General features: G+C 47.9%; 1 protein-coding gene across 2 annotated transcripts; it reads right to left on the bottom strand.

Annotated features, from left to right (window-relative positions):
* Positions 1–25,396: 25,396 nt before the first annotated feature.
* ARL14EP (ADP ribosylation factor like GTPase 14 effector protein) lies at positions 25,397–54,939 on the bottom strand. 2 transcript variants are annotated; one of them, XM_063944425.1, is made up of 3 exons: positions 54,832–54,939; positions 51,790–51,911; positions 25,397–28,047 (listed from the first exon to the last, which is right to left on the bottom strand). In XM_063944425.1, exons 1-3 carry the CDS (start codon positions 54,895–54,897, stop codon positions 27,822–27,824), a joined length of 414 nt encoding a protein of 137 aa, XP_063800495.1. In that variant the 5' UTR covers positions 54,898–54,939; the 3' UTR covers positions 25,397–27,821. The 2 variants fall into 2 exon arrangements, with proteins under 2 accessions (XP_063800495.1, XP_063800496.1); XM_063944426.1 differs by lacking the exon at positions 54,832–54,939 and adding an exon at positions 54,744–54,767.
* Positions 54,940–72,089: the final 17,150 nt, after the last annotated feature.

Below are 72,089 nucleotides of genomic sequence, written 5' to 3'. Positions count from 1 at the left end.
TGGGACATGAAGGTAAGCATCCTTGATGTCCAAGGACACCATAAAATCCCCTTCTTCCAGATTCGCTATCACTGCTCTGAGTGACTCCATCTTGAACTTGAATTTTTGTATGTACAGGTTCAGAGATTTCAGATTTAGAATAGGTCTTACCGAGCCGTCCGGCTTCGGTACCACAAATAGCGTGGAGTAATACCCCTTTCCCTGTTGTAGAAGGGGTACCTTGATTATCACCTGCTGAGAATACAGCTTGTGAATGGCTTCCAATACCGTCGCCCTGTCTGAGGGAGACGTTGGCAAAGCAGATTTTAGGAACCGGCGAGGGGGAGACTTCTCGAAATCCAACCTGTAACCCTGAGATACTACCTGCAGGATCCAGGGGTCCACCTGCGAGTGAGCCCACTGTGCGCTGAAATTCTTGAGGCGACCCCCCACCGCCCCTGAGTCCGCTTGTAAGGTCCCAGCGTCATGCTGAGGCCTTTGCAGAAGCCGGGGAGGACTTCTGCTCCTGGGAAGGGGCTGCTTGCTGCAGTCTCTTACCCTTTCCTTTGCCTCGGGGCAAATATGAATGTCCTTTTGCTCGCTTGTTCTTATAGGAACGAAAGGACTGCGGCTGAAAAGACTGCGTCTTTTTCTGCTGGGAGGGGACTTGAGGTAAAAAGGTGGACTTCCCGGCTGTTGCCGTGGCTACCAAATCCGATAGACCGACCCCAAATAATTCCTCCCCTTTATACGGCAATACTTCCATATGCCGTTTGGAATCCGCATCGCCTGACCACTGTCGTGTCCATAGACTTCTTCTGGCAGATATGGACATCGCACTTACTCTTGATGCCAGAGTGCAGATATCCCTCTGTGCATCTCGCATATAAAGGAATGCATCCTTTAATTGCTCTATAGTCAATAAAATACTGTCCCTATCCAGGGTATCAATATTTTCAGTCAGGGAATCCGACCAAGCCACCCCAGCACTGCACATCCAGGCTGAGGCGATTGCTGGTCGCAGTATAACACCAGTATGTGTGTATATACTTTTTAGAGTATTTTCCAGCCTCCTATCAGCTGGATCCTTGAGGGCGGCCGTATCAGGAGACGGTAACGCCACTTGTTTGGATAAACGTGTGAGCGCCTTGTCCACCCTAGGGGGTGTTTCCCAGCGCGCCCTAACCTCTGGCGGGAAAGGGTATAACGCCAATAACTTCTTTGAAATTAGCAGTTTTTATCAGGGGTAACCCACGCTTCATCACACACGTCATTCAATTCCTCTGATTCAGGAAAAACTACAGGTAGTTTTTTCAGACCCCACATAATACCCCTTTTTGTGGTACTTGCAGTATCAGAGATATGCAAAGCCTCCTTCATTGCCGTGATCATATAACGTGTGGCCCTACTGGAAAATACGTTCGTTTCTTCACCGTCGACACTAGATTCGGTGTCCGTGTCTGGGTCTGTGTCGACCGACTGAGGCAAAGGGCGTTTTACAGCCCCTGACGGTGTTTGAGACGCCTGTACAGGTACTAACTGGTTTGCCGGTCGTCTCATGTCGTCAACCGACTTTTGCAGCGTGCTGACATTATCACGTAATTTCATAAACAAAGCCATCCATTCCGGTGTCGACTCCCTAGGGGGTGACATCACCATTACCGGCAATTGCTCCGCCTCCACACCAACATCGTCCTCATACATGTCGACACACACGTACCGACACACAGCAGACACACAGGGAATGCTCTGATAGAAGACAGGACCCCACTAGCCCTTTGGGGAGACAGAGGGAGAGTTTGCCAGCACACACCAAAGCGCTATAATTATATAGGAACAACCTTATATAAGTGTTGTTTCCTTATAGCTGCTTAAATATATATAATATCGCCAAAAAATGCCCCCCCTCTCTGTTTTTTACCCTGTTTCTGTAGTGCAGTGCAGGGGAGAGCCTGGGAGCCTTCCTAGCAGCGGAGCTGTGTAGGAAAATGGCGCTGTGTGCTGAGGAGATAGGCCCCGCCCCCTATTCCGGCGGGCTCTTCTCCCGGTTTTTCTGAGACCTGGCAGGGGTGAAATACATCCATATAGCCTCATGGACTATATGTGATGTATTCTTTTTAGCCAGAAAGGTATTAACATTGCTGCCCAGGGCGCCCCCCCCCAGCGCCCTGCACCCTCAGTGACCGCCGGTGTGAAGTGTGCCTGAGCGCAATGGCGCACAGCTGCAGTGCTGTGCGCTACCTCATGAAGACTGAAAAGCCTTCAGCCGCCGGTTTCTGGACCTCTTCTTACTTCGGCATCTGCAAGGGGGTCGGCGGCGCGGCTCCGGTGACCCATCCAGGCTGTACCTGTGATCGTCCCTCTGGAGCTAGTGTCCAGTAGCCTAAGAAGCAAATCCATCCTGCACGCAGGTGAGTTCACTTCTTCTCCCCTAGGTCCCTCGTTGCAGTGAGCCTGTTGCCAGCAGGACTCACTGAAAATAATAAAACTATCAAAACTTTTACTCTAAGCAGCTCTTTATGAGAGCCACCTAGATTGCACCCTGCTCGGACGGGCACAAAAACCTAACTGAGGCTTGGAGGAGGGTCATAGGGGGAGGAGCCAGTACACACCACCTAGTGGTCAAACTTTTAAATTTTGTGCCCTGTCTCCTGCGGAGCCGCTATTCCCCATGGTCCTGACGGAGTCCCCAGCATCCACTAGGACGTCAGAGAAAGGTTAAAAGCACAATTAACCCACAAAGAGGGGTGTAGTATGGTATGCTGGCGGTCGGGCTCCCGGCGGCCAGCATACTGACAGCTGGGCGAGCGCAAATGAGCCCCTTGCTGGCTCACTACGCTCGCCATGCTGCGGGCACGATGGTGTGCTATGCGTGCCACGCTATCTATTCTCCCTCCAGGGGGGGCATGGCCCCCAAGAGGAGGAAAAACTGTCGGTATGCCGGCGCCGGTATGCTGGTCGTCGGGAGCCCGGCCGCCGGCAACCTGAAGACCACCCCTGTAGATCTGCTCAGCTGCAATGCTGATCATTTTTTTTCACAAAGTACAAGGTAAGCTTCAAATCGAATTCTCTTGCTTTCTATGCAAGGGCAGCTAGCTCAATGAATAGAGTGTCTGACTGCAATGCCACGGGCAACAGGTTTGAATCCTGAGTATGTTAGCATTGTGAAATGTAAAAAAAAACAAAAACAGTTTGACTCAATAACAAAGAGCTCTCAAGTTAAGTTCATGAATGTTGTGCAGTATTAGGAAGGGGTGAGGGAAGGAGACAGGGGCGGTCAGGAGATGCTGAACTTCAAAAAGGGAGGAAGTTACATATTTTAGTAATTAAAATAGATAATTGACAAGTGCTGCCAACAGCACCCCTACCCTTCAGGGCTGTGTGCAAGGCACACTCTGTTCGCACCTAGTTGCAGTTACCGTTCCCAATCGTTGTCCACGTGGATCGTAATGTATGAAAAAGTTCCAAAAAAGAATAAATAAAAAAAACCTCATGTCAACCTTTTCATGTTTCGACCATTTGTCAATGTCGACCAGCAGTGGTCGACCTAATGAGTGTCGGCCTTAACATTGTCGACCATCTGACCGGATACCGCTAGAAATGCGTTCCCTGCTTAAAGTGCAACTGGAAGGAATCAAATGCATCACTGTTAGGGGTATATTTACTAAGGTGTGAGTTTTTTTTAGAAGTAGAGATGTTGCCCATAGTATCGATGCTTCTAGAAGATAATAGCTAGAATCTGGTTGGTTGCTATGGGCAACATTTAGTATAGGACAAATAGTATAGGAGAAAGCCCAGTCTCCCCTCTAGCTGAGATCTGGTGCAGCATTAGCAGCAGGCACACTGGGGTCTACTACGATATCCCGGCTGTCTGGATCCCAGCGCCCAGCATACTGGCACTGGGATCCCGACCGCCGGAATGCTGGTAGTGGGGCGAGTTCAAAAGAGCCCCTTGCAGACACAGTGGCGAGCTGCACGCGCCACGCTATTTATTCTCCCTCCAGGGGTGTCATGGACACCCCAGAAGGGAGAATAGTTGACGGTATCCCGACGGTTGGGATCCCGACGCCGGTATGCTGAGCGCCGGGATATCGAATGCTTCCCGGCAGACTGAGCAGTCCTCAGGGGGTGGTCTTTAGTATGCCGAATGTCGGGATCCCGGCGCACAGTATACCGGCGCCGGAATCCCGACAGATATTCTCCCTTGTGGGGTTCCACGACCCTGCTGGAGGGAGAATAAATAGCGCCACCGTGCCCGCAGCATGGTGAGCGCAGCGAGCCCACAAGGGGCTCATTTGCGCTCGCCACGCTGTTGGTATGCCGCGGTCAGGCTCCCGGCGCTGGTATGCTGGTCGCCGGGAGCTCGGTCGCCGTCATACCATACTACACCCGTCCCCAGGTCCCTTTACTAGTTAGTAAATAACTAACTCACTGTGGGGGAGATGTACTAAGCCTGAAAAGTGATACATTTCACAGTGATAAACTGCCAGCCAATCAGCTCCTAACTACCATGTCACTGGCTGTGTTTGAAAAATGACAGTTAGGAGCCGATTGGCTGGTACTTTATCACCGTGATATTTATCACTTTTCAAGGCTTAGTACATCTGGCCCTATGAGCTCTACCAAGCAGGAGTCTTCGGGTCTCCAGTACATGATAACATTACCTAATCATCTTTGTCTAGCCATTGTACCTCACTGCAGGATACACCTTGAGGTGCAATTTTTTGGACTCCACACTGTTGCTTTGTATGACCACAGTGTAGGAATAAGTCAGGGACAGAGCTACAGGGCAGTGTGTGGGCCACTTCCCACACATTAGTACTGTATGTAACATATCATCACTCAGTTTAACTTATGTCATTCATTGCTGGCTTTTAGCTGTTTCTTGTTTCAATTGGAATTATCAGTATATTAATCTATACTGAAATTGGAATATTTTTGCATGTCTCAGATTTTTACCCCCACATCGTTCACACAGATCATATAGAAAAATAGCTCACACGGTTTTAAAATGCAGTTTTCAAGGCCCGTCTTTACATAGTAACGTGGATATATGAACAATAACTATACGTGAATGTATTCTGTTCCAGTACAGCTTCACTCTGGCTCGCTGAAGCACATGGCGTTCATAACGGGAAATTACGAACAACCTCAAGCTTTTCTTTGTATGCACAAACACACACTATATTTACCTTTGCCATACACAATATTGTATTACCACAGCCGGGACTAGAGCAGAGACCTTGTCTTGTAACCTTGACTCCCCATCTCTTGTGATTATCTTCTAATTGCATTACCCTACATGAAATACAGTAGTAATTGAAAAAGGCTATTTAGCAGAACACGCTCCTTTGCTGCTATGGGCTGTTTGCTTCTTTTATTCCGATGTAAATTTCCCTCTATATTGTTATTGAAGAATGAAAAAGTAACTGTCCAAATTGAGATGTCAGGAGCAATTTCTGACATCCGTGGGGAGCCGCAGTGCTGACTGCAAGGCCCTGGCTTGTTAACTGGCTGGAAAACGTGTAGAATTAGCAGACTGAGAAGAAGGGGAGAGATCTGATGTGAACAGGGGGTACTTAGGCGGATCCTCGGGGTGCAGGCCAGAGCAGGGAAATATCAGGCAGCTGGAATTGTGTGATGGATGACTCCATCACTTTAAGTTTGGAGAAGTCAGAATGACTGATGTTATGCAAATGTGGAGGATGGCATTTCATGTGAGATGTGAATTTAATTCATTGCCTCTCTCCCCTTGCTGCATTTCAGTTTTGTAGAGGACTCTGGGTTCACATAAGCAACACGGAAAATAGTTTCCGTTACCCTTGTATCTTGTGTACCCCTCCCCCCTCAAAATTCAGCACATTAAGGGAGTTCATAAATGTTTTATTCATTTTTAAGGTAAATTTAAAGCAACATCTACTCATGTGCTGCTGATGAAGGCGTGTGCCGCTTCATCTGAGAGGCATGTCATCAAATGGAATTATGTGCACCTGGTAATGACTCCCGACACAGTTACATAGTTCAGCATATACTGTGTAAACCATATACACAGTTTATTACTACAGGTATATACAAAATTTATTGGAGGGTGTGATTTGAGCCATGTAGCTTTTTTACAATTGTACAAACCATTCACAGTTGCCAGTTAAAGGAAATAAATCTGCATAGATGGCCAATAAGTCACACAATGTTTTACCATACAGTAGGAGTGCCATTAAAATATGCTGCATACCTCCCAACATGACCCTCTCCAGGAGGGACAGAAGCTGATAAATACAGGTGGGTACTTATGCATCATGCAAAACAACCAGGGAGGTATCTGATTGGCTCCAAATGTATTCTGCAGCAGGACAACAACCCCAAACATACAGCCAATGTAATTAAGAACTATCTTCAGCTTAAAGAAGAACAAGGAGTCCTAGAAGTTATGATATGGCCCCCCACAGAGCCCTGCTCTCAACATCATAGTCTGTCTAGGATTACATGAAGAGACCAAATGATTTGAGTAAACCTAATCCACAGAAGATCTGTTGTTACTTCTCCAAGATGTTTGGAACAACCTCCCTGCTGAGTTACTTAAAAAACTGTGCAAGTGTACCTAGAAGAATTGACGCTGTTTTGAAGACAAAAGGCGGACACAACAAATATTGATTTGATTTTTTTTTCTGTTCATTCACTTAGTTTATTTTTTATTAATTAACAAAATGCTATTAGCACTTTTATTTTTGAAAGCATTCGTACTGTGCTGCATTTTTTCCACACACACCTAAAATGTTTACATAGGAGGGAGGGTGAGGGTGTGTGTGTGTGTGTGTGTATTTTTTAGGGTTAGTAATTTTTAAAAATAGGATTTTAATACCTACCGATAAATCCTTTTCTCTTAGTCCGTAGAGTATGCTGGGGTAACCATAAGAACCATGGGGTATAGACGGGATCTGCAGGAGACATGGGCACTTTAAGACTTTGAATGGGTGTGAACTGGCTCCTCCCTCTATGCCCCTCCTCCAGACTCCAGTTATAGGAACTGTGCCCAGGGAGACGGACATTTTGAGGAAAAGAATTATTGTTAAACTAAGGTGAGATACATACCAGCTCACACCGCAAACACGCCACGCAACATGGCATTCAACAGAACTCAAGCCAACGGCATGAACAATGGCAGCAACAGGCTGACTATAACTATAACACAACCTTTGTGTAACCATAACTAATAACTGCAGATACAGTACGCACTGGGACGGGCGCCCAGCATCCTCTACCGACAAATAGAAAAGGATTTACCGGTAGGTATTAAAATCCTATTTTCTCATACATCCTAGAGGATACTGGGGTAACCATAAGAACCATGGGGTTATACCAAAGCTCTAGAACGGGCGGGAGAGTGCGGATGACTCTGCAGCACCGATTGACCAAACATGAGGTTCTCCTCGGCCAAGGTATCAAACTTGTAAAACTTAGCAAAAGTGTTTGAACCCGACCAAGTAGCTGCTCAGCAAAGTTGTAACGCTGAGACCCCCAGGGCAGCCGCCCAGGACGCGCCCACCTTCCTGGTAGAATGGGCCTACACCGATTTCGGTAACGGCAATCCAGCCGTAGAATGAGCATGCTGAATCATAAGACAGATCCAGCGCGCAATAGTCTGCGTGGAAGCAGGAGCCCCAACTTTGTTGTGAGCACACAGGACAAACAGAGCCTCCGTTTTCCTAAACTGAGCCGTTCTGGCTACATAAATTTTCAGAGCTCTGACTACATCGAGAAACTTAGATTCCAGCAGGGCGTCAGTAGCCACTGGCACCACAATAGGTTGGTTCAAGTGGAACGACAAAATCACTTTCGGCAGAAACTGCTGACGAGTCCTCAACTCTGCTCTATCTTCATGGAAGATCAAATAAGGGTTCTTGTGAGACAAGGCCGCTAATTCAGACACCCGCCTTGCGGATGCCAAGGCCAACAGCATGACCACTTTCCAAGTGAGGAATTTCAACTCTACCTTCTGTAAAAGGTTCAAACCAATGAGATTGAAGGAATTGCAACACCACGTTAAGATCCCACGGTGCCACAGGGGGCACAAAGGGAGGTTGGATGTGCAACACGCCTTTCACGAAAGTCTGAACTTCTGGAAGGGAGGCCAATTGTTTTTTGAAGAAAACAGATAAGGCTGAAATTTGTACTTTAATTGAGCCCAACTTTAGGCCCGCATCCATACCGCCTTGTAGAAAATGGAGAAAACGTCCTAACTGAAATTCTTCCGTAGGAGCCTTCTTGGATTCACACCAAGACACGTATTTTCTCCAAATACGGTGGTAATGTTTAGACGTTACTCCTTTCCTGGCCTGAATAAGAGTGGGGATGACTTCCTTGGGAATACCCTTTCGGGCTAGGATCCGGCGATCAACCTCCAAGCCGTCAAACGAAGTCGCGGTAAGTCTTGGAACACGCACGGCCCCTGCTGTAACAGATCCTCCCTCAGAGGAAGAGGCCAGAGATCTCCTATGAGTAATTCCTGAAGATCTGGATACCAAACCCTCCTTGGCCAGTCTGGAACAATGAGGATCGCTTGAACCTTTGTTCTTTTTATGATCTTTATTACTTTTGGAACGAGTGGAAGCGGAGGAAACACGTACACCAACTGAAACACCCACGGTGTCACTAGGGCGTCCACTGCTATTGCTTGAGGGTCTCTCGACCTGGAACAATAGCTCTGAAGTTTCTTGTTGAGGTGAGACGCCATCATGTCTACTTGATGAATTCCCCAAAGACTTGTCACTTCTGCAAAGACCTCTTGATGAAAACCCCACTCTCCTGGATGGAGATCGTGTCTGCTGAGGAAGTCTGCTTCCCAGTTGTCCTCTCCTGGAATGAAGATCGCTGACAGAGCGCTTGTATGCCTTTCCGCCCAACGGAGAACCTTTGTGGCCTCTGCCATTGCCGCTCTGCTCTTTGTTCCGCCCAGGCGGTTTATGTACGCTACTGCTGTTATGTTGTCCGACTGAATCAAGACGGGCCGATTGCGCAGAAGATGTTCCGCTTGCAGAAGGCCGATGTGAATGGCCCTTAACTCCAGAACGTTTGTGTAGATAAATTTCCTGGCTTGACCATCTTCCCTGGAAGCTTTCCCCCTGTGTGACTGCTCCCCAGCCTCGAAGACTCGCATCTGTGGTCATGAAGATCCAGTCCTAGATCCCGAACCTGCGTCCCTCTAGGAGGTGAGAGCTGTGCAGCCACCACAGGAGTGAGATTCTAGTCAAAGAAGACAGGGTTATCCTTCGGTGCATGTGCAGATGGGACCCGGACCACTTGTCCAACAGGTTCCACTGAAACACTCTGGCATGGAATCTGCCAAACTGAATGGCCTCGTAGGCCGCCACCATCTTCCCCAGCAACCGAGTGCATTGATTGATCGATACACTTGCTGGTTTCAGCAGTTGTATGACCAGGTTCTGAATTTACGGAGCCTTTTCCACTGGAAGAAAAACTCTCTGTAATTCTGTGTTCAGAATCATTCCCAAAAACGACAGCCGTCTCGTCGGAACCAACTGTGATTTTGGCAAGTTTAGGAGCCAACCATGTTGCTGCAGAGTTGTCAGGGAGAGCGTAATGTTCTGCAGTAATTGGTCCCTGGATCTCGCCTTTATCAGGAGATCGTCCAAGTACGGGATAATTGTGACTCCTTTGCTTGCACAGGAGAACCATCATTTTGGCCATTGCTTTGGTGAAAACCCTCGGAGCCGTGGACAGACCAATCGGCAACGTCTGAAATTGGTAATGACAATCCTGAACTGCAAACCTCAGGTAAGCCTGATGTGCAGGATAAATGGGAACATGTAAGTAGGCATCTTTTATGTCTACTGACACCATAAAATCCCCCTCCTCCAGACTGGAGATCACTGCCATCTTGAATTTGAATTTTTTTTAGGTATAAATTGAGGGATTTGAGGTTCAGGATTGGTCTGACTGAGCAATCTGGCTTCGGGACCACGAACAGGCTCGAATAAAAGCCTTCTCCCTGTTGCAACGGGGGAACCCTGACAATTACTTGATTGTGACACAATTTTTGTATTGCGGCGCATACCACCTCCCTGTCCGGAAGAGAAGCTGGTAAGGCCGATTTGAAAAATCGGTGAGGGGGAACGTCTTGAAACTCCAGTTTGTACCCCCTGGGACACTATTTCTAAAACCCATGGGTCCAGGGCCGAACGAGCCCAGAACTGACTGAAGAGCTTGAGACGTGCCCCCACCGGTGCTTACTCCCGCAGAGGAGCCCCAGCGTCATGCGGTGGATTTGGCAGAAGCCGGGGAGGACTTCTGCTCCTGGGAACCTGCCACGGCCGGTGATCGTTTACCTTTTCCCTTTCCTCTAGTAGCAAGGAAGGAAGACCCTCGTCCCTTTCTGTATTTATTGGGCCGAAAGGACTGCATCTGATAGTGGTGTGCTTTCTTTTGTGGTGCAGGCACATAAGGTAAAAATGATGACTTACCCGCAGTAGCCGTAGATACCAAATCAGCAAGGCCGTCACCAAACAATACACCACCTTTATACGGTAGAGACTCCATAGCTTTCTTAGAGTCAGCATCAGCATTCCATTGATGAATACACAATGCTCTCCTAGCTGAGACTGCCATGGCATTGGCCCGTGATCCCAAGAGGCCAATATCCCTTGCAGCTTCCTTTAGGTAGACTGCAGCGTCCCGGATATAACACAGTGTCAAAAGAATGCTATCCCTATCCAGGGTATCTATTTCAGACGACAAGTTATCTGCCCATTTTTCGATAGCACTACGCAGATGCAGTGACTGGTCTGAGTAGCGTACTCGTGGTGACATAAATGGATTTCAATGTATTTTCCTGCCTACAATCCGCAGGATCCTTTAGGGCTGCCGTGTCAGGGGACGGAAGTGCCACCTTTTTGGACAGCCGTGATATAGCTTTGTCCACAATGGGGGGTGACTCCCATTTTTCCCTATCCCTAGAGGGAAACGGATACGCCACAGCAATCCTTTTGGGAATCAAACTTTTTGTCAGGATTTTCCCAAACCTTTTCACAAAGCGTGTTCAGTTCATGAGAGGGAGGAAATGTTACCTCAGGTTTCTTCCCTTTATACATACAGACCCTAGTATCAGGAACAGTAGGGTCCTCACTGATATGTAATACGTCTTTTATTGCCACAATTATGTACTGAAGGCTCTTTGCCAGTTTTGGGTCTAATCTGGCATCACTATAGTCGACACTTGAGTCAGTGTCCGTGTCCGCCAGCTGGGTAAATGAACGTTTTTGTGACCCCGAGGGGGTCTGGACTTGAAACAACACATCCTCTACGGATTTCTTCCATGCCTGGTTCTGAGACTCAGATTTATCCAATCTCTTATTATCAGAGCCACATTAGCATTCAAAGCACTCAAAACATTCACCCAATCAGGTGTCGGCGGTGCCAACAGGGTCACTCCCACAGCATTTGTGTCCCTAACATAGTCTCCTCCTGGGAAGAGCACTCCGCCTCAGACATGCCAACACACGTGCACCCAACGCACACAGACACACTGGTCCGATAGGGAACAGCCCCACAGTAACGCCTGTCAGAGAGACACAGAGGGAGTTATTGCCAGCTCACAGCCCCGCGCCCAATCCCGGTCTGAAACACCACAGAAAATGCCCAGACCTGCAGCGCTTTTAAAATTTACATATAATGCACCTAAATAACTGGAGTCTGGAGGAGGGGCATAGAGGGAGGAGCCAGTTCACACCCCTTTGAAAGTCTTAAAGTGCCCATGTCTCCTGCGGATCCAGTCTATACTCCATGGCCCTTTGAAAGTCTTAAAGTGCCCATGTCATCTGTGGATTCTGTCTATACCCCATGGTTCTTGATGTGACCCCAGCATACTCTAGGATGTATGAGAAAACATGAACTGTTGGGGGTACTTGAGGACAGAGGTTGAGAACCACTGGTTTAGATCCTTATAGTGAACTCTGGTCAATGGTGGTTCACTAGATGCATTCCTAAACTAATAGTTATTCCTGTTCTGGAGAAAATCCTCTAAACAGTAAAGCCTATAAAGTTCTCTCAACCACTAGTGCTTAATAACTTCAACTCTTCAGTTGTTTCATGTTATCCTATAGATGGCATATAGTGGGGACTTGCAGGTGGTCACTGCTGGACATCTTTACCCATCCTTCCCCCACCCTGTTCAGACTCCAGTACCTGTATTTCACACACACTTTTAGCTATTACAGTTTTGAAAAACAGCTAAACCCGGTAATCTCCATCTTTGTCTGTGGCTACTGCTGCTGACTGGTCCCTCTATGTTACAGACCTTTAAAAGATACACCTATTTAGAGATATATTTAAATTAGTCCCAAATTTTCCAAAAATTGGCACTAAGTCAACCTCAGTGTATTCAATAGCGGGCATTTTCATCCCATACTTTTTTTTTTGTCAAATCAGCATGGACGAAAATGGACCCAAACACTGTCGAAAATGTCCACAAATTCGGTAAATCACATGGCTCGGCAGCAAATTTGTCGATCCACGTGGTTTTCAGCCATGCCAGTTTTTTTTTTGACCAGTCGAAAAACCATCACGGGCTTTGAATAAGTCGAATGTAAATTTCACCTATAAACGGGAAAAAAGTGCATTTTTTTTTTCAACTGGTCACTAATTGAATACCCCCACCCCTAAAGGTCCTTTATTTGGTTTCACAGACCAGACATGGAACATGCGTAGGGGAAAACATGTTCCCACATTGTTACAGCAGTCATCTGGTTCTGAAATATTTAAATAGAAGCAGCACTGTTCTGTGACTAAATGTGTATTATGTACTCTGTTTTCATTATAGACTTCGGAAGGGAAAAACAGTACATTTTATTTCAGTCATTTGCACCAAATATAGACTATATTGAATACAGATTATATTGTGTGGGTATTTCCAGTTCCACTGCATTTCCAGTATATTATTACTTCAAATTACTACCGACCTACATATTTATCTATTCCTGTCTTTGGGCATCACAGTAACCAGTTTGTCGTCTGTGTTATATTGCTGGGCCAGAAAAAGGAAGCAAAAGGCCTCCTAAGCTTGCTGTGACAATAAATTGTTATTACAAATGTAAAGCGTCAGGAGCTACTGATATCCTCATTTGTGCACAATGTACACATTCATATTTCATTGGCTTTCTTTGTAAGCAAATACTGCCCCCTGGTGGTGGACTAATGATGAACACAAGCATAACCAAATACTGCAGGTGTGCATGAATAATTATACACAATGTTGTCCCAGGAATTCAGGGCTGTATTTACAATGACATTTTGATTCTTTTGCATGAATACCCATTTGTGCATTTATTAATAGTTCATTCTTTTTGCTACTAATTTATGCTGAAATGCCACAGAAGAAAAATAAAAAGGGAATTTTGTTGACACTTATCAAAAGATCCTAATGAAACAGCAAAAATTTAGAGCAAGATGTGAAGCATAGCCTTGTGAAGCACACAGCCTGTTAGGGAATTGGCTGATAATCACTCATGCCCCTTTCACATCGCACAAATAATAAGAATTTACTCACCGGTAATTCTATTTCTCGTAGTCCGTAGTGGATGCTGGGGACTCCATCAGGACCATGGGGAATAGCGGCTCCGCAGGAGACAGGGCACAAAATTTAAAAGTTTGACCACTAGGTGGTGTGTACTGGCTCCTCCCCCTATGACCCTCCTCCAAGCCTCAGTTAGGATACTGTGCCCGGACGAGCGTACACAATAAGGAAGGATTTTGAATCCCGGGTAAGACTCATACCAGCCACACCAATCACACCGTACAACTTGTGATCTGAACCCAGTTAACAGTATGATAACGTAGGAGCCTCTGAAAAGATGTCTCACAACAATAAAAAACCCGATTTTTTTTTTTGTAACAATAACTATGTACAAGTATTGCAGACAATCCACACTTGGGATGGGCGCCCAGCATCCACTACGGACTACGAGAAATAGAATTACCGGTGAGTAAATTCTTATTTTCTCTGACGTCCTAGTGGATGCTGGGGACTCCGTCAGGACCATGGGGATTATACCAAAGCTCCCAAACGGGCAGGAGAGTGCGGATGACTCTGCAGCACTGAATGAGAGAACTCCAGGTCCTCCTTAGCCAGGGTATCAAATTTGTAGAATTTTACAAACGTGTTCTCCCCTGACCACGTAGCTGCTCGGCAGAGTTGTAATGCCGAGACCCCTCGGGCAGCCGCCCAAGATGAGCCCACCTTCCTTGTGGAGTGGGCATTGATTGAAATATATGTTTTCAATGCTCTGACAACGTCCAGCAACTTGGAATCCTCCAAATCGCTAGTAGCCGCAGGCACCACAATAGGCTGGTTCAGGTGAAACGCTGATACCACCTTAGGCAGAAAATGAGGACGCGTCCTCAATTCTGCCCTGTCCGAATGGAAAATCAGATATGGGCTTTTATACGATAAAGCCGCCAATTCCGACACTCTCCTGGCTGAAGCCAGGGCCAGTAGCATGGTTACTTTCCATGTAAGATATTTCAAATCTACCGATTTGAGTGGCTCAAACCAATGGGATTTGAGAAAATCCAAAACTACATTGAGATCCCACGGTGCCACTGGGGGCACAACCGGGGGCTGTATATGTAGTACTCCTTTTACAAAAGTCTGGACTTCAGGAACTGAAGCCAATTCTTTCTGGAAGAAAATCGACAGGGCCGAAATTTGAACCTTAATGGACCCTAATTTGAGGCCCATAGATAATCCTGTTTGCAGGAAATGTAGGAATCGACCCAGTTGAAATTCCTCTGTCGGGGCCCTCCTGGCCTCACACCACGCAACATATTTTCTCCAAATGCGGTGATAATGTTGTGCAGTCACCTCCTTCCTGGCTTTGACCAGGGTAGGGATGACCTCTTCCGGAATGCCTTTTTCCCTTAGGATCCGGCGTTCAACCGCCATGCCGTCAAACGCAGCCGCAGTAAGTCTTGGAATAGACACGGTCCCTGCTGAAGCAGATCCCTTCTTAGAGGTAGAGGCCACGGATCTTCCGTGAGCATCTCCTGAAGTTCCGGGTACCAAGTCCTTCTTGGCCAGTCCGGAGCCACTAGTATCGTTCTTACTCCCCTTTGCCGTATAATTCTCAGTACCTTGGGTATGAGAGGCAGAGGAGGGAACACATACACTGACTGGTACACCCATGGTGTTACCAGAGCGTCCACAGCTATTGCCTGAGGGTCTCTTGACCTGGCGCAATACCTGTCCAGTTTTTTGTTGAGGCGGGACGCCATCATGTCCACCATTGGTCTTTCCCAATGGACTACAATCATGTGGAAGACTTCTGGATGAAGTCCCCACTCTCCCGGGTGAAGATCGTGTCTGCTTCCCAGTTGTCCACTCCCGGGATGAACACTGCTGACAGTGCTATCACATGATTTTCCGCCCAGCGAAGAATCCTTGCAGCTTCTGCCATTGCCCTCCTGCTTCTTGTGCCGCCCTGTCTGTTTACGTGGGCGACTGCCGTGATGTTGTCCGACTGGATCAACACCGGCTGACCCTAAAGCAGAGGTTTTGCCAGGCTTAGAGCATTGTAGATTGCTCTTAGTTCCAGTATATTTATGTGAAGAGACGTTTCCAGGCTTGACCACACGCCCTGGAAGTTTCTTCCTTGTGTGACCGCTCCCCAGCCTCTCAGGCTGGCATCCGTGGTCACTAGGACCCAGTTCTGTATGCCGAATCTGCGGCCCTCTAACAGATGAACACTCTGCAACCACCATAGCAGAGAGACCCTTGTCCTTGTCGACAATTTTATCCGCTGATGCATCTGCAGATGCGATCCGGACCATTTGTCTAGCAGATCCCACTGAAAAATTTGTGCATGGAATCTGCCAAATGGAATCGCTTCGTAAGAAGCCACCATTTTTCCCAGGACTCTTGTGCATTGATGCACACAGACACTGTCCCTGGTTTTAGGAGGTTCCTGACTAGTTCGGATAACTCCCTGGCTTTCTCCTCCAGAAGAAATACCTTTTTCTGAACAGTGTCCAGAATCATCCCTAGGACCAGCAGACGTGTCATCGGGATCGGTTGGGATTTTGGAAAATTCAGAATCCACCCGTGCTGTTGGAGCACTACTTGAGTTAGTGCTACTCCGACCTCCAGCTGTTCTCTGGATCTTGCCCTCATCAGGAGATCGTCCAAGTAAGGGATAATTAATACGCCTTCTCTTCGAAGAAGGATCATCATTTCGGCCATTACCTTGGTAAAGACCCTGGGTGCCGTGGACAATCCAAACGGCAGCGTCTGAAACTGATAATGACAGTTTTGTACCACGAACCTGAGGTACCCTTGGTGTGAAGGGCAAATTGGGACATGAAGGTAAGCATCCTTGATGTCCAAGGACACCATAAAATCCCCTTCTTCCAGATTCGCTATCACTGCTCTGAGTGACTCCATCTTGAACTTGAATTTTTGTATGTACAGGTTCAGAGATTTCAGATTTAGAATAGGTCTTACCGAGCCGTCCGGCTTCGGTACCACAAATAGCGTGGAGTAATACCCCTTTCCCTGTTGTAGAAGGGGTACCTTGATTATCACCTGCTGAGAATACAGCTTGTGAATGGCTTCCAATACCGTCGCCCTGTCTGAGGGAGACGTTGGCAAAGCAGATTTTAGGAACCGGCGAGGGGGAGACTTCTCGAATTCCAACCTGTAACCCTGAGATACTACCTGCAGGATCCAGGGGTCCACCTGCGAGTGAGCCCACTGTGCGCTGAAATTCTTGAGGCGACCCCCCAACGCCCCTGAGTCCGCTTGTAAGGTCCCAGCGTCATGCTGAGGCCTTTGCAGAAGCCGGGGAGGACTTCTGCTCCTGGGAAGGGGCTGCTTGCTGCAGTCTCTTACCCTTTCCTTTGCCTCGGGGCAAATATGAATGTCCTTTTGCTCGCTTGTTCTTATAGGAACGAAAGGACTGCGGCTGAAAAGACTGCGTCTTTTTCTGCTGGGAGGGGACTTGAGGTAAAAAGGTGGACTTCCCGGCTGTTGCCGTGGCTACCAAATCCGATAGACCGACCCCAAATAATTCCTCCCCTTTATACGGCAATACTTCCATATGCCGTTTGGAATCCGCATCGCCTGACCACTGTCGTGTCCATAGACTTCTTCTGGCAGATATGGACATCGCACTTACTCTTGATGCCAGAGTGCAGATATCCCTCTGTGCATCTCGCATATAAAGGAATGCATCCTTTAATTGCTCTATAGTCAATAAAATACTGTCCCTATCCAGGGTATCAATATTTTCAGTCAGGGAATCCGACCAAGCCACCCCAGCACTGCACATCCAGGCTGAGGCGATTGCTGGTCGCAGTATAACACCAGTATGTGTGTATATACTTTTTAGAGTATTTTCCAGCCTCCTATCAGCTGGATCCTTGAGGGCGGCCGTATCAGGAGACGGTAACGCCACTTGTTTGGATAAACGTGTGAGCGCCTTGTCCACCCTAGGGGGTGTTTCCCAGCGCGCCCTAACCTCTGGCGGGAAAGGGTATAACGCCAATAACTTCTTTGAAATTAGCAGTTTTTATCAGGGGTAACCCACGCTTCATCACACACACGTCATTCAATTCCTCTGATTCAGGAAAAACTACAGGTAGTTTTTTCAGACCCCACATAATACCCCTTTTTGTGGTACTTGCAGTATCAGAGATATGCAAAGCCTCCTTCATTGCCGTGATCATATAACGTGTGGCCCTACTGGAAAATACGTTCGTTTCTTCACCGTCGACACTAGATTCGGTGTCCGTGTCTGTGTCGACCGACTGAGGCAAAGGGCGTTTTACAGCCCCTGACGGTGTTTGAGACGCCTGTACAGGTACTAACTGGTTTGCCGGTCGTCTCATGTCGTCAACCGACTTTTGCAGCGTGCTGACATTATCACGTAATTTCATAAACAAAGCCATCCATTCCGGTGTCGACTCCCTAGGGGGTGACATCACCATTACCGGCAATTGCTCCGCCTCCACACCAACATCGTCCTCATACATGTCGACACACGTACCGACACACAGGGAATGCTCTAATAGAAGACAGGACCCCACTAGCCCTTTGGGGAGGGAGAGTTTGCCAGCACACACCAAAGCGCTATAATTATATAGGAACAACCTTATATAAGTGTTGTTTCCTTATAGCTGCTTAAAATAAGATTTTACTTACCGATAAATCTATTTCTCGTAGTCCGTAGTGGATGCTGGGACTCCGTCAGGACCATGGGGATTAGCGGCTCCGCAGGAGACAGGGCACAAAAATAAAAGCTTTAGGACTAGGTGGTGTGCACTGGCTCCTCCCCCTATGACCCTCCTCCAAGCCTCAGTTAGGATACTGTGCCCGGACGAGCGTACACAATAAGGAAGGATTTTGAATCCCGGGTAAGACTCATACCAGCCACACCAATCACACCGTATAACCTGTGATCTGAACCCAGTTAACAGTATGACAAACGTAGGAGCCTCTGAACAGACGGCTCACAACAATAACAACCCGATTTTTTTGTAACAATAACTATGTACAAGTATTGCAGACAATCCGCACTTGGGATGGGCGCCCAGCATCCACTACGGACTACGAGAAATAGATTTATCGGTAAGTAAAATCTTATTTTCTCTGACGTCCTAGTGGATGCTGGGACTCAGTCAGGACCATGGGGATTATACCAAAGCTCCCAAACGGGCGGGAGAGTGCGGATGACTCTGCAGCACCGAATGAGAGAACTCCAGGTCCTCTTTAACCAGGGTATCAAATTTGTAGAATTTTACAAACGTGTTCTCCCCCGACCACGTAGCTGCTCGGCAGAGTTGTAATGCCGAGACCCCTCGGGCAGCCGCCCAAGATGAGCCCACCTTCCTTGTGGAATGGGCCTTGATAGATTTAGGCTGTGGCAGGCCTGCCACAGAATGTGCAAGTTGAATTGTGCTACAAATCCAACGAGCAATCGTCTGCTTAGAAGCAGGAGCACCCAGCTTGTTGGGTGCATACAGTATAAACAGCGAGTCAGATTTTCTGACTCCAGCCGTCCTTGAAATATATATTTTCAATGCCCTGACAACGTCCAGCAACTTGGAATCCTCCAAATCGCTAGTAGCCGCAGGCACCACAATAGGCTGGTTCAGGTGAAACGCTGAAACCACCTTAGGCAGAAACTGAGGACGCGTCCGCAGTTCTGCCCTGTCCGAATGGAAAATCAGATATGGGCTTTTATACGATAAAGCCGCCAATTCTGACACTCTCCTGGCTGAAGCCAGGGCCAGTAGCATGGTTACTTTCCATGTAAGATATTTCAAATCCACCGATTTGAGTGGCTCAAACCAATGGGATTTGAGAAAATCCAAAACTACATTGAGATCCCACGGTGCCACTGGGGGCACAACCGGGGGCTGTATATGTAGTACTCCTTTTACAAAAGTCTGGACTTCAGGAACTGAAGCCAATTCTTTCTGGAAGAAAATCGACAGGGCCGAAATTTGAACCTTAATGGACCCTAATTTGAGGCCCATAGACAATCCTGTTTGCAGGAAATGTAGGAATCGACCCAGTTGAAATTCCTCCGTCGGGGCCTTCCTGGCCTCACACCACGCAACATATTTTCTCCAAATGCGGTGATAATGTTGTGCAGTCACCTCCTTCCTGGCTTTTACCAGGGTAGGGATGACCTCTTCCAGAATGCCTTTTTCCCTTAGAATTCGGCGTTCAACCGCCATGCCGTCAAACGCAGCCGCGGTAAGTCTTGGAATAGACACGGTCCCTGCTGAAGCAGGTCCCGTCTTAGAGGTAGAGGACACGGATCTTCCGTGAGCATCTCCTGAAGTTCCGGGTACCAAGTTCTTCTTGGCCAATCCGGAGCCACGAGTATCGTTCTTACTCCCCTTTGCCGTATAATTCTCAGTACTTTTGGTATGAGAGGCAGAGGAGGAAACACATACACTGACTGGAACACCCACGGTGTTACCAGAGCGTCCACAGCTATTGCCTGAGGGTCTCTTGACCTGGCGCAATACCTGTCCAGTTTTTTGTTGAGGCGGGACGCCATCATATCCACCTTTGGTTTTTCCCAACGGTTCACAATCATGTGGAAGACTTCTGGATGAAGTCCCCACTCTCCCGGGTGTAGATCGTGTCTGCTGAGGAAGTCCGCTTCCCAGATGTCCACTCCCGGAATGAACACTGCTGACAGTGCTATCACATGATCTTCCGCCCAGCGAAGAATCCTTGCAGCTTCTGCCATTGCCCTCCTGCTTCTTGTGCCGCCCTGTCTGTTTACGTGGGCGACTGCCGTGATGTTGTCCGACTGGATCAACACCGGCTGACCCTGAAGCCGGGGTTTTGCCAGGCTTAGAGCATTGTAAATCACTCTTAGCTCCAGTATATTTATGTGAAGAGACATCTCCAGGCTTGACCACACTCCCTGGAAGTTTCTTCCCTGTGTGACCGCACCCCAGCCTCTCAGACTGGCATCCGTGGTCACCAGGACCCAGTCCTGTATGCCGAATCTGCGGCCCTCTAACAGATGAGCACTCTGCAACCACCACAGAAGAGACACCCTTGTCCGTGGAGACAAAGTTATCCGCTGATGCATCTGCAGATGCGATCCGGACCATTTGTCCAGCAGATCCCACTGAAAAGTTCGTGCGTGGAATCTGCAGAATGGAATCGCTTCGTAAGAAGCCACCATTTTTCCCAGGACTCTTGTGCATTGATGCACAGACACTTTTCCTGGTTTTAGGAGGTTCCTGACAAGTTCGGATAACTCCTTGGCTTTCTCCTCCGGAAGAAACACCTTTTTCTGAACCGTGTCCAGAATCATTCCCAGGAACAGCAGACGTGTCGTCGGGGTCAATTGAGATTTTGGAAAATTCAGAATCCACCCGTGCTGTTGCAGCACTACTTTGGTTAGTGCTACTACGTCCCCCAGCTGTTCTCTGGACCTTGCCCTTATCAGGAGATCGTCCAAGTAAGGGATAATTAATACGCCTTTTCTTCGCAGAAGAAACATCATTTCGGCCATTACCTTGGTAAAGACCCGAGGTGCCATGGACAATCCAAACGGCAGCGTCTGAAACTGATGACAGTTTTGCACCACGAACCTGAGGTACCCTTGATGTGAAGGGCAAATTGGGACATGCAGGTAAGCATCCTTGATGTCCAGGGACACCATAAAGTCCCCTTCTTCCAGATTCGCTATCACTGCTCTGAGTGACTCCATCTTGAACTTGAATTTTTGTATGTACAGGTTCAAAGATTTCAGATTTAGAATAGGTCTTACCGAGCCGTCCGGCTTCGGTACCACAAATAGTGTGGAATAATACCCCTTTCCCTGTTGTAGGAGGGGTACCTTGACTATCACCTGCTGAGAATACAGCTTGTGAATGGCTTCCAATACCGTCGCCCTGTCTGAGGGAGACGTTGGCAGAGCAGACTTTAGGAACCGGCGAGGGGGAGACTTCTCGAATTCCAACCTGTAACCCTGAGATACTACCTGCAGGATCCAGGGGTCCACCTGTGAGTGAGCCCACTGTGCGCTGAAATTCTTGAGTCGACCCCCCACCGCCCCTGAGTCCGCTTGTAAAGCCCCAACGTCATGCTGAGGGCTTTGCAGAAGCCGGGGAGGGCTTCTGCTCCTGGGAGGGAGCTGCTTGGTGCACTCTCTTACCCTTTCCTTTGCCTCGGGGCAGATATGACTGTCCTTTTGCCCGCTTGTTCTTATAGGAACGAAAGGACTGCGGCTGAAAAGACGGTGTCTTTTTCTGTTGGGAGGGGACCTGAGGTAAAAAGGTGGATTTCCCGGCTGTTGCCGTGGCCACCAAATCCGATAGACCGACCCCAAATAATTCCTCCCCTTTATACGGCAATACTTCCATATGCCGTTTGGAATCCGCATCACCTGACCACTGTCGCGTCCATAAACTTCTTCTGGCAGATATGGACATCGCACTTACTCTCGATGCCAGAGTGCAAATATCCCTCTGAGCATCTCGCATATAAAGAAAAGCATCCTTTAATTGCTCTATAGTCAATAAAATACTGTCCCTATCCAGGGTATCAATATTTTCAGTCAGGGAATCCGACCAAACCACCCCAGCACTGCACATCCATGCAGAGGCGATGGCTGGTCGCAGTATAACACCAGTATGAGTGTATATACTTTTCAGGGTAGTTTCCAGCCTCCTATCAGCTGGATCCTTGAGGGCGGCCGTTTCAGGAGACGGTAACGCCACTTGTTTTGATAAGCGTGCGAGTGCCTTATCCACCCTAGGGGGTGTTTCCCAGCGCGCCCTAACCTCTGGCGGGAAAGGATATAATGCCAATAACTTCTTTGAAATTAGCAGTTTTCTATCGGGGTTAACCCATGCTTCATCACACACTTCATTCAATTCCTCCGATTCAGGAAAAACTACAGGTAGTTTTTTCAGACCCCACATAATACCCCTTTTTGTGGTACTTGCAGTATCAGAGATATGCAAAGCCTCCTTCATTGCCGTGATCATATAACGTGTGGCCCTACTGGAAAATACGTTCGTTTCTTCACCGTCGACACTAGATTCGGTGTCCGTGTCGACCGACTGAGGTAAAGGGCGTTTTACAGCCCCTGACGGTGTCTGAGACGCCTGGACAGGTACTAACTGGTTTGCCGGCCGTCTCATGTCGTCAACAGATTTTTGTAACGTGCTGACATTATCACGTAATTCCATAAAGAAAGCCATCCATTCCGGTGTCGACTCCCTAGGGGGTGACATCACCATTACCGGCAATTGCTCCGCCTCCACACCAACATCGTCCTCATACATGTCGACACACACGTACCGACACACAGCAGACACACAGGGAATGCTCTTATCGAAGACAGGACCCCACTAGCCCTTTGGGGAGACAGAGGGAGAGTTTGCCAGCACACACCCAAGCGCTATAAATATATAGGAACAACCCTACAGAAGTGTTGTTTCCTTTATAGCAGCTTAATATATCAATATCGCCAAAAAAGTGCCCCCCCTCTGTTTTTTTACCCTGTTTCTGTAGTGCAGTGCAGTGCAGGGGAGAGTCCTGGGAGCCTTCCTCGCAGCGGAGCTGTGCAGGAAAATGGCGCTGTGTGCTGAGGAGATAGGCCCCGCCCCCTATTTCGGCGGGCTCTTCTCCCGGTGTTTGTGAGACCTGGCAGGGGTTAAATACATCCATATAGCCCCAGGGGCTATATGTGATGTATTTTTAGCCAGAACAAGGTATTATCATTGCTGCCCAGGGCGCCCCCCCCCAGCGCCCTGCACCCTCAGTGACCGCTGGTGTGAAGTGTGCTGACAACAATGGCGCACAGCTGCAGTGCTGTGCGCTACCTCATGAAGACTGAAAAGTCTTCTGCCGCCGGTTTCTGGACCTCTTCACTTTTCGGCATCTGCAAGGGGGTCGGCGGCGCGGCTCCGGGACCGGACTCCATGGCTGGGCCTGTGTTCGATCCCTCTGGAGCTAATGGTGTCCAGTAGCCTAAGAAGCCAATCCATCCTGCACGCAGGTGAGTTCACTTCTTCTCCCCTAAGTCCCTCGTTGCAGTGAGCCTGTTGCCAGCAGGACTCACTGAAAATAAAAAACCTAATAACTTTTTCTAAGCAGCTCTTTAGGAGAGCCACCTAGATTGCACCCTGCTCGGACGGGCACAAAAACCTAACTGAGGCTTGGAGGAGGGTCATAGGGGGAGGAGCCAGTGCACACCACCTAGTCCTAAAGCTTTTATTTTTGTGCCCCGTCTCCTGCGGAGCCGCTAATCCCCATGGTCCTGACGGAGTCCCAGCATCCACTAGGACGTCAGAGAAATATATATATATATATATATATATATATATATATATATATATATATATATATATATATATATATATATATATATATACACACACACAATATCGCCAAAAAATGCCCCCCCTCTCTGTTTTTTACCCTGTTTCTGTAGTGCAGTGCAGGGGAGAGCCTGGGAGCCTTCCTAGCAGCGGAGCTGTGTAGGAAAATGGCGCTGTGTGCTGAGGAGATAGGCCCCGCCCCCTATTCCGGCGGGCTCTTCTCCCGGTTTTTCTGAGACCTGGCAGGGGTGAAATACATCCATATAGCCTCATGGACTATATGTGATGTATTCTTTTTAGCCAGAAAGGTATTAACATTGCTGCCCAGGGCGCCCCCCCCAGCGCCCTGCACCCTCAGTGACCGCCGGTGTGGTGTGCCTGAGCACAATGGCGCACAGCTGCAGTGCTGTGCGCTACCTCATGAAGACTGAAAAGCCTTCAGCCGCCGTTTCTGGACCTCTTCTTACTTCGGCATCTGCAAGGGGGTCGGCGGCGCGGCTCCGGTGACCCATCCAGGCTGTACCTGTGATCGTCCCTCTGGAGCTAGTGTCCAGTAGCCTAAGAAGCAAATCCATCCTGCACGCAGGTGAGTTCACTTCTTCTCCCCTAGGTCCCTCGTTGCAGTGAGCCTGTTGCCAGCAGGACTCACTGAAAATAATAAAACTATCAAAACCTTTACTCTAAGCAGCTCTTTATGAGAGCCACCTAGATTGCACCCTGCTCGGACGGGCACAAAAACCTAACTGAGGCTTGGAGGAGGGTCATAGGGGGAGGAGCCAGTACACACCACCTAGTGGTCAAACTTTTACATTTTGTGCCCTGTCTCCTGCGGAGCCGCTATTCCCCATGGTCCTGACGGAGTCCCCAGCATCACTAGGACGTCAGAGAAATCAAAAGATCCTTATCAAAAGATCCTAATGAAACAGCAAAAATTTAGAGCAAGATGTGAAGCATAGCCTTGTGAAGCACACAGCCTGTTAGGGAATTGGCTGATAATCACTCATGCCCCTTTCACATCGCACAAATAACCTTGTATTGACCAGGTATATTGCCAGGTCGGCAAGGGGCACTGCAAAAGGGTCACGCCCGAAATCCAGGTCATTTGTCCCAGTAATTCAACCCGAGTTATAAGAAGGGTTATTCCCAGGTCAGCCACCGTGCGAACAGGTTACCAGACTCGATGCAACTCGGTACTCGTTCATCTCTGCGCTGCTTCGCCCTTGCAGTGATGTCATCTCACAGCACCCCCTCCGCACCTGCCCCATCCCTGGATAGCAACCCGACCCGGCATATTGCTAGGACGGGATTGTGGTGTGTAGGGACCAATGCCAGGTCCCACCCAGGAAGGACCAGTTTCCAAATCCCAGGTGGGACCCGGCGTTGCAATCTGAAAGTGGTATCAGTGAGATTTGTCTAGTGCTATAGAAGGTCTGGACAGTCACAGACCACAGTTCCAAATTATATAATCCATCATTTAAACATTTAAAGCTAGTGTAGGCATGGTCTTCAAACGTAAAATAGGACAAACAGAAATGTTAATCACAAAGTCTAACAATAAAAGGAATATTTTATTTTTATTATACCTGAGCATATTGTTCACAGTCATCCTTTTCAAATAGCTTTATTCCAATAACCTCTGGCCAGATGAAGATAACTCATCACCTACACAGAGTAGAAAGAGCCACACACAGACATGGGAAAGGCTACAAAGTATAAAAGTCATGTCACACAGATAATAGGTTTGTGTAACAGCCACTGTCGCCTGTACACAGTGAGGCAGCAGTATTGGGAGCGGCACAGATATTCACAAGAACTCAGACAAGAGATTCAGCCATTATAACCCACATACATGATGCACTGGTCCCTTCTAAATAGACTGGTGTTCTTTAATGGCTTTGCAACTTCCCTGATAATGCTGCAATACAAAGTGTACTAATGTGATCCAATTGCCATGACAATTGAAGTGTGCCTGTTCCTTACCAACAGTCATCCTATCAACATAGTCATTCCAGGAGAAAAAATAAAGAACAAAATGCAAATATTCATCCATAGAGTGGGGAAACATGACAAACTCAAAGCAAAAATCACTGCGTCTTTGCATCTTGGATAGATCTGCCTGCCTGTGGTCACCACACATCCTCTCCTCCATTCACATCCTGGTACCTCCATGCAGCAGAGAATGACATGAAGAAAGGAGCAGTCAGGTGATTTAAGGAGGGCAGTGGGAGGTTTAAGCTGCTGGAGACAAAAATCACAATTTCGCCACAAGCTCTAGGTATACTTAGACATCTGTTTAGCCTTGTCCAAGCTATAAAGGGGAGAATGGGGATAAAAAGGGTATGAGTTTGTAAAACTGCAGATTTTTCTATAATATTTAAAGTTGTATAACAAACATGACACTTTTGCAAAACCCATACCCTATTACATTCCCCCTATGCAGTGTTTAAGGAGAAAGAACTGGACTGGAACTGTGGGCTGCCCCAGAGCAGTCCAGATGTTGCTTACAAAGCGCACTGCAACATAACTTGGGTGTGGGCGACACCGGGTGGTCTTCAGTATGCCGCCGGCCGGGATCCCGGCAACCAGCATACTGGCGCTGGGATCTCGACCGCCAGCTTTCTGACACATTCTCCCTCTTGGGCAGGGATGGGGAACCTTCGGCACTCCAGCTGTTGTTGAACTACACATCCCAGCATGCCATGCAACCGTTTTAGCATGGCCAAATAGCAAAACTGTATCAAGGCATGCTGGTATGTGTAGTTCAACGACAGCTGGAGGGCCGAAGGTTCCCCATCCCTGCTCTTGGGGGTCCACGAGCCCCCTGGAGGGAGAATAACTAGCGTAGCGTGCCACAGTGGCCTCAGCATAGCGAGCCCGCAAGGGGCTCATTAGCACTCGCCCAGCTGTCGGTAAGCCGGCAGTCGGGATCTCGGCACTGGTACGCTGGGACACAAGATCCCAGCCGCCGGCCACTCGTACTACACCTGGTGATACCAAACACTTTATTCACTAGTTACCGGAGCCTGCTATCATTACTCTGTGCTATTGGGGACAGTGCTGCTTCCCCTATGTACATTTACTCACATTCCAACATTTGTACTTACACAACGTTCTTGCTGCAGCCACCATTATAACGAATTAAATACAAACAGGGTACACCTGGACAAGCGGGACTGAATACAAGATGGACAGGACTTCAACTGCTAATGGCAGAAAAGGTCATGGCTGGCAGCTCTCCTCCCTGGGATGGATGGGATGCCATGAAACAATAAGTGTAGTGCTCACCCAGAGATGAAGTCGCAACAAGATTAGAATGTATCAACGTCCCAAGTCTCCCACCTAGTCCCTACATGTTATAGCATAAACCCCAAATGGAAATATAGCTCTCCTTTAAACTGGCAATCTGAAAAATAGGTCTGATATAATGCCTTGCACATTTTTTGTAAATGCCAAAAATAAACCTATGACACCGGGAATGTACAATTTATCCCTACATGACCTCCTCCCACAAGCGGAAGGGGGGAGAGTTTAAATCAAACAAATATAGTGGAGGGGGGGGAACAGAACACACAACTAGCAAACTGCAGTCAAACTTTGGCTTTTGAAAGTGAGAAATGCAAAAAATCTTTACATATACTGAAAATATATCAAAGCTTTCCATGCTGTACTATAAAATTTCCCGATAAGTAAAAAAATTAATCCTGTATCAATTGCAAGAAGCAGATGCAATTATGCAAGATTTCTTAGGTATGAACATCTGCTTTGAATAACATCCTGTGGAAAACCGGCTTCTCCAACTAAACTAAAAACAGAAAGACTTGAATCCACAGGACTCTGAAGAATGAGGTTGAATGTAAATCGGCTTCGTTGCCATACAGAAGCCACCTCTGCTGCTGCAATAGTCAAGTCTTCAGTGGATATTGACGAAGGGTCTTATGCCAGTAAATGATTTCCACTGCCATCAAACCTGCACTTCAAGCATGTTTATTACGTATGGTGATCCCTCCTTCTATCTCAATTTGTTCATAAAGCCATTTGCGGTCACATCTGCATTCCACGCCGCATTTGTTAGAGCCGCATTTTCTGCACGAGTAGAAGCAGCCCATGCAGTCTTCGTCCAAGCAATCACAGAGATCCATCCCATTGGCTAGGAGAATCCCGTGGTTATCGTAGACCTTGTTCTTTGACGGTATGAGTTGCCTGTAAAGATAAAATGTTTATACATGTTACATTGTGAATTTCTATGGGAGGAGCAAGAATCGGGGTACGCCAACGTTCTGGGGAGCTGTCGTTTTACCAATGTAAGAGACCAAATCAACTAAGTGTGTGGTCTCACTGGAGCCTTGCGGGATGTTGCCGGTACTAAGAATTGCTTGTACATAAAAAAAAAAAAAAAAAAAAAAAAAAAAGTGTGGCCAAGAATAAGCAGACCTTCCATCCGAGATGGTCCAGCAACCCTCCCCGCTGGCAAACTAGAATCCTATTACGTACGCCCCTTAATGTTGAAGGCATATTAAGTAGGGAAGCGGACATGGTTTTGAATAATCATTTTTATACAACTGATGAGTCTACATTTAAAAATAATAAAAAAAAAAAAAAAAGTGCAGTTTATTACTTTGGAAAACAACTTCTTAAATGAAAAGTCACCTCTGCCACTATTTATTTATTGTGACCCATTCAGTGGAAGAATAAATTGTTTCATTTGTTTATAACTCCTTTCTCGGTTCACATTTTACTAGCTCTGTACAGCGAGTGTTTACATGTTTTAGTAACATTTTGTTTTTACTATTCTTCATACGTATTCATTAACAGCTACAAAAAGGTAAGAAATACAGATATTTAAGTGGCAAATTGATATGCCCTATAGCAGTGATGGCTAACCTGGACACTCCAGCTGTTGAACTACACATCCCAGCATGCCCTGCATCAGTTTTAGCATGGACAAATACCAAAACTGTAGCAGGGAATGCTGGGATGTGTAGTTCAACAACAGCTGGAGTGTCAAGGTTAGCCATCACTGCCCTATAGCAAGGGTCTTCAATCTGTGGCCCTCCAGCTGTTGTGGAACTACACATCCTAGCATGCCCTGCCACAGTTTTACTATTAAGACATGCTATAACTGAGGAAGGGCATGCTGGGATGTGTAGTTCCACAGCAGCTGGAGGGCCGCAGGTTGAAGACTTATGCCCTTTAGCAATTCTTTATAAAATGCTCAAGTATGGACTTTAATATAACCACCAGCAGGGGAAAAGCTACTAGAATATTTATATACTAATATATGGCAAATCGAAAACTGAAATCTACTTCTTATTAGTAATGAAAATAACCAATATCTAGAATCAATACAACTTGTGACCAACAAGAGAAACTCCACTACCACAAATCACGCAAGTCAGAGAAATGATTGACAGAAAACTACATCTCTCACCCCACCATACAAATACTGCTGGGCTGTTATTGTATTTAATAGAGTTATTGCAGGAAGCCTCCTAGGCACTGACAATCAGTAAAAGATGTCTGGTGTCATATCGCCATCTAGTGGCATAAAAGAATATTTTGCTAAACAAAGTCAAGGTAAAAAGTACAAACTCTTTTGAACAGGCCAGTAGACAAAACACAAGGGAGCAGTAAGAGGAAACTCTATTCAAGAGGCTGGTACGGAACATGCAAAGACAGTCAACTAGCTCAAACCTACATCTGCAGTGAACAATGTATGGTGTACAACTTGAAAGTGTGACAAATCTGTATTATGAACTGTAGTATCCGGCTGGCAATCCCGCAGTGTACATGGCCGGCTAGTGCCTTTAGACACTAATTGGGCACCTAAATTGGACAACTAAATTAGGAGTACTTGGGAAGGGGGATAAGCAACTTGGCTATTTCAAGAAAGTAAAACTTGCCGTTCAACACTGGAATTTATTCAGTGCTAGAAAAAACAAAACCAGACGTGGGGGTGGTGGATGGGAACAGTGTTAGCAAAATATCTGCTAAAGCGTATTACTACGCACTATAGACAGCGGAGGATTCACTTTTTAAATATGAGCGTGTCCTACAGGAGTCAGAGGGGCAGATGTATTAAGAGAACAAAAAGGGTTTTGTGTCTGCACACTGATAGGTTTTAGAATAACCAAAGAAAGTCCTTAAAAATTCAATCTATATAATTAGATTGTATATGGGGGTGCTGCCACATTACAGTAGGGTCAATACATTAAACAGAAGAAAAATAAAGTACTGTAGTATTGGGCACACTATTAAATTGTATTTTAATTATTTGATTTTTAAAATATAAAACTTTTAACATTCTGTTTTCACAATTGAAGTGAACATAAGTGAAAAAAATAGGAGGTTAAAATCAGACTTACAATGAAACACAAATGTGAATTTTAAAAATATAGAAAGTGAAAAATAGTTTCAAAGAAAATAGCTATGTCCACTGATAATATCTGTCTGGCTTATCCAGTAAAGTCCAATAACTAGTATTGTTAGGTTAGAAAATATGATTAAATGTGACACTAACAAATAGCACCGTCAATTACAGGTAGTGTATTGCATTCAATTCAAAATCACTATTATATGTATGTCACTGGTAAGTATACACAATATGATACTGAATTCAATGATCAGAGTATAAAGGAGGTAAGTATTTATTTTAGTGTAAGTGTATGTCACAACTCCTCGACCAATCTACTGAAGGTTCAATGATCTAGGTATAACAAGGTAAGTGTTTGTTTAGATGTAGGTAAGTATAAGTCACAAGTTCTCAGTTGATCCACTGATAATATATGTTATGTACTGGATTCAATAACCTGAATATAACAAAAAGGTAAATACATGTCACAAATTCACAGTTGATCTACTGACACTAAGTACAATTGATCATAATTTCTGAATTATATTACTGTGTTATCACCTTCACTTATCACTGCTTTATCACTTCTCCATGCTTAATACATCTGTCCTATTGTCCTGTGTGTGTGTGCGCCTCAGCAAACAATGAAATGGTATTGGCCAAGGCATACACAGGACTGACTCACCGAACATCCTGCAGTGCCCATCTCCCCCGCCTATCACCGCCGGCAGCATGTCTAGGCACCTCCCAATAGCTCCTTCTCCCTGCCAGCACGCTGCTCTGACTCCAAGAGTCAAACTGCCTGACCGTGCCGTGAGACGGCGGCTGCCTCCCTGCACACAGCGCGATGGTCGCAGATGAACATGCAGAGGTATGGTCTATGGTCACTAAAGAACCTTTGTATAAGACAGTTTACGCATCTGACTTGTTTTCATATTTTACAAAGAAGAAACGGTTTTAAGTAATTTTAATCAGCAGCTTGACATTTTTCATATAACAGGGCTATTAAGCATTGCTGAAGGTGGTCTGCCTGTTTCAGCTGCCCGCACTTAATAACATAAATCACTGTATACTTTGCAGACATGTATTGCTCACAAAATAATGTAACACTATAAAATACTTGGATGTACTTTGCCCATAACCACAAATTTAGAAAGCAGTTACCTTTACTGCCACCACATGGATGGCGATGGTATGATTAATAAATGTGTACGAACACATGGATTGAAAGTTTTGGGGTTGGCATGTAGTCTGCTTCTTGGCAGGTATATATCTAATAATGTCACTTTAAAGGTCCTAGGCAGGTTACATACTTAAAGAGATATATCTATGCAGACTGACAAAATGTCGACATGTGAGAATGTCAACATTTCATGCTGGTGACTTACGTTCTACTGGCAGCTTCAGCTGAATATACCGGGTCACGGTGATCATGCAACTATCATTTCTGGGTCAGACCAGCGGCTCTGTGGCATTTCAGTAAGCATATTTCTCCTAACCCTATTCCCTATCCATATTCCACCCTCTAATCCTAGGATCCCCCCACCCTGAAGCCTAACCCTAATGTTGACATTCTGCCAATATTGACATTTCAGACGAGGAAAAGCACTCTGTTTTCTGGGGGCACTCTTCTACAGTATTAATAATTCGCTTTTCAGTGGGTTAAATAACGAGTTTTATGGTAAGAACTTACCTTTGTTAAAACTCTCTGCAAGGTACACTGGGCTCCACAAGGATAGGACATTGGGGTGTAGAGTAGGATCTTGATCAGAGGCACCAACAGGCTCAAAAGCTTTGACTGTTCCCAAGATGCATAGCGCCGCCTCCTATATCACCCCACCTCCCTGCACAGGAGGTCAGTTTTTAGTTAACCAGCCCAATGCAGTAGCAGGAAAAGAGACAGTTAGTAGCCACAAACACCACATTCTCACGACAGGAGAAGTGTCAGTGGCTAATGCCATACCAACCCAAAGAAGTCAAGTGCGTCAGGGTGGGCACCTTGTGGAGCCCAGTGTACCTCGCAGAAAGAGTTTTAACAAAGGTAAGTTCTTACCATAAAACTCATTTTCTGCTGCGGGGTACACTGGGCTCCACAAGGATAGACACTGGGGATGTCCTAAAGCAGTTCCTTATGGGAGGGGACGCACTGTAGCGGGCACAAAAACCCGGCGTCCAAAGGAAGCATCCTGGGAAGCGGCAGTATCGAAGGCAAAGAACCTTATGAACGTGTTCACTGAGGACCACGTAGCCGCCTTACACAATTGTTCAAGAGTCACACCACGGCGGGCCGCCCAAGAAGGTCCAACAGACAGAGTAGAATGGGCAGTAATGTGAGCAGGAGCTGACAGACCAGCCTTCACATAAGCAGGTGCAATCACCATTCTAATCCATCTGGCCAAAGTGTGCTTGTGAGCAGGCCAGCCACGTTTGTGAAAACCAAACAGAACAAAGAGAGAATCAGATTTCCTAATAGAAACAGTTCTCTTCACATAGATACGGAGAGCCTGTACCACATCCAAAGACTGCTCTTTGGGAGACAAGTCAGGAGAGACCAGGGCCGGAACCACAATCTCCTGATTAAAGGTGGAACGAAGATACCACCTTAGGTAAATATCCGGGACGAGTTCGAAGAACCGCCCGGTCATGGTGAAAAATCAGATATGGGGAACTACAGGACAAGGCACCCAAATCCGACACTCTTCTAGCGGAGGCAATAGCCAGCAAAAACACCACCTTAAGGGAAAGCCACTTAAGGTCAGCTGAGCCCAGAGGTTCAAACGGAAACTCTTGCAACACCTCCAACACCCCTGACAAGTCCCAAGGAGCCACAGGCGGGACATAGGGAGGTTGGATACGCAACACACCCTGAGTAAAGGTATGAACATCAGGCAAGGTCGCAATTCTTCTCTGAAACCACACCGACAAGGCAGAAAGGTAAGGCAGAAATATGAACCTTGAGGGAGGCCAGACGCAGGCCTAAGTCTAGGCCCTGCTGAAGAAAAGCCAAAAGTTTGCCTGTACTAAACTTGGAAGAGTCATAATTGTTAGATGCGCACCAAAGTAAGTAAGAATGCCAGACCCCATGGTAAATCAGAGCAGAAGCCGGTTTCCGGGCCCGCAACATAGTTTTAATGACCGCCTCAGGAAAACTTTAGCCCTCAAGACGGAAGCTTCAATAGCCACGCCGTCAAAGACAGTCGGGCCAGGTCCTGGTAGACACAGGGGCCCTGAACGAGGAGATCTGGGCGTTGTTGAAGTAGAATCGGACGCTCGGACGATAGGCCTTGCAGGTCTGAGAACCAATGCAGTCAGGGCCACGCTGGAGCTATGAGAAACAGGATTCCTCCTTCTTGCTTGAACTTCCGAATTACCCTGGGCAGGAGTGACACCGGAGGGAACACATACGGCAGCGGAAAGTTCCATGGCACCGCCAGCGCATCCACGAATGCTGCTTGAGGATCCCTTGTCCTTGCTCCGAGACGCCATCAGATCCACATCTGGAAGGCCCCACCTTTCCACTATGAGTTGAAACATCTGGATGGAGGCCCCACTCTCCGGCGTGTACGTCCTGACGACTGAGTCCGCGTCCCAATTCAGGACTCCCGGAATGAATATTGCCGATATGGCCAGTAGATGGCGTTTCGCCCATTGAAGAATCAGTAAAACTTCCTTCATTGCCAAGCGGGTGCGAGTGCTGCCTTGATTGTTTATGTAAGCCACTGTTGTGGCGTTGTCCGACTGTACTTGAACAGGACGGTTTTGTATTCAATGCTGGGCCAGGTTCAACGAGTTGAATACCGCCAGCAATTCCAGAACGCTGATCGGGAGGAGAGACTCCTCCTTGGTCCACCGACCCTGAAGGGAGTGTTGCTCCAACACTGCGCCTCACCCCTTAGACTGGCATCCGTCGTCAACAGGACCCAGTCGGATATCCAGAAGGTACGGCCCCTGCACAATTGTTGGTCCTGGAGCCACTAGTACAGCGACAGACGGACCTCCGGAGTCAATGAGATCATGTGAGACCTGATCCGGTGAGGCAGGCCGTCCCACTTGACCAGAATCAGCCTCTGGAGGGGGCGAGAATGGAATTGAGCATACTCCACCATGTCGAATGCTGACACCATGAGGCCCAGCACCTGCATCGCCGAATGTATCGACACTTGCGGATGAGAGAGGAAGCAACGAATCTTGTCCTGAAGCTTCAGGACTTTCTCCTGAGACAAGAACCACCGCTGGTTGTGAGTATCCAATATCGCTCCCAGGTGCACCATGCTATGAGCAGGGACCAGGGGGACTACTTCCAGTTGATGAGCAACCCGTGGGCTTGTAGAAACCGGACAGTCAGATACAATTGACGTAGGAGAATTTCTGGGGAATTTGCCAGGATCAACAAGTCGTCCAGATACGGTAGGATCCTGACCCCTTGACGGCGGAGTTCCACCGTCATCATCATAACTTTGGTGAAGACTCGCGGAGTCGTGGTTAAACCAAAAGGTAACCCCCGAAACTGATAATGGAGGTCAACCGCAAACCTCAGGTATTGCTGATGCGACGCTGCTATAGGAATATGCAGCTAAGCATCCTGTATATCCAGGGAGACCATATAATCCCCAGGTTCCAAGGCCAGAACAATAGCGCAAAGGGTTTCCATACGGAATTTGGAGATTCTCACAAACTTGTTCAATGCCTTGGAGGTGGAGAATGGGCCGGGAGGACCCATTCGGTTTCGGGACTAGAAACAGCGGAGAATAGTACCCCTGGCCCCTCTGAGCAAGAGGCACCTGTACTACCAACTCCTGTGTCCAGGAGGGCCTGTACCACCGAATGTAGAGTCTTTGCCTTCACCTGATCCGAAGGGACGTCTGTCAGGCAAAATCGGCGAGGGGGACGGTTTTTGAAGGCTATGGCGTAACCTCGAGAGACGATTTCCCGTACCCAGGCATCTGAAGTGGTCTTTAACCATTCCTGGGTATACTCTAGAAGCCGGTCCCCCAGGGGGAGGCCCGCCCCGTCATGCGGTAGGCTCATCGGTCTTGGAAGCTGGCTGATGGGCAGCCCAGGCTCTTTTGGGCTTCGGCTTACCAGGTTTGGAAGTGCGGGCCTGTTTGTGGTACGCCTGACCTTTTGCTTTACCTGAAGGACGAAAGGAAGTACTTTTAGCCTTCGGCACAGAAGGAGCGGTACTTAGCAGACAGGCAGTTTTGGCAGTAGCCAAATCAGCCACTATCTTATTTAAGTCCTCCCCAAACAGAATATCTCCCTTAAAAGGGAGTACCTCCAGGGTTTCTCTAGAATCCAGATACACGGACCAGGATCTCAGCCACAATATCCGGCGGGCCAGAACTGACGTAGTAGAAGCCTTGGCTGCTAGAATACCGGCATCAGAAGCCGCCTCTTTAATATAGTGAGAAGCTGTGACAATATATGACAAGCACTGTCTAGCATGGTCAGAAGAGATTTCAGCTTCCAACTCTAGGTCCCACGCTTCAATAGCTTCTGCAGCCCATGTCGCTGCAATAGTGGGGCTTTGTGCAGCACCCGTGAGGGTGTAAATCGCTTTCAGACAACCCTCCACACGTTTATCCGTAGGCTCTTTCAGAGACGTGACGGTAGTGACCGGTAGAGCGGAGGAAACCACCATCCTTGCCACATGCGAGTCCACGTCTCCCAATTTTTTGACAACTCTGGCGCGAGGGGATAGCGAGCCAGCATCTTCTTGTGAGGCGCAAACTTCTTCCCTGGATTTTCCCAGGATTCCTGACGTATATCCACCAGGTGATCAGAATGAGGTAAAACTTGTTTAACCACCTTCTGACGCTTGAACCTATCTGGTTTCTTAGGAGGGACGGATGGCTCGGGATCATCCGTAATCTGTAGAATCAACTTAATAGCCTCCAAAAGATCAGGAACATCCACTTGCGAACTACCCTCCCCATCAGAATCTGTGGGGTCAGTGTAAGCATCATCTTCATCAGACGAGGTGTCAGTGACAGCAGTGGATTGTGAGGAGGTAATAGCTCGCTTAGAGGACTCCTTGGTCTTAGGCGAGCGAGGGTCAGACTTTTTAGTAGTCAGAGACTGGTTCAATTTCTTCAATTGGGTAGACAAGTTATCTGCCCACGGCGGGATAGCCGCGGGGACCACATACGGTTGAACCGGCATAGGAGGTCCCGTAGGGGGCGTTAGTTTAGTAACTAGCGTATTCAGAAGCGTGGAGAAAGCGGCCCACGGCGGGTCATTATGGACCCTCGTTGCCAAAGTCCCACTAGGGGGCAAAGAGCCCACAGAACCAGAGCCCTCAGCTGCTATATTATCCTCATGGGGATCTGTGGCGTCAGCAACACCGGTAGTGTGTTCAGCCCCAGAACCGTTCCCCTCAGATGCAGGCATGATATAACTTGCAATATCAGGTAACAGTACAATTATCAGCAGCACAATACCTCTTGCCCAAACCCCTGCGCAGTGTAGTCAGCACAAGCAGGGATATAGGAGAGATATGGTGACTAAAATCACAGAGAAATACAATTACAGTATATCTTGTGAATATCCTATATTACAGTATTATAAACCTGACGCACCAAGCCCCCTCAGGTTATAGAATATAGGGATAGCAAGTTGAGTGAGAGACCCGAAATGAAATTCACCCTGCAAGCTAATGCACACACATGTAGTCACAGTTGTACAATGCAGAGGTTATTACAAACAATAATACTGCACTGGACCAGCTTATATATAGCTATGTAGTCAATAGATATAACTGCACAGTAAAAAAAACATTAAAAAAAAAAAAAAAAAAAGCTGGATGTATATCACAGGGCACTTGTACCAGAGAACCCTGACTAAATGCACTTTTTCTTAACTATTACTGTCTAAACGACCTGTAGAATACTTAAGTGTCTTGTAAAGTCACAGCGCTGACTGACTATCAGGCGGCTTTACAAAGGAGGATTTGCCCAAGCAGTCCCAGGAACAGTGTAGCTGAGAGAAATGGCGCCCAAACACTGATAGGGAGACACATATATGCAGCTCCAGTGCGGGAACATTTACTGTAAATGGCGCCCTGGGGCTGGGGGAGGGGCTCCATCTAAGCCTTATCCCCCTGCTGGTAAAACCACCTGGTACTGCGGGCTACTTGTAAAAATAAGATTTTACTTACCGGTAAATCTATTTCTCGTAGTCCGTAGTGGATGCTGGGGACTCCGTAAGGACCATGGGGAATAGACGGGCTCCGCAGGAGACAGGGCACTTTAAGAAAGAATTAGGAATACTGGTGTGCACTGGCTCCTCCCTCTATGTCCCTCCTCCAGACCTCAGTTAAGGAAACTGTGCCCGGAAGAGCTGACAGTACAAGGAAAGGATTTTGGAATCCAGGGTAAGACTCATACCAGCCACACCAATCACACCGTATAACTCGTAATAAACTTACCCAGTTAACAGTATGAACAAGAACAGAGCACCAGATAAACCTGATGCAACCATAACATAACCCTTAATTAAGCAATAACTATATACAAGTATTGCAGAAGAAGTCCGCACTTGGGACGGGCGCCCAGCATCCACTACGGACTACGAGAAATAGATTTATCGGTAAGTAAATTCTTATTTTCTCTAACGTCCTAGTGGATGCTGGGGACTCCGTAAGGACCATGGGGATTATACCAAAGCTCCCAAACGGGCGGGAGAGTGCGGATGACTCTGCAGCACCGAATGAGCAAACACAAGGTCCTCCTCAGCCAGGGTATCAAACTTATAGAACTTTGCAAAGAAGTGTTTTAACCCGACCAAATAGCTGCTCGGCAAAGCTGTAATGCCAAGACCCCTCGGGCAGCCGCCCAAGAAGAGCCCACCTTCCTTGTGGAATGGGCTTTTACTGATTTTGGAGGCAGCAATCCAGCCGCAGAATGAGCCTGCTGAATCGTGTTACAGATCCAGCGAGCAATAGTTTGCTTTGAAGCAGGAGCACCCAGCTTGTTGGGTGCATACAGGATAAACAGCGACTCAGTTTTCCTGACTCCAGCCGTTCTGGCTACATAAACCTTCAAAACCCTGACTACATCTAGTAACTTAGAATCCTCCAAGTCACGAGTAGCCGCAGGCACAATAGCAGTGATCGCGCTGAGCCAAAAAAAAAAGTGGGTCCCAGGGACCCCTCACTTCTAAAAATTGGGGTCCTACCGGTTTTTTTCTGGGTCACATTGGAATGAAGGTTCGTATTAATCTTAATCTTGTTTGGACACTACAAAAGTGTTGCAAGGTGAAGGTGATGGGGTGACAGTGCTGCTGGGCTGTGTAGCATGCAGGACACCCTGCACCACAGGTGTAACTAGACATTTTGGTGGCCTTTGGCAGATAGTGAATTGGTGCTCCACCTACCAGACTGCAAAGCACAGGCGATGCGCGCCGAAGGCACGTCATTTTTTTTTTAGGGGTGTTGCTTCATGGGGACGGGTCGTGACCACATAATAGTGCCACTTCACATTACACCACACAGTAGTGCCGCTTATACACATTGCACCAGGTAAAACCTCCTATACACACTGCGAAAGAGCACTTTATACACTTTGCTCCAGGTACAGCACGTTATACACTTTGCGCCAGGTACAGCACGTTATACACTTTGCTCCAGGTACAGCACGTTATACACTTTGCTCCAGGTACAGCACGTTATACACTTTGCTCCAGGTACAGCACGTTATACACTTTGCTCCAGGTACAGCACGTTATTATACACATTGCTCCAGGTACAGCACGTTATTATACACATTGCGCCAGGCAGAGCACATTATACACTTTGCGCCAGGCAGAGCACATTATACACTTTGCGCCAGGCAGAGCACATTATACACTTTGCTCCAGGTACAGCACGTTATTATACACATTGCGCCAGGCAGAGCACATTATACACTTTGCGCCAGGCAGAGCACATTATACACTTTGCGCCAGGTACAGCACGTTATTATGCACATTGCGCCAGGCAGAGCACGTTATTATGCACATTGCGCCAGGCAGAGCACGTTATTATGCACATTGCGCCAGGCAGAGCACGTTATTATGCACATTGCGCCAGGCAGAGCAGATTATTATACACATTGCGCCAGGCAGAGCAGATTATTATACACATTGCGCCAGGCAGAGCAGATTATTATACACATTGCGCCTGTTAAAGCACATAGAATCCACGAATTACCTGTAAAAATCAAATTATACTCACAAACAATCCAGTGTCGGCCCTCTTTAACGTTGTAATCCAGGGACTTGTTTAAAATAAAACAAAAAACGAATAACCCGAACCACGCACTTCAAGGGGTTCCATGTTTACACATGGAACCCCTTTCCCCGACTGGCGGGACCCCCATGACTTCTGTCAGTGAAGGTCCCTCCAGCCAATCAGGGAGCGCCATGTCATGGCACTCTCCTGATTGGCTGTGCGAAGTTAATTGGGGTCACCCACAAGAGTTGCCCCAATTAACAGTGTCAGCAGCCCCCTCTATCACACTAACGCCGGACCCACAGCGTTCTCTCTCCGTCTCTTCTTCTCTCCAGCTCTCTCCTTTCTCTCCCCCCAAACTATCAGGCAATTCAGCTGTTAGTGGTCGGCTGTGTTTTTCTCCATCACCACAGGTTATGTGGGGATTCACCACATAACCTGTGGTGATGGGGAAAAACACAGCCGACCACAGCTCCAGCCCCCCTCCCTCCGAAGACGCCAGCCAGCCAAGGAACCTTTACAGCGCCTGCAATTACTGACCACTTAGTCTCCCGGCGGGAACCCCGGACACCAGTCAGCAAACCAAGGCATAGTGACTGACACGCGTCACGGCAGCATCTATACATTACCGCCACCAAGTTCACCGGATGGCCATAGCGGACAGACTCACGGGATTCGAGCGCACCACCTCAGCAGGGATCGGCGTCCGTGATCTAGTGGCTAAAGCTGGGCAAAGTGACTGGGGCTTCCCGCAGTGCTGTCTGAGGCAGTGGCCGCGCTGCTGCTCTTGCTTTGAGAGAACACATCAAAAGGCAAGAGCGGCAGCGCGGCCACTGCCTCAGACGGCACCGCGGGAAGCCCCAGTCACTTTGCCCAGCTTTAGCCACTAGATCACGGACGCCGATCCCTGCACATTGCCAGCACCTCTCATCCCTGTGACAATCCCCGTCCCACCGATACACTTACGGACACCGCGAGTCAGCTGGCCTCCGCAAGCAGCCAGGCGCCAAAGAGGAGGGGAAACTGGCTCCACCTCCTCTTTATAGCATTCACCACGAGGCCAGCATGTCAGTCAAACAAATCCCCCTTACGGATTTGCGGAATGAGGAGCGCGTCCCCGGGGACCCTCCCACTTTGTACACTGGAGTCCCGTGTCTTCAAAAACGGGTAAAAAACGCGCCATAGCGCGTTTTTGCGATCACTGCAATAGGTTGGTTCAAATGGAAAGAGGACATCAATTTTGGCAGAAATTGCGGACGAGTCCGTAATTCTGCCCTGTCCATATGGAAAACCAGATAGGGGCTTTTGTGACAAAGCCGCCAATTCTGACACGCCTAGCCGAAGCTAAGGCCAATAGCATGACCACCTTCCACGTGAGATATTTTAACTCCACGGTTTTAAGTGGCTCAAACCAGTGTGATTTCAGGAAACTCAACACCACGTTAAGATCCCAAGGTGCCACTGGTGGCACAAAAGGGGGCTGAATATGCAGCACTCCCTTTACAAACGTCTGAACTTTAGGAAGAGAAGCCAGTTCCTTTTGAAAGAAAATAGATAGGGCTGAAATCTGGACCTTAATGGACCCCAATTTTAAGCCCAAAGTCACTCCCGACTGTAGGAAGTGAAGGAAACGGCCCAGCTGGAATTCCTCCGTAGGGGCATTCCTGGCCTCACACCAAGCAACATATTTTCGCCATATACGGTGATAATGTTTAGCCGTCACGTCCTTCCTAGCCTTTATTAGCGTAGGAATAACCTCATCCAGAATGCCTTTTTCTGCTAGGATCCGGCGTTCAACCGCCATGCCGTCAAACGCAGCCGCGGTAAGTCTTGGAACAGACAGGGCCCCTGTTGCAACAGATCCTGTCTGAGAGGCAGAGGCCATGGGTCCTCTGTGAGCATTTCTTGTAGTTCCGGATACCAAGTCCTTCTTGGCCAATCCGGAACAATGAGTATTTTTCGCACTCCTCTTTTTCTTACGATTCTCAGCACCTTGGGTATGAGAGGAAGAGGAGGAAACACAAACTGACTGGAACACCCACGGTGTCACTAGTGCGTCCACAGCTATCGCCTGAGGGTCTCTTGACCTGGCGCAATACATTTGTAGCTTTTTGTTGAGGCGGGATGCCATCATGTCCACCTGTGGCAGTTCCCATCGATTTGTAATCTGTGTGAAGACTTCTTGATGAAGTCCCCACTCTCCCTGGTGGAGGTCGTGCCTGCTGAGGAAGTCTGCTTCCCAGTTGTCCACTCCCGGAATGAACACTGCTGACAGTGCTTGCACGTGATTCTCCGCCCAGCGAAGAATTCTGGTGGCTTCCGCCATCGCCACCCTGCTCCTTGTGCCGCCTTGGCGGTTTACATGAGCCACTGCGGTGATGTTGTCTGACTGAATCAGCACCGGATGGTTGCGAAGCAGAGGTTCCGCTTGACTTAGGGCGTTGTATATGGCCCTTAGTTCCAGGATATTGATGTGCAGACAAGTCTCCTGACTTGACCACAGACCCTGGAAATTTCTTCCCTGTGTGACTGCCCCCCACCCTCGGAGGCTAGCATCAGTGGTCACCAGGACCCAGTCCTGAATGCCGAACCTGCGACCCTCGAGAAGGTGAGCACTCTGCAGCCACCACAGAAGAGACACCCTGGCCCTGGGGGATAGGATGATCAGCCGATGTATCTGAAGATGCGATCCGGACCACTTGTCCAACAGATCCCACTGAAAGGTCCTCGCATGGAACCTGCCGAAGGGAATGGCCTTGTATGACGCCACCATCTTTCCCAGGACTCGCGTGCAGTGATGCACAGACACCTGTTTTGGTTTTAAGAGGTCTCTGACCAGAGTCACGAGCTCCTGAGCCTTCTCCGTCGGGAGAAAAACCTTCTTCTGGTCTGTGTCCAGAATCATGCCCAGGAAGGAATCAGCTGCGACTTTGGAATATTCAGAATCCAGCCGTGCTGTTGCAACACTTCCCGAGAATGTGCTACGCTGATCAGCAACTGCTCTCTGGACCTCGCCTTTATGAGGAGATTGTCCAAGTATGGGATAATTGTGACTCCTTGCTTTCGCAGGAGCACCATCATTTCTGCCATTACCTTGGTAAATATTCTCGGTGCCGTGGACAGACCAAACGGCAATGTCTGGAATTGGTAATGACAGTCCTGTACCACAAATCTGAGGTACTCCTGATGAGGTGGATAAATGGGGACATGCAGGTAAGCATCCTTTATGTCCAGAGACACCATAAAATCCCCCTCTTCCGGGCTTGCAATGACCGCTCTGAGCGATTCCATCTTGAACTTGAACAGTTTCAGGTAACTGTTCAGGGATTTTAAATTCAATATGGGTCTGACCGAACCGTCCGGTTTCGGTACCACAAACATTGTTGAATAGTAACCCCTTCCCTGTTGAAGGAGGGGAATCTTTACCACCACCTGCTGGAGATATAATTTGTGAATTGCCGCTAACACTATTTTCCTCTCTATGGGGGAAACTGGCAGGGCCGATTTAGAAACATAGAATTTGACGGCAGATAAGAACCACTTGGCCCATCTAGTCTGCCCCTTTTTTAATTTATCCTTTAGGCAATCTCAACCCTTTTTTAACCTTAATTCTTTGTAAGGATATTCATATGCCTGTCCCAAGCATGTTTAAATTGCCCTAGTCTTAGCCTCTACCACCTCTGATGGGAGGCTATTCCACTTATCCACTACCCTTTCTGTGAAGTAATTTTTCCTTAAATTTCCCCTGAACCTCCCCCCCTCCAATCTCAATGTATGCCCTCGAGTTTTAATACTTCTTTTCCTTTGAAGAATGTTTCCCTCCTGAACTTTGTTAAGACCCTTGATATATTTGAAAGTTTCTATCATGTCCCCCCTTTCCCTTCTCTCCTCCAAACTATACATGTTTAGATCTTTTAGCCTTTTCGGGTAAGTTTTGTGATGTAGGCCATGCACCATTTTAGTTGCCCTTCTTTGTACACTCTCTAATGTATTTATATCCTTCTGGAGATAGGGTCTCCAGAACTGGACACAGTATTTCAGATGGGGCCGTACCAATGACCTATACAGTGGCATTATCACTTCTTTTTTCCTGCTACTGATTCCTCTCCCTATGCAACCAAGCATCTGACTTGCCTTTCTCATTGCTTTCCTGCCTTCAAGTCACTTGAAATAGTGACTCCTAAATCTCTTTCCTCCTCAGTAGTTTCCATTATAGTACCCTTGATACTATACTTAGCCTTTGGGTTTTTGAGACCCAAGTGCATGATTTTGCATTTTTTAGCATTAAACTGTAGTTGCCACGTTCTTGACCATTTCTCAAGCCTACCTAGGTCATTAATCATTTGTTTGACCCCTCCCGGTGTGTATACCCTGTTGCATATCTTTGTATCATCTGCAAAAAGGCATATCTTACCTTCAATACCATCTGCAATGTCACCAACAAAGATATTAAAGAGAACTGGACCAAGTACAGATCCCTGGGGTACTCCACTGGTAACATTTCCCTCCATAGATTGCACTCCATTAACTACGACTGTCTGTTTCCTATCCTGCAACCAGGTTCTTATCCATTTAACTGATTTATAATCCATCCCCAGGCTTTCAAGTTTATTTAGCAGTCTGCGATGTGGGACAGTGTCAAATGCCTTACTAAAGTCTAGATATGCTACATCTACAGCTCCCCCTTGATCTATTATTTTCATCACAGAGTCAAAAAAGTCAATAAGATTTGTTTGGCATGATCTCCCACCAGTAAATCCATGCTGTTTTGGATCCTGTAAGTTGTTTGATTTAAGATATTCCACTACTCTTTCTTTTAATAGTTTTTCCATTACTTTCCCTACTACTGATGTAAGGCTTACTGGTCTGTAGTTACTTGCTTCTTCCTTGCTTCCACTTTTGTGCAGTGGAACTACATTTGCTCTTTTCCAGTCCTCTGGAATAGCACCTGTATTTAGTGACGGGTAAAATAATTCTGTTAAAGGTGTAACCAGCACATCTTTTAGCTCTTTGAGTATCCTTGGGTGTATCCCATCTGGTCCCATTGATTTATCCACTTTTAGTTTTGAAAGTTCTGTTAGGACCTTCTCCTCTGTAAATGTATTTTCATCTACCTTATTTTTATGAATGTCCTTGCAACTTAACTGTGGCCCCATCCCTTCTTCTGTAATAAATACTGAGCAAAAATAATTATTTAGGTGATCTGCTATTGCCTTGTCTCCCTCCACCAAATGCCCACTCTCTGTCTTAAATCTTATTATTCCTCCATTTGATTTTCTCCTTTAACTTATATACATAAAAAAAGTTTTGCCCCCTTTATCTACTGACTGGGCCATTTTCTCCTCAGCTTCTGCCTTTGCACGTCTAATCACTTTCGTAGCATCCTTCCGTCTGTCCAGATACACCTCTTTGTCGTTATTATTTTGAGTCTGTTTGTATTTCCTAAAAGCCATCTTTTTTGCTTTCACACTAGTTGATACTTCTTTTGTGAACCACATTGGCTTCCTTTTCCTGGTGCTTTTCCTAACCATTTTGATACAAAAGGTCTGTTGCACTTAGTATTGCACTTTTCAGTTTTTCCCACCTCTCCTGCACTCCTTCCAAGTTCCTCCAGTCTGCCAATGAATCACTTAAACATCTCCCCATTTTTGCAAAGTCAGCATTTCTAAAATCCAACACCTTTGTTTTTGTGTGACAGGAGTTGGATCCTGTCTTTATACTAAACCATACTGCTTGATGATCACTGGATCCCAGGTGCTCACCCACATATATATCAGATATCCTATCACCATTTGTAAGAATTAGATCTAATATTGAGTCTTTGCGAGTGGGCTCCCTCACCAATTGCTTGAAGGATGCTCCCTGTAAGGAATGTAGAAATTTGCCACTTGTAGCTGAACTTGCAAAAGACCCCTCCCAATTTACATCAGGTAAATTAAAGTCTCCCATGATTATGACTTCTCCCTTAAAAGCCATTTTAGAGATGTCCAACAATAGGTTCCTGTCCAAATCCTGCCCCTTGCCTGGTGGTCTATAGATCACCCCAATGCGAATAATGTCCTTCTTCCCAGTTTCTATGGTGACCCAAAGGGCCTTCGTTTTGGCTTCAATATTTTGTATTAAAGTAGCATTTATGCTTTTTTTCACATACATTGCTACCCCTCCTCCTATTCTATCTTTCCTAAATAAATTGTATCCTGGTATAGCTAAGTCCCAGTCATGATTCTCATTGCACCAAGACTCTGTAAATTGCCACAAAATCCAGGTTATCCCTTGTCATTATCGCAATTAGCTCTGGAATTTTGTCCCCTAAGCTCCTAGTATTTGCAGACATAGCTTTAAGAATTTTGTCTGTGCATTTGTTATTAGTAACCATGTCCAGAGCGTACAAAATAAATGACAAGTTTAAAGTTGAAATTACCTGTTTGGGGATGTTGCTCAGTATTTGTTTTCTTTTACTAATCAGTAATCATACTCTGTCCTTTACACCATGTCTACACCTTACTAAATATAAAGATATAGTACACCTGACCACAATGGGTAAATGTTCAAAGGAGGTAAACACCAGTCAGTATGCAATAATAAACTGTTTCACCGAGCAACTTCCCCACACATGCAATGCCATTTACAAGAAATCATTACATCAAGAAACATACATAAGTTTGCATAAGAGAGAACTGTAGTGAGCAGATTGGGGATGCCTTTTCATAGGTTTTTAAAAACAGATAATATGCGGTAATAATTTGAGGTAACGGTGAGGGGGCATCACTTCGAATTCCAGCTTGTATCCCTGAGATACAATCTGTATAGCCCAGGGATCCACCCGTGAGCGAACCCACTGGTGGCTGAAATTTCGGAGACGCGCCCCCACCGATCCTGGCTCCACCTGTGGAGCCCCAGCGTCATGCGGTGGATTTAGTGTAAGCTGGGGAGGACTTCTGTTCCTGGGAACTAGCTGTATTGTGCAGCTTCTTCCCTCTACCCCCACCTCTGGCAAGAAAGGACGCACCTCGGACTCTCTTGCTTCTTTGTGATCGAAAGGACTGCATTTGGTAATAAGGTGCTTTCTTAGGTTGTGAGGGAATATATGGCAAAAAAATTTGACTTCCTAGCCGTAGCTGTGGAAACTAGGTCCGAGAGACCATCCCCAAACAATTCCTCACCCTTATAAGGTAAAACCTCCATGTGCCTTTTTGAGTCGGCATCACCTGTCCATTGCCGAGTCCACAGGACCTTCTGGCAGAAATCGACATTGCATTTATTCTAGAGCCCAGTAGGCTAATGTCTCTCTGGGCATCTCTCATATATAGGACCGCATCTTTTATATGCCCCAGGGTCAGTAATATAGTATCCTTGTCCAAGGTAACAAGTTCCTCAGATAAAGTATCTGTCCATGCTGCTACAGGACTACACATCCAGGGCGACGCAATTGCCGGCCTTAGTAGGGTACCTGAATGTGTATAAATGGACTTCAGGATACCTTCCTGCTTTCTATCCGCAGGATCTTTTAGGGTGTCCGTATCCTGTGACGGCAGGGCTACCTTCTTAGATAAGCGTGTCAAAGCTTTGTCTACCCTAGGGGAGGATTCCCAGCGTAACCTGTCCGTTGGCGGGAAAGGATACGCCATAAGCAACCGTTTGGAAATCTGCATTTTTCGATCTGGAGATTCCCAAGCTTTTTCACATAATTCATTTAACTCATGTGAAGGGGGAAAGGTCACCTCATGCCTTTTTTCCCCAAACATATAAACCCTCTTGTCAGGGACTGGGTTTTCCTCCGAGATGTGCAATACATCCTTCATTGCTATAATCATGTAGCGGATGGCTTTAGCCATTTTAGGCTGCAACTTTGCATCATTGCCATCGACACTGGAGTCAGAATCCGTGTCGATATCTGTGTCAACAATTTGGGATAGTGGGCGCTTCTGAGACCCTGACAGCCTATGCGCTGTAGGAGCAGGCATGGGTTGAGACCCTGACTGTCCCAAGGCTTCAGCTTTATCCAACCTTTTATGCAAGGAATTAACATTATCATTTAAAACCTTCCACATATCCATCCAATCGAGCGTCGGCGGCGATCCCACATTCATTTGTACCTGCTCTGCTTCCACATAGCCTTCCTCGTCAAACATGCCGACACCACACACACAGGGGATGCTCTATTTGAGGACAGAACCCCAACAAGGCCTTTTGGAGGTTGGGGGGGGGGGGGGGGGGGGGGGAGGGGAGAAGAAAGAGAAAGAGAGAATGCCAGCACACACCACAGCGCTATATGTCCCAGGAATTACACAGTAACGTAGTGTTTACCCAGTAGCTGCTGTATATACTGATTTTGCGCTAAATTTATGTGCCCCCCTCTCTTTTTACCCTGAATCTGCAGGGGAGAGCCTGGGGAGCTTCCTCTCAGCGGAGCTGTGGAGAGAAAATGGCGCTGGTGAGTACTGAGGAAGAAGCCCCGCCCCCTCAGCGGCGGGCTTCTGTCCCGCGATTTTGTGTAAAATAATGGCGGGGGCTCATGCATATATACAGTGCCACACTGTATATATGCCTACTTTGCCAAGAGGTCTCTAATTGCTGCCCAGGGCGCCCCCCCCCCTGCACCCTACAGTGACCGGAGTGTGCGTGTTTAATGTGGGAGCAATGGCGTACAGCTGCAGTGCTGTGCGCTACCTCATGTGAAGACTGGAGTCTTCTTCCGCCGCTTTTGAAGTCCTCTTGCTTCTCACGCCGGCTTCTGGCTCTGCGAGGGGGACGGCGGCACGGCTCTGGGATCGGACGACCAAGGGTGCGTTCCTGTGTTCGATCCCTCTGGAGCTAATGGTGTCCAGTAGCCTAAGAAGCATGACCTATCCACAGTGAGTAGGGCTGCTTCTCTACCCTCAGTCCCACGTAGCAGAGAGTCTGTTGCCAGCAGACCTCTCTGAAAATAAAAAAAATCCTAACAAAATACTTTCTCTTCAGCAAGCTCAGGAGAGCTCACTAAAGTGCACCCAGCTCGTCCGGGCACAGATTCAAACTGAGGTCTGGAGGAGGGACAGAGGGAGGAGCCAGTGCACACCAGTATTCCTAATTCTTTCTTAAAGTGCCCTGTCTCCTGCGGAGCTCGTCTATTCCCCATGGTCCTTACGGAGTCCCCAGCGTCCACTAGGACGTTAGAGAAAAGGTTTAGAGAGAAAACCTGACCTGCACCCATGCCCTGGTGATCTAGTGGGATCGCCTGTATGCCACAGTGTCCGCCAGCGCGCGCGGCCCGCCTCCCACCGACTGCGCCAGATCACGAGCGGGACCCACTCACCCCCCCCCCCCCCCCCGAAGAGTGGCCACGGAGAGCCCCAGCCGTGTGTGCCTGACATGAAGAAAACCGGAGCCTCCTGCTGTAGTTACCCGGCAACCAGGGCGCGGGAGTGTACAGCGCCGCTAGGGAGAGATGGAGCTGCAGCAGTGAAGTATTCACTTTTCTTCTTAAAAAAACTCTTCTTTAGGGCTGCTAGGAGCAGCCCCTCTGTTAAGTGCCTGTTATCTGCAGCACCAACTACAAAACTGAGCTCCTGTGCAGGGAGGCAGGGTTATAGAGGAGGCAGCGCTATGCATCTTGGGAACAGTCAAAGCTTTTGAGCCTGTTGGTGCCTCGGATCAAGATCCTACTCTACACCCCAATGTCTATCCTTGTGGAGCCCAGTGTACCCAGCAGCAGAAATGACAAACATGCATTTAAACGAGACAAACATCATAATGAAATTGGGTAGCTCACAAAATATAGTCAATTTGTGGTTGTATCCCGATTAATTAATAGTATAATGTGCGAGAATTCACTTTTATAGAACAGCCACCCAAATAGTAATCTGGAGAAAAGTCTCCAATAAGCACAGCAAGTGTTGTGACAAAGCTAAAGATCCTATATGATCACTATGAAAGGACACGTATATCTTGGTGCATATATAGCCTGTTCAGTGCGGTCTTCATCCACATCTATATATACACACACACACAAATTGTAAAAGGTATGCAACTGACCTGCCCAGGATCTGTGTAGCGACATTACACAGGGAATGTGTATATTATCTATCTACAGTGCATCTGGAAAATAATCACAGTGCTTTACTTTTTAAACATCGTTATGTTACAACCTTATTACAAAATGGAATTAATTTCCCCCCCTTGAAATTCTACACACAATACCCCATAATGATAATGTAAATAAGGTTTGAGATTTTTGCTAATTTATAAAAAATAAAGTCACATGTACATAAGTATTCACAGCCTTTGCCATGAAGCTCAAAATTGAGCTCAGGTGCATCCTGTTTCCACTGATCATCCTTGAGATGTGCCTACAGCTTAATTGGAATCCACCTGTGGTAAATTCAGTTGATTGGACATGATTTGGAAAGACACACACATACATACATACATACATACATATACATATATATATATATATATCTCTCTATCTATCCCATCAGCTATCAATCATGCACCGGGTGTCCGCATATAAGTAGCAATAGGTACACAGATGTGCGGCACTCCAGGCGTCTTGTCAAATAATACGATTAGAGACAGTGATATGTCAGCAACGTTTCAATGCTTTATGCATTTTCCTCAGGCTTGCTGACATATCACTGTCTCTAATCGTATTATTTGACAAGACGCCTGGAGTGCCGTGCGTGCGTAATATATATATATATATATATATATATCCCACACTTGACAGCACGTCTGAGCACAAACCAAGCATGAAGTCAAAGGAACTGTCTGTAGACCTCCGAGACAGGATTCTCTCGAGGTACAGAAAAATATCTGCTGCTTTGAAGGTTCCAATGAGAACAGTGGCTTCCATTATCTGTAAATGGAAAAAGTTCGGAACCACCAGGACTCTTCCTAGAGCTGGCCGTCCATCTAAACTGAGCGATCGGGGAAGAAGGGCCTAAGTCAGGGAGGTCACCATGAACCCGATGGTAACTGTCAGAACTACAACACCCCTCTGTGGAGAGAGGAGAACCTTACAGAAGAACAACCATCTCTGCAGCAATCCACCAATCAAGCCTGTATGGTCAAGTGGCCAACAGAAGCCACTCCTTGGTAAAAAAAAAAAAAAAAAAAAAAAAAAAGGAACATGGCAGCCTGCCTGGAGTTTGCCAAAATGCACCTGAAGGACTCTCCGACCATGAGAAACAAAATTCTCAGGCCTGATGAGACAAAGATTGAACTCTGTGGCGTGAATGCCAGGTGTCATGTTTGGAAGAAAACAGGCACCGCTCATCACCAGGCCAATACCATCCCTACAGTGAAGCATGGTGGTGGCAGCATCATGCTGTGGGGATATTTTTCAGCGGCAAAAACTGGGAGACTAGTCAGGATAGAGGGAAAGATGAATGCAGCAATGTACAGAGACATCTGGACGAAAACCTGCTCCAGAGCACTCTTGAACTCAGACTATGGTGACTGTTCATCATTCAGCAGGACAAAGACCCTAAGCACACAGACAAGATAGCAAATGAGTGGTTTCAGGACAACTCTGTAAATGTCCTTGAGTGGCCCAGCCAGAGCCCAGACTTCAATCCGATGGAACATCTCTGGAGATATGAAAATGGCTCTACACTGACGCTTCCCATCCAACCTGATGGAGCTTGAGAGGTGCTGCAAAGAGGAATGGGCGAAACTGCCCAAAGATAGGTGTGCCAAGCTTGTGGCATCATATTCATAAAGACTTGAGGCTGTAATTGCTGCCAAAGGTGCATCAACAAAGTATTGAGCAGAGGCTGTGAATACTTATGTACATGTGATTTCTTCGTTTTTTCATTTTTAATAAATTTGCAAAAATCTCAGGGGGGGGGGGGGATTAATTTATTCCATTTTGGAATAAGGCTGTAACATAACAATATGTGGAAAAAGTGAAGTGCTGTGAATACTTTCCGGATGCACTGTATATAGTATCGTTAGCGTGTGTGTGTATAATATACACCCTGTATCAAAAAACACCCCCCCCCTCTGTAGTGTCACTATAGAGATCCTATTGCCTGCCTCTAAACCCCCCCTCCCCCCCTTACCTCCAGCACTGCCCCAACTTTTATCTAAAACACAGGTTAGATATGTAGGAGGGAATTCAAATGTTTTTGTGCGCCCAACTGTACCAGATTCCCGTTCTAAACTGATGCAATTAGATCGCTTTTTGTCATGCATGTCTTGCTCAAATCAGCTAGGTTTAGCAAGTAAAAGACAAACTGTTTGGCCACCCAAAACATGGACAATTTGCCGATCTCTGCTCCCGCAAGCGGGGTTCATGCTGTCGCGCCTGACGGCAAAAACCATTGGATAGCTTCCATCTGGCTCGCAACACTGCTGTAGGCGGCAAAAACTGAATCCCCCAGACAGAAAAGCAAACACAGACCTGTCGGATCCAGATGCCTTTGTCAGCCTCCGTTTCTCTCTTGTGCTAGTTTCTGGCGTGAATTCTGTTTGCCGCCCTGGGTTCGCAAACTGCAACGACTTTAAGGCTTTGGCAGCACGCCCCTGAACAAAATACAAAATACTTTAATTGTACAACTATACTAAACATTTCCTCCCTAAATCCAGACATGGCATGCCTTCATTTGTTTAATGCGTCACATGATTTACCATCCAGCAGCTGCCTGACAATGGGTGCCAACAGTAAATAATCAAGGCCCCATAGCTTGGTCCGGTTGTTTAATCAGCTGTAAATAAGAGGGGTTGTAGACCCTGTACCACCACATTTTACTAGGTGGTAGACACCTTTAAATGGCATGTTGCTCGAACGGATTTGTTGGAATCAGTGATACTTTAGTGGTTCTCAACCTCAGTACTTAAGGGCTAAAACACACTACACGGTTGTTGCCGGCCGGGAAAAAGCCGGACGGCTTTTTCCCGTGCCGGCATTGTAGTTAACAGTGTGAGGGGTAGGGTCCCTTCACACTGCACGGCCCCGGCCCGGCTGCAGCCGGGTCTCACCACTGGAAGGTCCGGCGGCCGGGCGGCCGCCGGGCCGTCCTTGGAGCCAGTAAACCATGTGTGTGAAGGGGAGCTTTCACACACAATGGTTTTTTCTGAAGCCGTGTCTGATGCTGCGCATGCGCACAGCATCACACACGGCTCAAAGCCGTCCTGTGTGACAGACACTGCCGGTTTCGCCCGGATGGCAAAAAGCCGGACAAACTTTGTCCGGCTTTTTGCCATCCGGGAAAAACCGGAGTGTGTGTTACAGCCCTAAGGGTTGAGGTTGAGAAGCACTAAAGTTTCCCCAACAGGTCATGTTTTCATTTCTTCCTGTGAAAGCAGGTGGGATAATTACTGACCCTGCAAAATAGACTAACTCATCTGTGCATGATTAATGAAATCCACAAAACATGACCTGTTGGTAATACTCAAGGACTGGAGTTGAGAACATCTACTTTATCACTACCAGAGTATCAGTCACAGTGAACTGGTAGGCTGTAGCTCATGAGTATTAATCCTACCCATAAAATAGTCATCTATACCATAAGTAGCCAAGTAGATCTGATGCTCTTTCTGTAAGGTACAGTGGGGCAGATGTATTAAGCCTGGAGAAGTGATAAAGCAGCAATAAGTGCAAGGTGATAACGCACAGGCCAGTCAGATCCTAACTGTCAATTTACATATTGGAGCTGATTGGCTGGTGCATTATCACCTTGAAGTTATCACATCTCCAGGCTTAATACATCTGCCCCATTGTGTGCGTTAAACTTACCAAGGCCATAAAACAAATAATGGGGCAAATGTATTAACCTGGAGAAGGTATAAGGAAGTGATAAAGCAGTGATAAGTGCAAGGTGATAAACACACCAACCAATCAGCTCCAATATGTAAATTGATAGGAGCTGACTGGCTGGTGCGTTTATCACCTTGCACTTATCACTTCTTTATTCCTTCTTCAGGTTAATACATCTGCCCCATTGATCACTGAAACCTGGCTTGCATAACAATTGTTGACACTTCAGCCACACTGAAAGGTCTATGCTATTTGCCATACCCTGCACTTCTCATTCGTCACTGAAAACTTTCTACTGATCATAGGTATTTGGCACAGTGATCAGCAAACCCAGTTTAAATCTGCTTTATATCCAAATGTCACTGTTCAACTGCTTCTCTGGCCTGTCTCAAGAAACAACTTCACTAACATGGGGAAACACAAGCTGTAGGTTGAAATCCCAAATAGGGTCCCAAAATCAGTGATGGAAGCTTGGCCATGACATTCAGAAATAGGATCAGCCGATTCCATCCCCCTACCCCCTTCCCTCGTAAAAGACCCACTGCCGATTTCTCTCAAGGAACTACAGCTTGTGGGTATGCATTGTGCAAACAGCCCAGGACTAAAACTGCCAAAACTCCTCCCTTGTCTGTGCCCCCAACATGGCACTAAGATGTAAACGCTTCCATCGCCTTCAGGAGTTCCACCCCTGCTTAGAAATTGTTTGGGGTCCTCTTCCCTCAGAAATACAGTACATTCCGCTAGGAACCATTAGAAGTTTTTAAAAGATGCCACACGGTAGCGGATTACAATTGATCTAGTTAAATATAATCTCCCTTCCTCCAAAAATGTGGGAAGACATGAACTCCACCCAGATGTATGTACACTACAATCTCTATTTTTATCACCTTCCATTATTACCGGACATGACAAATCTGTGTTACCATGGCAACATCCCCCCCCCCCCCCCCCCCTTCCCAACCAGTATGAATGGGAAACAGGCAGCCCAGCTAGACTTCTATAGCATTCTCACAACCCTAAACATGGGTTAGCACGGTTGGTGCAGTGGTTAGCATCACTGCCTTACAGCACTGAGGCCAAGCGCTCAAGACATATCTGTGCAGAGTTTGTATGTTCTCCATGCGTTTGCATGGGTTTCCTCAGGTGCGCTGGTTTACTCCCACACTCCAAAAGAACTTAATGGTAGGTAAAAGCGTAACCCCAGAATGTGTGTGTAGGCTCTTCCTGGGCAGGGACCTATTCATAAAGCAGTGAAAAGGGTGGAGACAGACTAGTGGAGAAGTTGCCCATGGCAACTACACAGCATCACCCTTACATTTTATAGGATACATTTGATAAAGACTCCCATCAAAGCGGATTGGTTGCCATGGGCAACTTCTCTCACTGGTCCTTGTCTCCACTTATCCACTACTTCAATGAATAGACCCCTGTATAATCAATATACAGCGCTGCGGCGGATGTGCGCTATATAATAATAAGTACACCACAGCCCCCAACAAGGAGCCCACACCCCGGCCCTCCAGCAGCTACATGTCCATATACCACCTGGCCTGGGACAAGTCAGGGCCAGGCCCGGGTTACAGAGGGCACACCATCACCTCCCTCATGTCAGCAGTGTTATAGCGGCTCCCTCCCACCCCCAGGGGTGTTATGTCCCCAGCTGGCCGCCGTAGTCCCCTCACGTACTTTCCCTTGTGGCTTCTTGCTCGGCATCCCCGTATTACTCTGATTAGACTCTCGCGCTGCCGCCATTTACAAGGGCCCCGCCTCCCCCTGACACGCCCACCACACAGCAGGCACCATCGAGACGCGGAAGTCAGGCGGCGGGTCACATGAAGTCCTCTCTATGGTTCTGGCGGCGTTTCCATGTCAACGCTTAGCCGCCAGAGTTGTTGCGATTATTCCTGCTCTTGCTGCAAATCAGAGGTGTACTGTAGCTAGGTGTCATGGTGCCCAGAGCAAGGGCATGTTTCGGTGCCCCCTCTCCTGTACTGAATTGGGGGCATGTTACATTTGAAAATAAAAAATACTGAAAAATCCGAAATTGTGGACCTCAAGGTGAAAGTTTTTTTTGGACGCCCGTCATGTTTAAAACAGGGACAGTACGCGCCAAAGGAGCACCACAGAAGAGCCGCTTATACATGTTACTCTGCAGCTTCTAATGCAGAGAGAGGTGCTGCAAAAGCAGCTAGGGCAGAGAGTGGTGTTGCAGCATCAATGTAGAGGAAGGTGCTGTAGCAACTGGGGCAGAGCGGGGTGCTGCAACAGCTCGGGCAGAGAGATGCTGCAACAGCTGAGGCAGAGAGACATGCTGCAACAGCTGAGTCAGAAAGAGGTGCTGCAGCAGCCGGGGCAGAGAAAGATGCTACAGCACCTGGTGCAGAAAGAGGTGCTTCAGAAGATGAGGCAGAGAGAGATGCTGCAGCACCTGGTGCAGAAAGAGGTGCTGCAGAAGCTGAGGCAGAGAGAGATGCTGCAACAGCTGAGTCAGAAAGAGGTGCTGCAGGAGCTGGGGCAGAGAGAGGTGCTACAGCACCTGGTGCAGAAAGAGGTGCTGCAGAAGCTGAGGCAGAGAGAGATGCTGCAGTAGCTAGGACAAAGAGAGGTGTTGTAGCAGCTGGGGCAGAAAGAAGTGCTGCAGCAGCCATGCCAGAGAGTGGTGCTGCAGGACAGAAGTAACCCTGCTGCACAGCTACAAGCAGACAGACATATAAAGAAGGTGGGCAGAGCTCCGGCATGTACTGGCTGTGGTTGTCTCTTCTGACCTGCCCTGGTCCCTACCTAGTCTCAAAGTCCGAGTCAGTATGTGCCCCTCTGCTGCTTCTCCTCCTCCTGCTCTGCAGCTGCCTGTACAGCGGCCCGTGCTATAGCGGGCAGAAGAAGGGGGTGAGCAGCAGGTGGTGGTGCGCCCTCCAACTTTTCTGGCGCCTGGAGCTCGCGCTCCACTAGAGACACCCTGGCTGCAATGTAGCTTTATGTACCCACACCATGGCTTTTGTTCCCCAGAACAGGGAGCCTGGCTGCAGCTGTTGTGATATGCTCTCTCTAGTCAAGTTATATTGCTATATGCTGTTATGTTTTATATGGGCGCCATCAGAGGAGGATTTATTTTAGGGGGTTATTCAGAGATGGATGCAGTGTTGAGAAATAAGCAAACAGCCACTTTCCGGCTGTCTGTGCATGCACCGTTGCCGCATTGCGCGTGCACGGGGTTTCATGATGCGATTGCATTATGATTGACAGGCATTCGGTGTGGCAACGCGCGTTTGGGGGGGGGGATGGAGCAGGAAATGCAGGTGTGTCATGGCCACTATCAGGGCGGCCCGATGACGTCTGCGCTGGAAACATGGTGGCGGTGCACCTGCCAACGCAGGGGGTCAAACTCTAATTCTGGATTCTACGATGCAATCGCAAATTAATTTCGAATGCATCGCGGGGCGGCGCCATACATGTATGCCATATGCCTCCACCGGCCAGGCAGTGTATGCCAAATCACCCCCCCCCCCCCCAAACACACACACACACACACACACACACACACAGCCACTGGGGCATCCTGGCCGGCTCCTCTCAGGCTCTCTGGGCTTGTGACGTCATGACGGGTCACACACACAACAGGTGAGCGCTGGAGCAACACAGGCGGGCGCTAGAGACTGAGCCGGTACCTGGCAGCTGTAATCACTGACAACCTGCCAGGAGTATTCATGTAGCCCAGCGCTCGGACATGAGCTTGTGGTCCGCCATATCCTGAAACTGATTCTGAGTTGGACGCAGCCGTGCCTGAATTTGCCGCGGCATCCTATGTACTAAAATATGCTCTTGATGCTATCTGTCTGTCCGTGTGCGCATTTCTTCATTTCCCAGCGTCCGTGTTGCACTGGCCACTGTATTTTTACGTCCGTGCTGCAGTCATCATGCACTAAACAGGCATCCCAACTGTATCCGAACAACAGAAACAAGGAGTCAGGCGACACAACCACAGTTCTCATAGTAGACATCGCCATGGCCTATGCCATTCCGCACGGGCGTTCGCAAGGTGATTGACAGGAGGAGGCCGTTTGTGGGTGGTAACTTTGCGTTTACTGGGAGTGTTCGGGAAAACGCAGGCGTGTCCAATCGTTTTCAGGGAGGGTGTGTGACGTCAGCTCCGGCCCCGATCAGCCTGATTCTATCGCACTGGAGGATTAAGTCCTGGGCTGCGCACAGACTGCACTCACTGGATTTTCGCAGCTCGGCGTACACATGCGATTGCACACTTGTACGGCAAATTTACACTCTCACTGGAGGCGGCGACTATATTGATCGCAGGACAGCAAAATTAGCAGCCCAGCAATCAGATCTGAATTATACCCTATGTCATCATTCATTTCTGCACAGCTGAGTAGTGGTGACTGAATTGAATGAATGTGTATCGCTGTATTGCTTTTGAGAAAAGAGACATTTTCAAGACTTGCACAAAATATTAGCTTAATTCATCTTTTTGGGCTTGATTCGGTTGTGGACACTAGCACAGCCACAACTGCACTCTTTTGTCCGGTATCCGGACTCCAGGTCGACAACAAAAAGGTCGACACACCTTAGGTCGACGCCAATTGGTCGACACACCTTAGGTCGGCATGGACAAAAGGTCGACAGGAACAAGGTCGAGATGGGAAAAAGGTCGACATGAGTTTTTCACAATTTTTTTCTTTTTTGGAACCTTTTCATACTTAACGATCCACGTGGACTACGATTGGAAGGGTAATCTGTGGCGAGCGAAGCGAAGGCACCATGCCCGAAGCATGGCGAGCGAAGCGAGCCATACGAGGGGACGCGGTGCACTAATTGGGGTTTCCGGTCACTCTACGAAGAAAACGACACCAAAAAAACATAAAAAACTCATGTCGACCTTTTTCCATGTCGACCTTGTTCCTGTCGACCTTTTGTCCATGTCGACATTTTGTCCATGTCGACCTAAGGTGTGTCGACCAACCGGCGATCGGGCTGATGGCGGGGGCGATTTCCCTTCGCACCGGACCATGCCAGATTGCCAGAACACACCAGGAAGATTTAATGAATGACAAATCATCACTGTTCATTAACATGCATGGCGCCGTATGCAGGGCCGGTGCAAGGTTTCTCGGCACCCTAGGCAAAATGTCTGCCTACACACCCCCCCCCCCCACCCCGTCCGTCCTCCCGGCCCTCCCCTTCCCCTGTTGCTTGGACAGTGGAGTGATCACGTTATCTAGAGGCTGTGTTAACAGTATGTTGATCCTCCTGAAGCAGCCAAATAACAGCAAAAGAAAACCTGACAAATATTATATTAAATGCACACAAGTTAAAAAGCATCCAGCCCCACATCCATATATAGTATAATACCACAGTCTGTAGTTTTATACAGTATTATAGATAGGCACCAGGGATGTAACTAGAACTTTGTGGCAGTGACGTGCGGTGAGGTCATTGGCTGGGGAGGCACTGAGATTTTATATATAATATATATATATATATATATATATATATATATACACACACATACATATACAGTGGTCGAAGTGGACATTTTGAAGTGGGGGTATGGAAAAGTGAAGGTTGCAATTATGCGCGCGCCTCCGGAAGAGGGGGTGTGGCCACTCAAATGGGGGCGTGTCCTTCAGTGTATTAGGACCCCTTATACTATCTAGAAATTCTTATACTATCTAGAAATTCACATTACAGCACACGGAATGAGCCGAAATTCACACTACAGCACATGGTATAAGCCAAAATTCACACTACAGCACATGGTATGATCCGAAATTCATATTTTACCACACAGTATGAGCCGAAATTCACATTACAGCACACCGTATGAGCCGAAATTCACATTACAGCACACAGTATGAGCCGAAATTCACATTACAGCACACGGTATGAGCCGAAATTCACATTACAGCACACAGTATGAGCCGAAATTCACATTACAGCACACAGTATGAGCCAAAAATCATATTTTACTACACAGTATGAGCCGAAATTCACATTACAGCACACGGTATGAGCCGAAATTCACGTTACAAAACACGCTATGACCCAAAATTTCAGATTTTACCACACTGTATGAGCCGAAATTCACATTATAGCACACGGTATGATCCGAAATTCACATTACAGCATACGGTATGAGCCAAAATTCTGATTTTACCACATGGTATGAGCCGAAATTCACATTATAGCACATGGTATGAGCCGAAATTCACATTATAGCAAACGGTATGACCCACAAATCAGGGACAGGGAGAGAGAGTGACAGCAAGGACTGAGAGAGTGACAGCAGGGACTGAGAGAGTGACAGCAGGGACTGAGAGCGTGACAGCAGGGACATAGGGTAACATTACCTGATATGTGCAGCGGAGGTGCGGAAGGGACTGTGGTTGTCGGTGGCGGATGAGCCCATGGTCTGCGGGGGATGCGGCGGTACTAAGCTGTCCTTCTTCGCTGAGGCGTTGATGTCCCTCTGACCACCGCCAGTTGTGGTCTGCGGTGGTCAGCTTTCAATGGCGGTGCAGCGTGCAGAAGTGAGCGCTGGTCAGTGGTGGGAGGCGGGCAGCTGTGATATAAATATATCATTTTTTTACATTTATTTTATTTATTTTTCCCTGTCCCTGCGTCCAAGTGATCTGGGGGTGAGCTGGAGTCCAAGTGATCTTGCCCAGATCACTTGGACTGCAGCTCACCCCCAGATCACTTGGACTGCAGCTCACCCCCAGATCACTTGGACAGCAGCTCACCCCCAGATCACAAGGGGGGGAGCTGCAGTCCAAGTGATCTGGGGATGAGCTGCCCAGACACTTGCCACCAAGCGCAACTCCCCCCACCCCTCGCCTTAGTGGTCCTGGTTCCTCAGTCCCGGAGGAAGCAGATGCTGCCGGAGATGCTGAGGGCACGGAAATAGAGGTAACAGCGCTGCCTGTTGTCTCCGGAGCTGCCGCTGCTATAGGCAACTCCAACATCGGAAGGCGCGGGGCGGCAGGGAGGGAGGGGATAGGGAGACGTGGGGTGGGAGGGGATAGGGAGACGCGGGGCGGCAGGGAGGGAGGGGATAGGGAGACGTGGGGTGGGAGGGAGGGGATAGGGAGACGCGGGGTGGAAGGGAGGGGATAGGGAGATGCGGGGTGGGAGGGAGGAGATAGGGAGGCGCGGGGCGGCAGGGAGGGAGGGGATAGCGAGACGCGGGGTGGCAGGGAGGGGATAGTGAGACGCGGGGTGCGAGGGAGGGGATAGGGAGACGCGGGGCGGCAGGGAGGGAGGGGATAGGGAGGCGCAGGGCGGCAGGGAGGGAGGGGATAGGGAGGCGCGGGGCGGGGAGGGAGGGGATAGCGAGACGCGGGGCGGCAGTGAGGGGATAGTGAGACGCGGGGTGGGAGGGAGGGGATAGGGAGACGCGGGGCGGCAGGGAGGGAGGGGATAGGGAGGCGCGGGGCGGGAGGGAGGGGATAGGGAGGCGCGGGGCGGCGGGGAGGGAGGGGATAGCGAGACGCGGGGCGGCAGTGAGGGGATAGTGAGACGCGGGGTGGGAGGGAGAGGATAGGGAGACGCGGGGCGGCAGGGAGGGAGGGGATAGGGAGACGTGGGGTGGGAGGGAGAGGATAGGGAGATGCAGGGTGGAAGGGAGGGGATAGGGAGATGCGGGGTGGGAGGGAGGAGATAGGGAGGCGCGGGGCGGCAGGGAGGGAGGGGATAGCGAGACGCGGGGCGGCAGTGAGGGGATAGTGAGACGCAGGGTGGGAGGGAGGGGATAGGGAGACGCGGGGCGGCAGGGAGGGAGGGGATAGGGAGGCGCGGGGCGGCAGGGAGGGAGGGGATAGGGAGGCGCGGGGCGGCGGGGAGGGAGGGGATAGCGAGACGCGGGGCGGCAGTGAGGGGATAGTGAGACGCGGGGTGGGAGGGAGAGGATAGGGAGACGCGGGGCGGCAGGGAGGGAGGGGATAGGGAGATGTGGGGTGGGAGGGAGAGGAGAGGGAGACGCGGGGCGGCAGGGAGGGAGGGGATAGGGAGGCGCGGGGCGGCAGGGAGGGAGGGGATAGGGAGACTTCTCTTGCCTTTCAGATGCTCCAATTAAATATATTTTACAAAAAAAAAAAATATTTTGATAAGTAAGCCCAGACCAGGGGCGGCCGCGGCGAGGGTCTAGCCTGCCACAGCCGTCAGTCATCTCACCTACGCCAGTGTGTTGATTTCCCTGCTCCATGTCTCTAACAGAAATAGACGGAGCTGCGCGTATGAGATAGCAGGTCAGGAGACGGGCGCCGCACAAGCGCACGGCATGTTCGTGCTGACGGCGCCTAGGATGCGTGTTAGGCTGTCAGTGTGGGCGGCGCCCGTCTCCTGACCTGCTCTCTCATACGCGCAGCTCCGTCTATTTCTGTTAGAGACATGGAGCAGGGAAATCAATACACTGGCGCTGGTGAGGTGACTGACGGCTGTGGCAGGCTAGACCCTCGCCGCGGCCGCCCCTGGTCTGGGCTTACTTATCAAAATAATATTTTTTTTTGTAAAATATATTTAATTGGAGCATGCCGCCCTCCAGTGGCCAGCGCCCATAGGCAGCTGTCTAAAGCTGCCTAATGGTAGCGCCGGCCCTGGCCGTATGCGATATCGTCCTATTGGCCGGAAGATGTTGCATGCGACACGCAGGAGCTTGCAACTGAGCGTACACGACAAATCGTGGCGATATTGACCTGATGTGTACCCACCCTAAGTGTTTCTAGTCCTAAATCACAAAACACACAGCAGAATGAATTGAGCCTCATGGCTCCAGCTCTGTATATTTTAAAATCCTCTAAAAGGGAATTTCTCAATGCAGTGCAGAATGATATTAAGTGAAAAGGCAGAACAGAAAAACAGATCTGGAAGATTGTATAGCCACAACGTTCACCTCTGAGAAATACTGTATAGTCGCAAAGCTCAATGGGGGTCATTCTGACCTTATCGCACACTGCTGTTTATTGCAGCGCAGCGATCAGGTCAGAAGTGCACATGCGCCGGCGCCGCAGTGCGTCGGCGCATTGACTGACAGCCGACGGCTGTCATTGCCTAGCGATTGTCGCGGTCACTTGGCGGGATTGGGCGGCACGGCGGCGTTTGCCCACCGTTTGGAGGGCGCGGTCTGGCCACTGCAGGTGTGGCCGGACTGTGTGGAAGGCAGCAGCTGCATGACGTCACACGCAGCCGCAGCGACGAGTAGCTCCCAGCCAGCACGCAAAAGCTGTGCTGGCCGGGAGCTACTCCTGAAGTGCAAAAGCATCGCCGCTGTGCGATGCTTTTGTACTTCTGCGGGGGCGGGACTAGCCCTGTGCTGGGCGTCCCCCCGCATGTCCGTGTGCCTGATCGTAGCCCTGCAAAATTTTGCAGGGCTACAATCAGGTCTGAATTAGGCCCATTATGTGTGACCCAAGTTTGCTCATCTCTAAATTGCAATTACCACCCAAGTAAGACTTGATTTTTTTTCCTGTTAATTCCACTTTGACATATAACTGGTATGAGCACCCCGCTTCCCACAATTATCTTAAGTGACGTGAACACACCTTTTCTCATATATCAAGTCTTGCATACACAAATGCTATCAATTAAATAAATAAATAAAAACAGGGAGAAAAATAATCTCGCTTGGTGAGCGAATCTGTTTATTAGCTGCAGACTCCAGATGGCCACGGTACTATAGCATACTGTGAGAAGATGATTCCCATGGCCAACGTGATAATAAACATAGTGGTTAGTAAATTCGCAGACAGATATGAAAAGGATTTACGGTGACCATGGAGACCAACTTTTCAAAGCTAAAAATAGATAACTTTAATCCTTAATGCCCGTGTTAAAATGGTTTAGTTTACACAGATTTTTTTATGTCATTCTAGGGCTTGTATTTGAAATATAATGAAGCCATTTTGCTGCACCTTTAATATTATGCACCAAATCCAGAATTATTGGAGGGTTTTAAGTAAGATTAGGGTTCAACTGAATCAGCCAGCCATCCGGATCCTGATTACCCTGCAAATTTAATATGCAGGACACAGATTTTTGCTTTCACCAGCTATAATCATAGATATGATTTTATCATTAAGGTCTCCTCTGATTATGCAAATTAGGATTTGCTTATGTATTTGGCAGAGTAAGGGATAAGGTAACGAGAGGTTCTGTGACTTGCTTTTATATAGGTCACATATCTCCAAGGCGACATCTAATATTTGTAATAATGTACAGTCGAGGTTACATTATTCCTTATACACTCCTTTTTTTAATGAACTCAGAAGTGATTCCATCAGAATTCATAATTTTTATTTTAAAAAAAATCTTTCTTTTTTGTTACACAAGGTTAGTAAGAATCCATAAGTTTCATTTATTTGATAAACTGTAGACCATGGTGTGTTTAACCCATTCTGATGACAGATAGAGTAAGGACTACATTATTGAGTGATCTGGATGCTCAGCAGACTTGGGTGGACATATTGGGCAGCTTGTAAAGTGGCTACAATAGTTTTTAGTTGTACTTTTAAAGGATCATCTTCCTATGTCATGAGGTCATGTCTGTTACTATTTGCATTTGGAGGGGCTTAAGGCCCCCGTACATCTATCGCCGTTTACCCAATCGTCACCACTCATTGGTGGCCATCGATGATCGTCGATCCATTGGGGAATCGGGGACATTCTTAATTTAAAAAATCCTCGATTTGTTGATCCCGACAGTTTTTGGGCTAGATCAGGAAATCGAGATTTTTAAACCTGTTTAATATTCCCGGTTCCCCAACCCAGTCGTCGGGGCATCAGGAAATAGCTTCAATCTGCTGCAATTGTATGGGGGGGGGGGGGGGGGGGTATGCGTTACCAGTGGTCAGGAGACCACCAGTCACCATACCGACACTGTGTGTCTGCTACAAGCGGCTATTGCACATCCCGCCACCACAGTCAGCAATCTAATCCGGGCGGCTTCTACATCTCCTCCCCACTGTGGGCACGGCAGGACTGTTAGTCGGGGACACCCGGCTTTCACCAGCCCACCAGAGAGGTAATTACATCAGCTTATTCCACCTGGTATTTTCAAGTATCATCATTCGGGACGGCACCTATTCAATCCGTAGTCACCTATAAAATCTCCATTACAGTGACCTTTGGAGAATACGGAACTCCGTAATTGACATCTACTGTAGCCGTTTTACATCCATGCTGCAAGAGACACTTATATTTTGAGACATCGTAGGCAGGACCGGTGCTAGGGTGTTCGGCGCCCCCCTGCAAACTATAAATTTGCGCCCTCCCATATTTTACAAAGGGACAGTGTGCGGCAAAAAGGGATGTGGTTTCACAAGGAAGGAGCATGGCCACACAATAGTACCCCCATTTCAAATTACACCACATAGAAGCACAATCTTATTCACATTACTCCGGGCATAGTAGTGCTGTTTATACACATAATGGCCCTCATTCCGAGTTGATCGCACGAAGCTGCTTTTTGCAGCCCGTGCGATCAACTATACTTCGCCTATTGGGGGGTGGGGTTTCCCATAGCAAGGCTGCGTTCGCTTGTGCGGCCCTGCTATGGGGAATAAATTTGTGCAGTTTGTAAGTAAGGCTAGACTTACTTACCAGTTGCGACGTTTTCAGCCTGTTCGGTCCTGGCTCTGATGTCAAACACCCGCCCTGGACACGCCTGCGTTTCTTCAAACACGCCTGCGATTTTCTTACCACTCCCTGAAAACGGCTCCGGACGCTGTGTTGCCGACCAGGAACGCCCACCGCCAGTCAATCTTCAAGCGATCGCCGCTTCGATCACATTCTTCTTTCCCTTCGTCGTTACCTGGCGACGGACAACAACGCACGTGCGCATTACGGTTCCCGTGTGTGCGCAGTAGTGACCCGGCCACAGCTGTGCGAACAAAAGCACGCTGCGATCGAGTCAGAATGACCCCCAATGTCCGCAGTAGTGGCGCCGGTTATATACATAATAGCCCCTGTAGTAGCACTGCTTATATTATTATTATTATTATTACCAATTATTTATATAGTGCACACATATTCCGCTGCGCTTTACAGAGAATATTTGCTCATTCACATCAGTCCCTGCCCCAGTAGAGCTTACAATCCATATTCCCTATCACATGTACACACAGACACATTCACGCTAGGGTTCATTTTGTTGGGAGCCAATTAACCTACCAGTATATTTTTGGATTGTGGGAGGAAACGGGAGCACCCGGAGGAAACACACGCAAGTACGGGGAGAATATACAAACTCCACACAGTTAGGGCCATGGTGGGAATCGAACCCATGACCTCCGTGCTGTGAGACAGTAATGCTAATCATTATATCATCCGTACTGTATACACATAATAGCCCCTGTAGCTGTACTTTTTATACACATAATTGCCCCTGTAGTAGCGCTGGTTATATACATAATAGCCCCTGTAGTAGCGCCGGTTACATATAATGCCCCAGTGGTCGAAGTGGAAATTTTTAAGTGGGAGTATGGAAAAATGAAGGTTGCAATTCTGCGCGCTCCGGAAAAGGGGACATCGTCACTTAAAAGGGGTTGTGTCCATAAGTGTAATGTACCACTCCATATACCCCTTATACACATTATGTACCACAATAGTAGGACCCCTTATATTATCTAGAACTCGTGCCCCTTTCACATTATAGCACATAGAATGAGCCGAAATTCACATTACAGCACACTGAATGAGCTGAAGCTCACATTATACCACACGGTATGAGTCGAAATTCACATTATAGCACCCAGAATGAGCCAAAATTCACATTATAGCACACATTATACCACACAGAATGAGCTGAAATTCACATTATAGCACACAGAATGAGCCGAAATTCACATTATAGCACATGGAATGAGCCGAAATTCACATTATAGCACACGGTATAGGTATAGCATTATAGCACAGGATGGGAGCAGTAGTTCGGGGCAGTATGGGAGCAGTGGTGCAGAGCAGGGGGGGCAGTATTGGAGCAGTGGTGCGGAGCAGGGGGGCAGTATGGGAACAGTGGTGCGGAGCAGGGGGGCAGCATGGGAGCAGTGGTGCAGAGCAGGGGGGGCAGTATGAGAGCAGTGGTGCGGAGCAGGGGGGGCAGTATGGGAGCAGTGGTGCGGAGCGGGGGGGCCGTATGGGAGCAGTGGTGCAGAGCAGGGGGGCAGTATGGGAGCAGTGGTGCGGAGCAGGCCGGGGGCAGTATGGCAGCAGTGGTGCGGAGCAGGGGGGGCAGTATGGGAGCAGTGGTGCGGAGCAGGGGGGGCAGTATGGTAGCAGTGGTGCGGAGCAGGGGGGGAACAGTATGGCAGCAGTGGTGCTGAGCAGGGGGGGCCGTATGGTAGTGAAAGGTGCTCGCTAAGTTAAACAAGAATGTCACCTGCTCCCCGTAGATCCTGGGTCCCGGCAGCCGTCATTCCCTCCGTGGTCACTGCTCTCCATAGTTCCCATCCGCCGTCGCTCCCTCCGTGGACGGTGGCAGCAGCCTCACACAGGAGCCGCGGCACCGTGTCCCGCTCCTCCATCTCCACACCGCACGGCACACGAACGAGACCTGACCTGGTGCCTCAAGGGGGGGGCACATTAATCGGCAGCAGGGGGGACACATTAATCGGTGGTAAGCGTGTGAGTGAGAGGTGCACACACCTATGGTCTGCACTGCATACTGCTATTAGTTAAAAAAACAAAAACCTTCCGGGTCAGTGGCGAAGTGCCGGTATGCCATACCGTTGCATACTGGCGCAGGCCCACTTCAACCACTGTAATGCCCTCAGAAGTGCCATTTATATAAATTATGCCCCCCACCCACATACACATAGACAGATACACACACATACATACATACATACATACACACAGACACACACACAAACACTTTCCCTCCACATACCATCTGGCTGGCCACAGTTTCTGTCCTCCTCAGGCTCTGCAGCCTGGTCCCGTGTAGCCCCGCCCCTCGGCGCCGTGTAGCCCCGCCCCCTTTTCGGCCAGGATACGGAGGACACTGCAGGAAGGTAAGGGGAGGCTTCAAGCTGCCGGCGCCGCTGCCTGTCAAATGGTGTGACAGGCACAGCAGCCAGCAGTAGCAGCAGGGGGCCCAGGCGCTGCACAGGGATGCAGTGCAGGGACAGTGCCTCTCCCAGCCTGGCGCCTACCTGCACTGCATCCCTTTGCTGAGCGGGTAGCGCCGGCCCTGATCGTAGGTGTGACCTGTGCATTTTATTAATTCATCTATGTGCATGATATTTTAATTACCTTATTAATGATGTATTAAAATAGTATTTTATACTTGTTGGCTCTCTTACCATTATTAATTCCTGACATACAGCGCAGCCGGTCTGTTTTTCTTCTTCTGTTGTTTTACCATTTCACATAGTGGTTTCAGCAAGCGCAGTATCTCAGGAGTATTTTTATTTTTCAATTTGATTATTATTTTATATGCTGATTTATTGCGAAGGGGCTTTTTTAAGCAGTTAATTGTTGTTGGTGACCATACCGATGCCAGTATCCCAGCATCGAGTTGGCCGGCGGCGGTGCGAGTACAACAAGCCCCTTGCGGGCTTGGTGGTGAGCGCAGCCCACAGGTTCCATTCCCACTCTTTGGGTGTCGTGGACAGCCACGAGTGGGAATAATCCCCGCTAGTTGGCATGCTGACTGTCGGGTGTCAGGTCTCTGGTTTTGTCTGTCCCCGGCGGGGGCGCTAGTGGGTCAGTGTTGGTTCGATGTATAAAGCGGGGAGGCAATATAAAAGTCCTGCGCATATGCGCTGATGTTTATTAGCACAGAGCAGATGGTATAACACTGTATAAACTGAAACCCGGTAATGCAGAAAACAATGATAGGTAACTGAATCCAAACAACTGAAAGTATCTTGCAGTAAACTGTAAAACAACTTGATAATGAATGCAGATGATATGAACAGAACTCCAATAGTACTTGAAAGCACACAGTCTCTGTATAACACAAGATGAGATAAACTGACAACTGTTGGAAAAGCAGAACTCCGGTATACTTGGGAAACACACAGTCTCTATATAGCACAAGTCCATATAGCCACACTAGGCTTAAGCAGGAGACAGTCTCTAAGCAAATAGTTGGAATAACTGCTGAGATACACAGATGGTATGCTGATAACGAGTGCACAGGTAAGGTAATGAAAGGAACACCTGAGGAGAGTCTCTTATTGCTGATGGGTTTGTGGCTGGATGTAGCTGGAATCCGGAGTAACAGGAGAAGTGTAGAAATGGTAACTGGAACAATGAAGATAACCACGGAGGAATGCTGGAAACAGGAACGCTGGAAACAGGAACACAGGAACCAGGAGAACAAGGCACATGGTATGTGACTCGTTGTCCGAGGCGATGTGAGTGAGCCACGGACTGGAACTTATACCCCTTGCTCTGCAGTGATTGGTCACTGAACTCTGGCTGGAAACACAGCGCTGGATTGGATGCCGGGATCAGCTGAGTGCAGATGTCATGGCAGCGTCCATATAGGCCGGATGCCGGCACACAGCAGAATACACACAGGACCAGACTCAGGGGTACTCAGCGACACGGGAGATGACGCTCGCGGTCAGCGCATCCATGCAGCTGCAACTGGGGCCATGACCTCCGGAGGCCTGCACACCAGCGCGCTGGTGAGACGCAGCTGAAAGCCGATTCCTGACAGTACCCCCTCCTTTATGGGTGGGCACCGAACACCCACGAGGCTTGGCAGGGAAGAGTCTGTGGAAGGCTTGTACCAACCGTGGAGCGTGCACATCCGTGGCATTGACCCAACTCCTCTCTTCAGGACCATATCCAGACCAGTCAATCAGATGTCGGGAGTCCAAGATCTTTTCCACCTCGTATTCCACGCCCCGATGAGTTTGTACCTTTGGAGCTGCTGGAAGCGTTCTCTGGAAACGATTGAGAATTAGTGGTCTGAGGAGAGAAATATGGAATGAGTTGGGAACTTTCAAATACGAAGGCAGTTTTAATTTATAAGCCACCGGATTAATAACACTTTCTACTGGAAATGGCCCAATAAACCGTGAAGCAAATTTCATTGAAGGAACTCTGAGACGGAGATTTCGGGTAGATAACCAGACTTTGTCGCCCGGCTTTAAACTAGGGACTGCTCGTCTCTTTCGATCAGCAAACATTTTATACCGTTGAGAAACTTTTTTAAGAGATAAATGGATCTTCTTCCAAATTTGAGAGAACCGCTGAAGAGCGGAAGCAGCCGCAGGCACATCTATGATGGGTAAATCTTGAAAATCCGGTACTCTAGGATGCTGACCGTAAACTGCGAAAAAAGGAGTAGTATCTGTGGAAGTATGATAACGGAAATTATGAGCAAACTCCGCCCAAGGCAATAAATCTACCCAGTCATCCTGTGAAGAGAAAATATACAGTCTCAAATAGGTCTCAAGCTCTTGATTTACCCTCTCTGTCTGCCCATTTGTTTGAGGGTGATAGGCCGTAGAGAATTTAAGTTTCACTTGCAGCGCAGAACACAGAGCCCTCCAAAACTTGGCCGCAAACTGTACACCTCGGTCAGATATGATTTCTGTTGGAAGTCCATGTAACCTAAATATTTCATGAAGAAACAACTGTGCCAACTTTGGAGCAGAGGATAACCCCATGAGTGGAATGAAATGCGCCATTTTTGAAAACCTATCGACCACTACCCAGATGGTATCATACTCTTTGGAGGGAGGAAGATCTGAAAAAAAATCCATTGATAAATGAGACCAGGGGCGCCTGGGAATGGAATTTGGTAGCAATTGGCCCGCGGGAGCCTGACGAGGAACTTTATGCTGAGCACATTTGGGACATGAAGCTATAAATTCTTGGATATCTACTTTCATATGAGGCCACCAATAAGTTTGAGATAGGAACTTGAAAGTCTTTAGGACTCCAGGGTGACCAGTAAATTTGGATGTATGAGCCCAGGACAGAAGGTTTGAACAAAGCTCAGGAGAGACAAACATCTTGCCTGGAGGTGGCACTTGAGACACCCCTGTAGCTGTGAATACCAAAGGATTTAGTACTGGTCAAGCAGCTTGTTCTGATGATTCTTCATTTGAGCTCATAGAGCGAGATAATGCATCTGCCTTAACATTTTGTGAGCCAGGTCTAAACATTAACTTAAAGTCAAAACAAGAAAAGAATAGGGCCCACCTTGCTTGCAGAGGATTCAGGCACTGCGCTGCTTTCAAGTAGAGGAGGTTCTTGTGATCCATGTAGATGGTAATAGGGAATCTCGCACCCTCCAGCAGATACCTCCATTCTTCAAGGGCCAATTTGATTGCCAACAGCTCCTGGTCACCGATGGTATAGTTCATTTCAGCGGGCAAGAACCTACGAGAGAAAAACCCACAGGGGTGAGTCTTACCATCAACGCCCACCTGGGACAGGACTGCGCCCACGCCAACCGTTGAGGCGTCTACTTCCAAAATGAATGCCTTATTGACATCTGGCTGTTGTAACACAGGAGCTGAAATAAAAGCCTGTTTTATTTTATGAAAAGCAGACAGTGCTTCGTCAGACCATTGGGAAGGATTTCCCCTTTTCCGAATAAGGCAGGTGATTGGAGCTATTAATGTGGAAAAGCCCTTAATAAACTTTCTGTAGTAATTAGCGAAGCCAATAAAACGTTGAACTGACTTGAGTGTTGTTGGAAGAGACCAGTTCTCTATAGCTTCCAATTTAGCTGAGTCCATTTGAAGGTCCATTCCGGAAATGATGTATCCCAGGAAAGATATTGAAGAAGCTTCAAATGTGCACTTAGACAATTTGCCATACAGATGATTCTGTCGAAGAACCTCTTTTACCTGTTGGCGATGAGAAACTAAATCATAGGAGAATATCAAGATGTCATCGAGGTAAACTACCACACACTTATACAGGAGATCTCTGAATACTTCGTTGACAAAGTTTTGAAACACGGCCGGGGCATTACTCAAACCGAAGGGCATCACTAGATATTCATAGTGGCCGTCACGAGTATTGAAGGCGGTTTTCCACTCATCACCACTTCGTATCCTGATAAGATTGTAAGCCCCGCGAAGATCCAGTTTCGTGAAGATGGAGGCACCTCTAACTCTGTCGAACAATTCCGTGATAAGAGGTAACGGGTAGCTATTTTTAATCGTGATGTCATTTAAACCCCGATAATCGATACAGGGGCGTAGTCCTCCATCTTTCTTCTTAACGAAGAAGAATCCCGCACTGGCCGGGGAAGAGGACGGATGGATAAACCCCTTCTGTAAATTTTCCTTTATATATTCACTCATTGCTTGGGTCTCTGGAACTGAAAGAGGGTATGTACGCCCTCTAGGTGGCTTGCTCCCTGGAACCAAATCGATGGGACAATCCCACTCTCGATGGGGAGGCAAGACATCCGCAGCTTTCTCACTGAAGACATCAGTGAATTCCTGATAGGCCTCCGGAAGGCCAGACTGAGACTTTACACCTGTAGATTTTACTGGAAATACTTGAGCTAGACATGACTGAAGACAGGAGGAACTCCATGCCGTTAACTGTAATGTAGACCAGTCAAATTGCGGATTGTGCAATTGGAGCCAAGGCATACCCAGTACAATCTCATAGGTAGCCTTTGGTATGACCAGGAACTCAATGAGCTCGGAGTGCAGGAAGACTACTCCCAGAACCACCGGCTTGGTTTGCTGAATGATGGAACCTTCAGCAATACGGCTTCCATCCACGGCAGTGAGATAAACTGGACGAGACAGCTTTGACACTGGAAGATGAAGTCTATCCACTGCAGCTTGTGTGATAAAATTCCCAGCAGCACCACAATCCACTAAAGCGGACAGAGACTGGAGTCTATCTGGCATTTCCAAAGTGACAGGCAATATAAGGTCTTGAGATGAAGGAGCTTTATTCAAGGTCCCTAACTTGACTTCTCCTTTACAAGTTAGGACCTGGCGTTT

This window comes from Pseudophryne corroboree, chromosome 11 (assembly GCF_028390025.1).
Source record: "Pseudophryne corroboree isolate aPseCor3 chromosome 11, aPseCor3.hap2, whole genome shotgun sequence".
Lineage (NCBI taxonomy): Eukaryota > Metazoa > Chordata > Amphibia > Anura > Myobatrachidae > Pseudophryne > Pseudophryne corroboree.
This window is presented reverse-complemented; position numbering and strand designations above follow the sequence as displayed.

Coding starts and splice junctions, on each gene's coding strand:
- ARL14EP (XM_063944425.1), bottom strand. CDS start 54,897: ATGGCGGCAGCGCGAGAGTCTAATCAGAGTAATACGGGGATGCCGAGC. Junction 51,912..54,831: donor GCAAGAAGCCACAAGGGAAA/GTACGTGAGGGG, acceptor TATTTTGTTCAG/GGGCGTGCTGCCAAAGCCTT. Junction 28,048..51,789: donor AAGGCATCTGGATCCGACAG/GTCTGTGTTTGC, acceptor TTATCTTTACAG/GCAACTCATACCGTCAAAGA.